We start from the raw sequence: 71,348 nt of genomic DNA, 5'->3' as shown, positions 1-71,348 counted from the left end.
TCGCGTTCGGAACGACATACAGCGGAGCACCACAATCGACGCATGCCAGTGCTCCCCGATATCGCTTCGGATCACAGGTGAGCCACAAATACAATAAAGGATAAAATAGGCAACTCCGGGGCGTCCGGGCGATATTTACAATTAGATAGAGCAGCGTAATAGTGTCGATATTTTCAGTTGGGCATAAATGGACTAGACAAAGGTGAAGAAGAGGGTGGAAAAATCATAGGGCACATGCCTAAGCAAAGCACAGCGAGGCGGCTTACTAGTGTTCGGGGCGCACGAGGCTAAGAGGAAACGATTACGATGGTGAGAGAGGAAGTCGAGAAAGAGAGAAAAGAGAGAAGAGGAAGAGGGATAGAGAGAGACAGCAGAGAGAAAGAGGAGTGATGAGAAACAGACAGACAGACATAAATCCAGACAGACGGACGGAGAATCTGGATAGCACACGGCTCACCCACCTTCCAGTCGCCGCAGAGCGCCCTCTCACGGTTGATGACGATGTCGATCTCGGCCGCTCCGTCCGCCACGGCCAGCCGGATCTCCTCCAGACGGGTCTTCAGGGAGTACTGACCCGACGGGAACCCGGTGGCCACTGCCAGTGAGGGTAGGGGTGTTAGGGTCACAGTGGGGGGGGGGGGGTGGGCGGTATGGGCACGGAGGAACTACCAACAGACGGCTCAGACGCCTGTCAGACGAAAATGCTCACAGACTGAGCTTGTCATAAGTCACCATGAATTTGAGATGAAACACACTAGTCACTACATAGGAGAATCAACAATCTCACCGACAAGCCTACTCAACTCAAATATATCGTACCCCACTCCTTCACCACGAGTGACTCACTCCCCCCAGCCTCCCCTCTCACCGGCGGCCACCGGGATGTGTGCGGCGCCGATCTTCTTCAGCGCGGCCACCGCGTCCGGCACGCGGCTCGGGTAGACACAGACGGCGCCGCACGTCACGCCCAGCTCCTGGACGCCCAGCGCCGAGACTATGTCGCCGCGCACCGGCCGCGCCGCCTTGTGGCACAGACGCATCACATTGGCCGCAGTGTCGTCACCTGAAGGAGGGGGGAGGGTGAAGGCACAGGTGAAGTGATAGTGCGAGGTGGAAGGTAGGAGGGATAAAATGAGGGCGTTGTGTAGTGTTTGCTATCGTTACGTACATTCAGTGGAGTGGGTTAGATTCTAGTAAAGGTACTCAGTTGGTTGGTTACCACGGAAACTGTCGATATCGTGCGATTTGCGCAACGTAATAGAAATAAAGGCATGTGACAGGGTAAGGAAAATTTTAACGGTTTACAGGATATACTTTATAGAAATCCGTCCCAGGAATGACCGAAAACATCCCAGATATTAAAATAACGCCAACAATGCAATTCAGCATTCAGGGAAATGTCAAATGGCATCGGTAGGCCTCACTAAACCACTTACTAGGAATCCCGGATATTGTTACAAACAGGTGCAGCGGGAAAGTTTTCGAAAAACGAACGTCTTATCGGTGTAGTTTCAAACACGACACCGACCAGGCAAATTGTCCCAGGCCGTTCCATTCACGTTCCGTTGAAATACCACCGCGAGGACTTTCACTGCACCTCACCGCACTTGGCACGTGAACGGTGGGTGCTCATGACGACGGGAAAGCTCACCGATCGGCGAGGACTTATCACAGTGCGCTCAACTGAGAGTACGTCCGAGGCCTAGATTCCGCAGTAACGCAAAATAACAGCTCAGCATAGCGACATCTATAACAACCTGAATGTTAAAGAGGACAGTCCAATCCTGATAATGGTCCGGGAGGAGCGGCATCCAATCCAGCTTGTTTTCGAATTCAAAATAAAAAATGCATTCATTTTATCACACTGTCCTATGTTAGTTGCCCATTGAGTGGGCATATCCTTAAGGGAACCACTTTCATGGCTCAACAAATAGCACAAATATCATATCGATTAAGTTTTCTGGACGACAGCCGGCCGAGTAACATAGTGCGACCAATATATGTACAACACTTCAGTTACGATCACAATGCGACATAACGGTGCACAAACAACACATTCGCCGATGATTTTTAGCGGGATCATACAATTCACCCGTCAGTCATTCGTCGCCAGAACTCGGATCGTAATCAAACCACCATATCGGCGATTCAAAGGCGATATTGCGCAATATCAGAAGACGTTACCCGTTCTTTTCCGCCAAAACGAGGTAAAGGCTAGCATAATAGAGACCGATTTTCGAGAAAGCAGCTTCAGCCTTTGAAAGACATGCAAGTCGAAACGGATTACGAACGATGTGGTTTCGGTACTGGGAACCTATTACCCAGGTCACTGAGGGGAACGGAGACAAAAATCAGCGACGATCTTTGATGGATTGACTGCACCGATTGTATTGTGCCACACCAGCTGTAACCTGTAGGTTATATTATAGGCATGCCTCAAGAAGTGGAATATGTGCAATGTGGATCACGCATGCGTCCTTCGAAGAGCTTGCGGACGACTGGACACGGTAACAGATTGATCGTTTTTCAATATAAAATGAAAAACTAATGCTTATCACAAACTTTACCACAATTTATGCTGGGAGGGACTGTTGAAGTGGATATTGCCAACATGTATTACTCTGCAATATGAATGAAGGTGAAAACTCTTCTTCTCGCCAGCAGCAAACATTTTTGGCTTCTATAAAACTAATGCACAGCTAACACTTAAATTTTCAACAACTTTAAGCTCGGTAGTTAATTATGCTCGATAAGTTCAACTTGGAATAACCTACCAGGCTATTGTCTTGCATCCAGTTCCATCAATCAGAAAGTAGCAATGTTCACAATACTCATCAGGATCTGTGGTGGGGAGAGAGCTGAAAGTTGAAACTTGGGAGGGCACTCACCTCACCTGCGAGAGCTGTGACCATACCGAGCGTTGTGAGGATACAGACCTTAGAGTTGCCAGGATACAGACCTGGGAGATTTGTAGCGAGGACACTAGCCTGCAAGAGCATAGAGCATTCGTGACACTGACACTGACCTGAGAGAGTTGTGAGGTCAATGCAGGAGATGGCTCTGAGCAGCCAGGCTGCCTGCCACTCCTTCTTGACAGTGCGCTTGGTGCCCATGGTGTCTGCTCGCCTTTTCACGGCCGGAAGGTCCACAATCACAGAGTTCACCCATGCCAGATCTGATTGGCACATAGAAAACATTATTACATGGAAAGAGGCTCATAATGATTCTAGCAAAGGTTGTCTGCACACCATTAAAACATTCTTTTGGCATGATAACATTTCTAGTCATCAAGCTTCAGCAAAATAATGAACTCATGATGAAATATACATTTATGATTCACAAGTAAAGGGAAAATTAAAAATAAGGAAATTGTGGAAGAATTGAATGAAATTTGAAAAGTCATCATTTTGAATTATAATTGCATTTAGGAAACAACCAGTGAGAAAAAACAGTTCAAGAGGCTGACATAACCTGATGCTTTCATTGCAATTGTCATTAGTTGGAGCAGACACACTATGAATTCTGAACCCATTAAAAGTATAATAGCAATGCATCATTTCTTAAGGAAGCTGAATGACAAGTACCATGCATTAAAATACAATTCCTTGCATTATAAGTACATTAACCACTACATTGAACTTATGCAAAGGCTAGGGCTGAGGCACTTCAACTTGAACACGTCGTATTTTGAGTTCCATTGAGAGCTTACTTTTTAGTTCTCACTTACCGAGCTCACATCCAGGATTCCTTTCCATTGTTGACGTTGAATTCGCTTATTTTGTTATCTGAAAAGGAAAATATAATTACTTTTAACACTCAGACTAAACTGAAACGGATGTCAACACATTGAGGGAGAAATTGAAATGCAACGCGAGAGAAAAAGGAAGGCACGCCCCCTTTGCGCCACTTCTGTAAAGCTTCCATATTCCTAAATGCTACCATATCTATCTATCTTTTCCTGCTTTTCCTCTAAATTTATTTCCGTAGTGTTTTCAGTAGACGGCTGGTGACCATGGGCTGGACGGGCAGGGCTGGACGAACGAACCCAGGGTATACGAACCAGCGAACTACTGAATCAGGCGCTTCAGCGTCACTGCTTTCTTCCGGTTTGAGGGCCACGGAGTGACTGTTGACAAGTGGTGTTGCCGACTAAAAGCCCCCATTTCGATGAAACCATTGTCTATTGACGAGGTACCTAAATAGCCCGTCGCAAACCAATATACCTACCTATCATAATACCAGAAAAACACCTTTGGTTTAAAAGATACAGTAGCTACCCGCGTTTTTTTCTATGAAGGATGGCACGGCTTTGGGGCCTCCTGTCAGAGGATACATTACGCACGACCGATACACCGGCGAGCTCGCATGACGTGGGCTAGGTCCGTCAGATGAGGTCACCGGTATGTGTGTCACTGTCAGGTGGACAGAGGGAAAACACCGCGCGTGAAATACGCCGCCTTCCCACCCGCAGGCGCCAGCTGCCAGTGTCGGGACTCGGGTGTCTCATCTGAACGGACCGCACAAGGCCGTCGGAACCGAGCACCAAGGACGTGCTGAGGGGGGGGGGGGGGGGGATGAATCACCTGGGAGTGATGAGGAAAGTCACATCAGATCAGCTCACACCGTTCAGACGACGCGAATGGTGCCACAGCTAGGACACAAGACTACCAGACCCGACCGGTACCCGACACCTAAGCAACTAGATGATAGATATATCTTTGCTCAATGTCGCTCGATATTATTTGACATTTCTATCGTACGATGATCAATCACGTTTAATAGCAGGTGTTTCCTCATGGCTGCCCAAATCTCAACGATCTATTTATCCGCACCACGCATAGGCTAAGTGAAAGAAAAAGGTGGGTACCTAAAAAGCAAAAAGGTAATCATTGTTATTTAATTGCAGTGCTTTCCGCGATAACTAATTTTCGTACCTGCAATAACGATAAAACGATAAGTAAGGTTTGCGATAACGATAGACGATAAACGATAATAATTTTCAAAAAATTAACAGCGATAGCGATAAAACGATAAAACGATAACGGTACCTAATTGTTTTTTAACAGCGATAACGAAACGATAAACGATAAAACGATAACGATAATTATTTCTAACAGCAATAACGAAACGATAATCGATACAACGATGACGATAATTGTTTTTTTTTTACAGCGATAGCAAAAGCGATAAGAAATACAGCTTAAGCGTACTCAAAGTTTATTTGCAGATCTATACCTACACTTAGAGGATGGCAACAGGTTGCGCACACATACTGTCGTGTGGCATACACTGTCGATCGTCTTCCATTTTTCCATCATCCCGTTTTACATTTTATCGTTTATCGTTCATAATTTTTGTAACTTGCGATAAGTGGATGAGCGATAATTTTGAAAATTTAGCGAAAAACGATAACGATAACCGATTTACTTAACAGCGATAATTATCGTTTATCGTTTATCGCTCACCTTATCGCATGCGGAAACCACTGTTTAATTGTTATAATTTTTCGACGACATATCAATATAGCGTGAGGTCAAGGTCGTGGATCAAAAACGCCTTTAAGCGCTTTAGTAGACATAATTAGACGGTTAAACTTTAACCAGGAGCCTGCCACTAATAAGGTTAAACGGTACGTTCACCTACTGCAGTTTGCATGGTCGAAGAAAGTTGGCATTTATTTACATTTCGCTCTACCAATTGCCTAAAAATAGCCATCCCTAGCATACCAATATCCTGTCACTTCCTGGTCACGGGTACCCGGCTACGCAGTACATACGTACCGGAAAGAGTTTTTAAAGACAACCGCGGCCTCTCGGCCACCTCGGCCCACGGCCCACCCGGTGGTGCCCTCTGCAACCTTAGCAGCCTTGTCAAGGTCTCACACCATCCAACTTTGCAGGGTGAAAGCTTCGCGGGCATTAGTCATATGAGGGCTACAGTAAATCGCAATCAATGGCGTAAACTTTATCTGAATGTTATGTCATTTACATCAAAATTCTGCTTCTTTGTTTTCCGGTCTAACATTTTTGGATGTCGCTAACAAAAGAACTTATTTAATCCCAAGCTTAGCTCATTGGTGTGCACGCTCGAAGCCACCTTACAGGGGCGCGATTTAATTGGGGGTCCTCGTGGGCGGCGGCGTGAACAGTCACCCCTTTTCGGTGCCTTTCTTCCGTCTGCATCATCGAGGTGTGGCTGCGTTGCTGTGCTCCAGCCTCCTCAGGATTCCAGCTCCTAGATAGACCCGCCGCCCGCCCGGCCGGCCGTCAGTCAGGTGAGTCGCGTGAGGCCCTTTGTGTGCGGCTCGGCGCCCGTGCTGTGACGTCAGCGCGCGGCCGGCGCCCCGGGCGGTATAACGGGTCGCCGTCCGTCGGCCGATGCCGGTGCCGGCGGCCGCTGCGGCCGGGTCACTGCGCCCGACGCGGCCATGGAGCGAGCACGGCCTGACAGACCGGCTGTCAGCGTGGTCCGTCTGTCACATATACCCACAGAGACATGTCAGAAACGGACCAAATTTACCCGCACAGCCTTCGACACGTCATCGGAGAGCCATCGTGACAACACGCTAAAAATGCCCTGCATACACGATGCACAACCTTCGCAAGGAAAGGTCATACGATGACTAATTCTGTTACATGCATGCCTCGCCGCTTTGTGCATAGAATAGACTGACAAAGCCAGGGTTTTCGTGTGTTGAGCATTGGCCCACTATAGACTCGGGCATGCCATTATAGTGTTTTTGGCTCTAAAACAATATATTTACTCCGAGGAAATTTAAAACGTTCGTGGGTGCGGCCGGCTGGGACTGCGCCTCATGCTACCTTACTGTTTTGCAGGTGTTTCGGATACACATCTCTTCTCGGTACAGTGACAACTGAAAACTAAAGGCTCAGCTTGAACACGTCATCGTGGCATGACGGTCAGGCGATGCAGATTTACACGCAATGCTTTCCTGGCCCTGCTTAGGAAAACTTTGTTGTTGGGGTCTCCTTTATTGACAATATTTCCCAAATCCTCTGTGAAAACATGTCTCTGGAGCCCTGGACGATACATACATGCTAGAATCCTAAAACAAAATTCATTTTCGCATCATAACAAAGCATGAGTGTGTGTACCTACTACTAACAGCGAAATTCCCGTTCGGGATTTCGGACTCCCCCTCACTTATTCCTCAGTAATCACCGTTGTTTGCCTCGAAATTCTGCCCGTTTGTGTGTTTTTGTGGGTCCCGTTTGCCTACTGACGCCACATTTCCACCTCCCTTCTTTGTGCTGGCACGTGTAATGAGCCGTAACGTTTTGATCGCCGTGACCGTTTCTCGGGAAGTCGGGATGGACCAAAATAGTCGTGTCTTTCCGCTAAAAGAAGGTATACTTTTACGGTTTTTATAGTCCGTCAAGCAACCGTCGAGAGGAGAATGCCGCACTGAAAATATTGCGCAGGTGTACCTAATTCATTATACGGTAAGATGTTCAGTGGGTAAAATAATATTGTTGCTAATGACCTGGCATTGCTGCTGCTCTGGCACCCAGTTTTATATGTTCCTGACGACTGAGCATAGACCAGCGGTCTCTGATCGTTGACGGACTGCAGCGCGGTCGGGTGTGACTGACGGTTGACAGGCCGTCGCGGCTGACAGCCTTTCGTCACGGTCACACGCCGCTGCACTGCGGGTAACCACCGACCCCACATCGTCACGTCACAGACAGACGGGCAGCGGGCTGGTGCCCGTAACGCTCGCCATGGTGATATATGGACACGGCGAGGAGTCGTCTCAGAGGAGAGGAAGGTCATGGGGCCGGTCCTTGAAATATCTCCGACTTAAGAGTGCTAACGTCATCTCCAAATGTTAATCTCGACCAAGAGTTTTATTGTAGAGACGTCAAGTCCATGGTTTCTGGTTTAGCTGCTTAGAGGGGCGTTAACGGCACTAGTTAGGTGACTCATCTTGTCTCGTGGAGAGCACATTAAGTATTTAACTGACTTTGGTCGGTGATTCACAAACGAACCTGCCGTCTGGGATGTCCTAAGACCTCTGTTACAAGTCGGATTTTTCTCTGTTGTCGCTTTTCTGGTGGCGTTCCTGCATATATTTTCCCGTGACCAAGATCGCCCCGCGACTTCCCACGGTAAACGGTGCAACTTACCCCCGTGTATGCGGTACCTGCACTGCAGTTGCTCTATATTTCGATAGTTATATATTTAATACATTATTGACATTCATTTTCAAGCGTTTTTGTTCGGTTTCACATAATATGTTACTTGTTAGCGATAAGAATTGTTAGATTGTATTCTGGTTCAGGTCCGACCTAGTTGCTTTGTGTTTGTTTTTGATTGTATGTATAGCACCATGGCCTGGGTCGATTGCGGTCTGTTGCATCGAACTCGAAGTTGCAAGTTGCGCCGATCTCTCATTTGTATCTTTCCCCCGCAAACCAGTCCGCAAGTAGCATCTTCACACTCCTCTTTTCCTAATTCCAATCGCACAACTCATTATAAACTCCCCAGCCCTTGGCAAAAATCTCCGATAGACAACTGTCGGACAAATAGTGCGGCTGCGGCTCGTTTTCAGAGGCGGAAAGTGGACGAGTAAAATGTCCCGTGAGTAAGAGGCCTGTCGCCGGGTTCTTTCTGCCCCGGCCGGCCGCCGTGCAGACGTTTTCCGCCTCTGTATAGGTGTACCAGGGGACCCGGAACATGACACCGAAACCGGCGCACACGGCGCGGCGCGCTGCGTAGTGCGCCGGTCCACACTGGCCTGCGGGCCGGGCTGGTCCCGGGACCAAAGGAGCCATCAGTAGATAGACATCTATCCTGCCACCTTTGTATTCTCGGCGACGGCAACGGTGGCAGCGTCGCTGCGGGCAGTGACAGTCGTGTCAACGGCTGCGGCGTGTGTGAATCTGTTGGCCTTCGTATGAAGACAGGCGCTCCTCTTTTGTTGATTCTTTAGTTGGGTTAGGTTCTTTCGTTCTAGGGCGCTGCTCTGTGTGGTGCTCAGGGTCTCCCAATATACCTACCCTGGCGTCCAGAAGCCTTCCGTCGACGCCGGTCCGGCCGTACCGCGTCACGTCGCTCCGACCGTACCGCGTCACGCCGGTCCGGCCGTACCGTCACGTCACGCCGCGTCCCCGTGACTGCCCCGGACAGTGGCGATACCATCAGCAGCGCCGGTGGCGTGGGCACGGGGCCGCGCGCCTGCATTGTTGTCCCGCATTGGCAGACCAGTGATGTCACCCGCGGGCCCCAGCGCTGCGAGAATTGGTCCGTCATGGAAGACTACATCATCGTGCGTGGCATGAGGAACTTGTTAAGTTGTCGGTATTATATAATACTGAACGAGGCCGGTGTAAATAAATTTTCAAGACCGAGGTCCTTACTGGATTTTTGAACGAGGCCGAAGGCCGAGTTCAAAAATCAGTAAGGACTGAGGTCTTGAAAATTTATCACCGGCCGAGTTTGGTATGTATTTTACTGTATGCCAACGATAAATTTATTTTCTGGACCGAAGCTCTTAGCCGACTTAGGAACGAGACCATCCCAAAATGTTGGCTGTAGTGTATTCTGGTAATGCATTTTTGACCGTGGTCAATTTGCTTACACCAGTTATTACCACACCCCTCTGGCTAATGTATTTGAATAGGCCAGGTATACAGTAAAAAACAAATCGTCAACAGCAAACACCGCAAAAAGTGTGCTACGCTTTGCTTGACAGGAGTGCTTAGCCTCGAAACCTATTGACAGTACAGTCCCACCAGATCCTGTGAGCTTAACCCTCGCCCGCACATGGGGGGGGGGGGTGGTTGCCACCCCCCCCCCCAGGTAGTCTTTCTGCTCTGCACTCAACATTTTTAGAGCTAGAAGGCTGATTTTTCGTATAGCTGCTCCTCTATCCTTTTTTGATGTCCACTGAAAATTTCAGGTTTCTGTGACTTTTGGTTTCGGAGATATGACCTTGTTTTTCAGGTCATGTCATGACCCAAATGGCCAATTCTCGACATCTTGCGTTGGCTATGGGCCTTGTGAGCTTTTGACACCTTGATTTCGGCCTTTTTTACCAGTCTTACCTCCCACCTATCATGGAACATGTTGTTCGACGATGTACAGATGTCAAGGTCAAGGTCAAGGTCAACCTAGGTCATCTAAGATAATTACGTTTTAGGCAAGCGGAATTTACTTTTTCTGAAGTTTTTTGACTGCATTTTTGGTAAAAGCTTCTCAGATCATGATTTCATGTAATATGGACACATAAACAATCGGTGCACACATCAGTATACACACAGACACACACAGACATACAAACACATATACCTAACTTGACCTAACTTGACCTAACTTGACCTGAAATGACCTCAGCAGCAAAAACCTGGTCGGGTAGTGTGAGAAAGAGGTTCTAGCTGGCTTGGCACCAGAAAACGGCATCGTCATCGGTATATGATAAGCAGCGCACTTTATATCAAACGGTGACCCAAAACAGCAACATTTTTTAGTTTGACCTGACCTGGAAGGTCAATGACTGACCTGAGAAGGTAAAACTGGGTATCATTGGATTCGTCTCTTCCCAAAGAATCTTTTTGGTCTTACCGCTAAGCTCTATCTCCAACAGAAACGAAATGGCGCGGGGGGGGTGGCAACCACCCCCCCCCCCCCATGTGCGTTCTAGGATGGGAAAATGGCATGTGCGGGCGAGGGTTAAAGGCATTGTAGGTATGTACATACATACTTTACTTGGACTTCAGTAACTTAAGTTGTGCTCGTAGTTCTATCTACACCTTTTTAGGCGCAATTTAAAAAATTTAAAGACCAAATTCAAAAAGTTTACATTCAAAATGCACGTGAACGTTTTGAATTTGGTCTTTAACTTTTTGAAATTGCGCCTAAAATGCTGTAGTTCTGCAGTCTCTAGTTTCCTGGTCTGTGCACAATTCACATGTGTGCTGCATAATGCATGCGCTTGTGCGTTCGTTAAACGCATATATCCTACATGGTCTGAATGGGTCTCTTATCTTGTCTACTATCCTGTAGCCCTGTGTCTGCATTTTGCCTTCCTCGAAAACCAGCCTTCATGCAGCTCTTCAGTTGTCGATCGGATGCCTGTATATCGTCCCATACCGATTCGAAGCTATTCTTATCGAAGAACACGGTGCCTGCGTCATGCGTGAGACGGATAGAAGCCGGGCCGAGGAAAGCGGTGCAGGGGCGGCGCGACCAAAACGAGCCCGGCACTCGGCTCCCGCTCCTCGAGGAAGCCATGACCGAGGTCCGGGACGAGACCGGGACACGGCAAAAAGAGGAGCCTCCGCGGCCATATCGGCTACCGTCTAATGTGTTTTTGAGGTGCGTCGGTCCGGCATTTGACATTTGACATTTTACCCGTTATAGGTACGCATAGCAGGACCTCGGTGATGCTAGATGAGGCATTTTTGCCTGTTGGTTCTGTTTCGGACACAAGCTTTTTTGGGCCTTTGGCCCAAGATCGACGACACTTTGCTTTGAAGACAAACTCGATTGTAGGGCACGGTATGCTGCGTGCCAGTCGTCAGCCTATAGTGGCAGCGGTAGTTGGCTGCGCACTGTCGCAATTTTCGGCAATATCCTCTCGTCCATTGCCCTCCATCTTGCATCACCTCCACGCCACACCCACACCCCCTCTCCACTCTAACATTCCGCCGCTCCCCGCGCGGTGACCGGTCACCTATTCCCTCCATCAGCCTCCGCCGCCCACCTATCCCCACCGTACTGGGTGCGGCCGGACCACATAGATCAGTGTGCCGCCGGGCACCGGCATAGTCTGCCCAGTCAGCCGCGGCCCGGCTAAAACACCGGCTCGCTACCTGTGATTGATGTGCTGTAATCGACTCGGCCCGCGGCCCGCAGCGCTGCGCCGATCGGCTGGTGTTCGTGCGTCGCAGTCTCCGCACCGCCGTGGTTCGGCGGGCCGGGGCTACGCTTACATGAGGCAGGGGCTGCATTGCCTGGTGCTACTGGTGAGGTGGTAAGGCGGTAGGTCGTGAAATAGTGGTATCAGAGACTAGAGAGTGGGAAGGTATCGGGTGCAGTGGACAGTAGGTGTACGGCGGACTGTAGGTATGACGGAAGGGCGAAGGCCGATTTGGCATGACTAGAGCCAGCCGATGGCGATCAGAAGGCGGTCGTCTGGGTGGCTGTCAGTCGGTCAGTCGGAGGTCGGTAAACCGCTGCCGGTGGTCACTGGTCACTGGGGCGGCGGCCCACGCAGCCCGTCCGCCCCCGTATCTCTCTCGTTAGCCCCGCCCTGTCGGTCTGATGGCAGGTTAGCCCGTCGGCCGCCACTCCTACCATCCATCTCTGTCTGCGCCGCCAGCTGACAGACCTCCAGAGCGCTATTACGGCCGATCCCGGCGCTAACTCATCCCACCTGATCAACATGCGTGATGGCCGTCCGCGCGGCCTGCAATTTGCAGCGCGGTGTACGCAGTGGGGCGATAACTCAGACGGTGCGCCTCTTCTGTCGTTAGCGCGAGCCCCCTAACTCACGCGGCGGTCCGAGCCGCCCGGCGGGAGGCCGGTCTATCGTGTCATCGGCACACGCACCCACCGTTACCCGGGGAGGGGTAACGGGTTACCCATGGAGGGGTAACGGTACCCCACCCTGTCATTGCATTGCAGGGGCTCGATTTTTACATGCCCCCATGAATGACTTGGAATGGCGCGTGGCGATTAATCGTTGTCGCTCCTTGTTTTTGTTTTCGCTAGTCTAAGCAATTTTTTGTTCGTAGGTTTTTTCTCACTTGCTTCCAAATATCAGAAAACATGGCGCTCGTGCAAACAATGGCCTCATTGTCGTAAGCTATTTGTCTTTAATGACTGTCGAATTACGACCTCTTTGTTGGATTCTGGCTTTTCCTCATTGCTTGCTTATCGATATTACATTTTGCAACCTCATTGTGGCTGCCCTAATACTTTGGCACCCTTTTTCGGGAATGATCAAATGTATACTGATCTGAAGAATCTATTCCGCTCACTCTTTGCTTTTGTTTACCGTCGTCGAATGTTGGAAACTGCACGGTTTTGGAAATGATTGCCGCGGAGACTTTCGTTTTGCGGTCGGCTTGTGTGATTGTCCACCTGGACACGGGGCTGCATTGCTGCCGTACAATAGTCGTCCCGTCACGAACTGCTGGCCGGAATAACGAGAGCGAACAACTCGCCAAGGGCACGCGGCAACCGCCCACGTCCCTTCCACTGGCTCCTGGAGGCTCGGCTGAACGTCTCCGACCACGGCTCCAGTTCTGGGACTGTGAGCAGAGCTCTGGTTCTGCACGGAGGTGTGTATTCATGACACCTTCAGCCGGTGTTAAATTGCCACTTGCAGTAACGGTTTGGAGTCGTGCGATGAGTTATGTTTCAAAAAGGTGTCACTGGGGGATAAGAGTGGCTTGGTCGCCCGCGGGGTGACGTGAAACCGCGCTATTGCCACACCGCCGGGGACATGTCTTGCCTCACCTTCTCGAAGGCTGCCGGGGTGCTCCACTCTGTCTGAATGTGTCGCCATACATCTGCACAGTGCACAGTCTGTGTCTCTCCTGTCTGTCTTTTCTTGGTTGGTATTTTCGCCTGTCTCGGTCTGCTTGCCGCTCATTTGTCGCGAAGGTCGCCGGGCCGCGCCGCCGCAGCTGCAGCGGCAGTCGCCGGTCCGGTCTAACCTCAGAGCTCAGAGCCGTCTGGTCCGATCTCAATGCCGACCTCAGAGTTCAGTACCGTCCGGTCTGATCTAGAACTCAGTGTCTACCGGACTGACCTCATTGCTGACCGGACTGACCTCAGAGCCGGACGGTCCGACCTCAGAACCGGACGGTCCGACCTCAGAGAGGTCAGTGCCGCCCGGTCTGACCTCTGAGTTCTGACCCCAGGGTTCAGTGCTGGCCCGACCTCAGGACTCGATACGACTTCCAACCTCAGAGCTCAGTGTCGACCTCAGTGCTCAGTGCCGTCCTGTTCTCTCCCACCTCCCGCGTCCCCGAGGACTGACAAGGCCGGCCCTCGGCCGCACTCCGTACGTCGACACCCGTTGCATACAGACGAGCCGTGTGCGTAGATGTAGCGGGCGCTGATGATTCACGAGGCTTTGTGCTGTCGACTCTCGGCCGTGGTGCTCCGACGTGAGCAGATGGATGGCGCTGTCTGCAGCGGCGCGGGGCCACGGCCCACCCCAGTGACCCCGCGGGAGGGCGGCTGTCCGCGGAGGCCGCGGGCGCGCCGCGTGCGGCCTCAGATGTCAGCTCCGCGACCCGGAGTGGCTGGGCTGGATGCCGAGATGTCAACATGTTGTCGAGCAGCGGGATGGGCCCGCTGGTCGGTGATGGATTGGATGTGTTATGTAACACTACTTATCAGACATGATACGCGTTTTAAAAGATTAGGAAGACATGTCTTTGTTACAGTACATTACGCAATTTTTCTCGAATATCTGCTGATTCTGGAATTGTTTGGCTCGACAGTCGAGGCCAGGCCTGTTGAAAGCTTATACATTATTGTATTTCGCAATATGAAATTTACACAAGAAATCTAACGGAGCCCTGTTGTCTGTTGCTCCGTTTGTCTTGTTGCAAGCTTGTAAATTGCTCCCATACAGGCGCGGATACAAGGGGGGGCCATGGGGGCCATGGCCCCCCCCCCTTGGCCGATTTTTTTCAAAAATAAAATAAAAAGTTAAAAAGTTAAAAAGCTGAAAAGGGGGCCTCCTGAAAATAAAGTGGCCGAAATCCGATGAGTTTTTTTTTTAACCTACCCACTTAGTTATTTCTTAGAAGACTAGCTGAGAAGACTTCTTTGTTAGAAGATTGGTAAAGCTTTTCATAACTTGGAGGTCTCTTATACTCACAGAGATAACCACTTTTACAGGGCCTCCTAACCTGCACAGAGGGCCTCCAAGCCTGCACAGATGTTGAGATGTTGCCTGAACAGCTAGATAAGCTCAATAGACGCAGTTTTTTTTGGGGGGGGGGGCCCCAACAAGTGGGAAGATGGGGCCTCCAACAGGTGGGATTATGGGGGGGGGGGGCCTCCTGGTTTCTAATGGCCCCTCCCTTGGAGATTTTCTGGATCCGCCCCTGACTCCGACCTTCATCGCTCCCTCTCTTATAATGCTGACCCGGCCTCCAGGTCAGGCCGCGGGGTCAGTGTAGTTCCGTGAGCTGGGTCTAATTCCCGGATCCCCTCCAACAGTGCAGCTCTTATGTGACGCTGCTCAGACCTCGGCGACTCGAGCCGACCCACCGCGAGGGTGAGATGTCGCCGGACGACCGCCGGGGAACCGTCCGTAGTTCCCCGGGAACTTCAGCCAGTCGGATTGAGACCGGGATTCCAGCGCCGGCCATGGGTCGGTCTCAGCGTTGGACAGACTCGTCACGGTGAGATTTCACGCTGGGTAGGGTCGGTGACGCGAGTTGAGACGGCTGGACGGCACGAGATGAGACGACTGACTGGCTCGACGCGGCGGCCGCTGGTCAGTCCGGCCGAGCGGGTTGTCGGGTCGGCTTGGCTCGCGACCTCGTAGGTCGGCGTGTCTTCGCGCTTTGGCTGGCTGGTTGTAGGTGCGGTGGAGGGTTTTTCCTTTCGATGGTTTGACATCAGCTGTCTGCATGCTGATATGCCGTCTTTTGTCTCTTGTTTATCGTCTCTCGTCGTAGTATTTTGTCTGATAGACTCTCATAGCGCATCGTCTCGTGTAATCTTTCATTACGGTTGTTTCTTCCATCTCGTTTCTTCCTTCGTTCCTCTGATCTATGAACCATTCCAGTTCTCCTTGCCCTGTCTCGCCTCCTCCCGTCTCTCAGCCGGGCCAAGAGAGGTCAGAGGTGCTCTGGTGTCCTAAGGCGGTGTACAGCGTGGGCGATACCTCGAACCTGTCACAGCCGAATCGATGGATTGCCGCTCTGAGGGTGCCGGCTGAGGTGACTGTGTTTACTAAAACATTTGACTGAGTTGACTGCTCACCAGTCCCGTCTCCATTTCGTCCTCACTGGCCTGCGGCCTTGTGAAGCGGGTCGGGCCCAGCCTCTGTTCGTCCTGAACTGTGTCAGCTAATCGGGCAGTCATGAAGGGTCGCCCGGTCGTGTCGGGACGGCACTGACGCAATGACCGGCGACCAGCCCGTTTGACCTGAAAAAAGGACGCTCCATGTCGGTGTATGTCGTGACACCCGCGTTATACGGTGGTTAGGTTCAGCTCAGCCCAGACTACAACGGTGTCATATTTTTACGACCGCGAGAAGAAAACCAGAACTCTTTGAGACGTTACTGTACCGGTCGTGGAAATACCTGTCTCCACTTAATTTACTTTCAAAGTCTTTTTTGACGTCTGATATTGCTAAATAATGGACGAGGTCTCGGTGCCGGGCAGTTGGCGACAGCGATGCCTCAAATCGTTCGACAATTGGTTGTAAAATTGTAATCATGAACTTGAGTTATACCTACCTGAATGCATGATCCAATGCAAATAAAGGAAGAACAGTTTCACTTATTTAACAGCCTTTGATATGCTATGGACGCCATTTAATTGCGTCCCAGAAAAGCTATTTCTGGCACCTAAAAGCTGACTCGCCCCAAAATTGGTCCTCAGCACCTATTTGGTGGATACCAGCACCAATCATGGAAAATGACCTTAATTAGCTGTTTCTGGCACCTATTCATCGGTACGCCTTACTCTTTTTTTCTGAATCTGGCACCTAAATGCTGAGCGTAGCACCAATCTAGTAGAAAAATGAACTACTGGCTGGTAGAATCATGTTGTTCTGGTATAATGACCCCTGGAGTCTAGCCTAAAGGTTGCCAGTGCAGCTACACTCTAAGACAGCCCCGTAGTGATCTCAGCATTGTATATGACGTTTTAAGTACCGTAAAATGGGGTGTTAAGGGACAGTGGGGTGTTAAGGGACAGTTGCATGGGAAAAACTTTGAGTCATATTAACTTTCTAATTTGAGAAGGTTCAATAAAAACTTCAGTGTGGTAGTTGACACTGTTTTGCTCTTGACCATAGGACAAAATGGTATGGTCTTTCATGCAAGTGATTTGGTTCAAAAATGGATTTGAAAATCATGCTACATTTTCACAAAATTGAAACATCTCCAAAACTCTGTGTGTACCACATAAACTAGTGGGTGTACAGGGAAAATGAATGCATAGGTGTATTGTCACATGAATTGCACATGTTTCCTGAAAAACTTGTGCAAATCCACCCATTCATTCATCATCCTCTTCCTCTTTTCCGGATACATGCATATTTTGAGGTGGATGTGGGGTGCTAAGGGACAGGGAAGAAAAAATAAAAAATAATATCTAAATATAATTTAATTAAGTGTTCTTTCAGTAGGCATGGAAAACACTAAATTCCACATAAAATGCTGGCAAGTTCATGCTTTTATCTCTAACACATCTTAAGTTATGTGACAAAACATCTCAACACACTCTTTTACAATGATGGATCAATGGAGACTGATGTAGGTAAATGTGATGTCATCATAAAAAGGCTAAAACAAAGAGGGCAACATAATGACAAGTGACTAGCCTCAACATGGGCTTTTATTGATGACAGAAGATTACTTTTTGGTTCTGTTTACCTTATAATTAGCACATTTTCCACAAGCGTAAACTGAATTACACGTAATTGGCTAAATAGGTCATTAGTGGTGAATGAACCTGACTTGTTTTGTGACAGAATATGCAAAACATTTCAATAAATAAATTGTGTGCCCTTCCACACCCCAATTGTGGGCATTTGATGACCATTTCTTGGAATAATATAGGTGTCCCTTAACACCCCACATGGGGGTGCTAAGGGACAGTGATGAAAAATAATGAAAAATAATATGCAGGTATAAATCTTAAAAACTTTAATGTGTCAGGCATGTAAAGCACCAAATTCCACATAAAATGCTGACAATTTGCTGCTTCTATCTCAAACCCTTCTTGAGTTATATAACAAAACACCTCAAAACTGTCCCTTAACACCCCGTTTTACGGTAAGCAAATAATATTGATTTGTTTGAAAAAACAATGTCATTTAAATATTTAAAAGTATTTATTTGTAATGCTTAAAGGGAAACATTTTTGTGAGTAATTGTCTCCATTTTGACCATTAAAACGGGTATTGTATTTTTTTGACGTCATCAAATAGCTCCAAAAAAGAAATGTAATGTTTTCATTCCGTTCAAGGCCGCTGAAGAAACGCGGGATCTTGCGTGGGACATTATCCGTTGTTTGCCGCGCAGAGTTGTGCCGTGGTTGTGCCTTTTTCATCCGTTTCTTACTTATGTCATATGTGTGCATGAAGCTTTGATTTTGTTTTTGGTTATTGTGTGGCCGGTCAGTCAAACGCCCCTGTAGAAACCGGATGCTGCGTTTGATCGAGATGGAGTCAGACGATGATTGCAGAAAGCTAATAATATTGAAAAGAGGGCCGGTTGCGTGGCATGTCTGTTCAGAGTTGAGATTTTGCTTTACTCCAGTTTATGACCTGAGAGCCTGGCTGGAAGAGACGGATCCAAACTTTTCACGTTAAAATGGCTGAGGGTGCAATAATCTCGAGTCTCTACATAGCGGGCTGGTATAGGCAAGATACCTATAAGAAACAGGTAGGTCCGATGTTTTGAGTAAAGCCCAGTAAAGCCCTGGTGACGTCACTGACATTTCTTATATGGAGAATTTCGCCCATAAGGAAAATATTTTACATACGGAAATTTGTATTTCATTAGGAAAAAATACATTCTTTCAATTTCATCATGAAACTTATATGATTTAATTAAAAAACTTGAAATCCTTTGAGTGCTTGTCCCAACCCCTGCTATACCTTTGGTCACGTGACTTCCATGATAAACTTTGCGTTTTGCAATGTTATGACTTAAACAGAAGCAATAAATGTTACAAGCGTATTATTTATGATGTTTTAGGCAGCAATCGTGTAATAACATCCTTGAATTATATACATTCTGCTTAAAAGAGGTCACGTGATGTTACCAGATTGTGCTCGGACAGCATCTTCTTGAACTTCGATTTTGAGTACTTTTTACCTTCATTGAGTCCTAATAACGGACGTTTTTAGTTATAAAATGAAGCAATGAATCTATTGAGGGCAAAATTTAATCATTTTTGCACTTTCAAGCCGGGCTATCCTGGCATGAACTTCGGCCGGTTTGTGTGTGAAGCCTATGGTGAAGGGAAAACTTCACGCCCGGCTGACGTCACAGAACTCGGCTACCAAATCGTGTCCGGTGGGGGTCGGGTATAGGAGCGTCTTGCTATGCTGCACCATAGCTGGCTAGTGATTCTCTTTTGGCTAGAAATGGCATTAACCATTATCTCCACTGGCGAAAATGTCACTTGACACCACCGAATGCAACGTTCATGTTGTTAGGATACATAAAATCAGGAAGATTACGCGAATTTGGTAGGCAAACGTGGAATAAAATAGGTGCTGGATGTTTTGGTTTTGGTGCTGAATCAGCAAACAGCAAATACGGAGTTCAACTAGACGATCTGGCAACTTTATGTAGGCTGTGTGGAAGCAATTAGGTGCCAGATTCAGATATTAGAGTCGAATAAGCATTTTGGGGCTGATCAGCAATTAGGTGCCAGAAACAGCTTTTTAGGGACCAGAAACAAATATTCCCCATATGCTATAAACTTACCCATATTATCTCATGATATCGGGGTAAATAGCGTTAGCTACTTAACATTGCTCAAATTTATAAGGTCATGGGCCATGGCAGCCAGGCATTCTCCATAAATTGGTCAATGCTGTTTCCAGTTTCCAATTACATTAAATGCTTTTAATTCCAGTACCTGTCCTTTGTTGCGATCGTCGGTGTCGAACCTAAACTCGGTCTGTTTCTTTACCTGCTATAAGTAATTTATCCGAGCCGCTACCTCGGACCACTCCTGCGACAAACAGGTTACAACAATCGAGCCCGTCATCTCGCGTGACCGGACAGTGATCTAACCGAGAGGCAAGCCTCGTGAGATTATAAACAGGCGCATTTATCTCCGTCCGGTCCTCTGTCCTGACATGAGTGTGGGCCCGGGCCAGTGACGTAGGAGAGCGGCCGGCGCGGACCCGTGGCCAGTGACGTATAGGGGTGACCAGGTGCGCTGGCTAGTTATCAAACGGGAGAGGAAGCTGAGCTCCTCTTAGACGGTGGATAGTATTAGTCACCCATGATTAGAAGGAATTCGACCAGAGGTGTACCGATAATAGTGGAAACTGTGTGCGTTGTGCGCTTCTCCACAAAATTTAGGTACCTGTAGTCGGTGGGCTGGTGATCGACTTCTTCTGAAATGTTTTCATGAAGTAGGGAAACACACTGTGGCAAGTTGAATGCATCCCAAATTTATAATATAATTATCCGCCATTGGAGTATGTAAAGTGATACTGGTTAGCTCAGGCACATGAACGGCTTCATTGGTTTTCGCTGGGAACTCCCCACAATAACCACCAACAGAGGTGAATGGGTACTAACAATTATATTTTATCTGACTTCCATCTGGTGCCATTCAGTGCCTGCCTCACATCTGATATTCGAACAATCGAGCACCAACCAAGCATTTTTGTTGGCTTTCAACTTTCCACAATAATTGCCTTCAATGATGTATAAGCGGGGACTATATGAAGTAAAACTGTCGTACTTGAGAGTGAAATGAAAGTGGATGCCCTTCCGCATCCTGGATGAAAATAAAACATTATTTCGACATGTTTTAATGTCTTGATTTATTTAAAAAGAAATGTTTTGGCTAAATCGCTTTTTGGTTTTCCCACGGAGAAACCAGTAGACCATTATAAGGTATGGCGTTAATGTGTGTGTGAGTACTGAGTGAGGGTGGCCTCTGTCCTTGATCGACTGCCCACCAAGAATTTGTTGATGCAAAATGTCTGGATTTGTTGATGCGAAAGTGCAGCTCTGCCGTCTGCGTCGCCGCTGGCTCCCGCTAGTCTGTCGATGAAACGTAGTGACACATACCTACCAGTCTGATATCTCAGAACATACGTAACTCAACACTGAGTGATCTCACGGCTCGGGTGCACGGTATTGAGTTATTGACACATGACAGGCGTGAAAAATCGGACGTCCAAATGTTTGTTTTAGACGTTCAAACTTACTTGAATGCTAGAAAAGTTGCACTGCGAAGTATGGGATGAGACAAGCCAGGCGACAGGCACAAGGAAAGCTGAAGTCATCCTCATTTTTATCATGGATGACTTCAGTCTGGAATGTTCAACACAACACCAACACGAGGGCGGCGAATTCCAACCAAAGATTCCAAACAAAGGAGGGCTGATGACGAGATATCCTCTAGCATTTTTCGGCCAGTGCTGGACGCTTCGGCAGTGCTCAAAGGACGTTGCCTCGGGTACCGTTAATTAATGGTCATGAGTTTATGGTTTTGGCATGGTTTCTTTGACGTAACAATGCGCTTACGGTTAAGGAAACGGTAGTTTTCTTATTGCAACAGTTGCAGTGTGGACGTTTAGGCATTTATGATGAAACATCCGAACTAGATTTTAACGATGGCACAACGAAATCGCTTGTGCTCCCCCATGACCTTTTGTCGTTTTGTAGCGACAGCATCATTGGTAGCCAATACATTGCTCTAATCTTCTCCCGCTTACGTTCCCTGTGCTTTCGTTAACGGATTATCGTTAGGTATAAATTTATTCTCAGCAATGATTCTGATTTCTAAACGTCACTCGTATGAATCATATTTTACATTCAACAGGTAACAGTAGTTGGATAATGTCCAACAAAGGTCCGATCAAAATTACATCACAATTTGCATATATTGTCTTCAAAATGTTTATTTTTGTTAAAAATTAATGTTTCACTTCGCCATTTCCCAACATTGCAAAAAGTGCACGTATATGTTCTTCACACATTCGGACAGCGCTGCTTTGACACGGTACAGTGAGTCGAGACAGAGTCTGTGTCAGTCTTCCGATTACCACAGCATTATCTGGGCGCGTTTTCCCATGTGTTCGGCCATCCGCGACCGTGTCTATATGGTCTGTGAGTTCGACAGCCGCAGGGGGAGGGGGAGGAGCAGCCACTGGAAGGGGGAGGAGCTTTGATCAGGGGTGTGACAGCTGGAGGCTAGCCCTCACAGCTGACCACGCCTGTGACGGAGCTGATGAGGAACTCAGGCAGATTGATGGGAGTGGTAGTGACGATCTCACGTTGTTAGAGGAGGAAGGCTAAAGGCTTATTCGGTTAGTGAGAAAGTAGGAACTAGGTAGAGCTAGTGGAACGTCGGACCGACGTCAGCATGCATTGATACCCATTACCCACACGTATATATGTGAATACAGAAGAGATAGATTTTCGAATGGTCAGAAAGCATTGTCAAATGGTCGCTGTGTCTGCATACCCACTGGATTGGCCGGCTGCTAAGAATAAATGAGAGCCTATTGATATTGAAAAGACTACATAGATGCGTCTTGTGGAGGCTGAGACGCTTGTAGGCATGCTGGTTGCATGCGGCCTCAGACACGCTACTTATCCCTGCATGCCTTAGCCGTGGGTATAAAATCTACGTGCATGGCTCAGCGGCGCTACAGGCGAATTACAAACCATGCAGACTCGGCCTGAGCGCTCATGAACCTGAAAAAGAGAACCTCTGTCTCCAGTCCGCCCTAGAAACAGCGCTGGACGTTTCTGGGCGGCCGCGGTGACCCGATCTGTGGGTTTCCGCCGCCCGCGCCCGGCCTCAGACGGCCCCGTGGGCCCCGTCGGGCCGCCCGCCGCCCGCCGCGGCGGCCCCGGCGGCCCCTCAAACTGGTCGTGGCCGCCGCGCCGCCGCCGCCGATGGAATGCTGCATGGAAGCGGCCGGCGGCCGTCCGACCGGCCCAGTCGACCGCTGAGCGTCCGCCGAGCCGCCGCGCCGCCCGAGCCGCGAGCCGCCGACCGGCCCGTGACCGCCGCCGCCGCCGCCGCCCCCGCCCAAAGCCGAGGATACGGCAGGACCGATCACGGCGCAGTGGACATAGAGAGAGGAGAGGAGAGGAGGATTTGGTGGTGTCGTGTTCCAGCCTCCGTCCGGATTGGATCGTCGACTCAGGTGGGTTTTCGCTGCGGATAGTGGCATGTCCGGCCGCTGGCGACGAGCGGAGCTCCTCCTCGGTCGCTCGGGTCTGGTCTCGGCACCTGCCTAAAAACCTGTCCAGTGTCCACTCAGAACGATAAGCAGTGGGAGCCCATGGCACCTGGCCCTGCCTACCTGTGCTGCCGGCGCGCGGGTCCTGGCGCTACTGCCCTCCCCTCCACTCGGGTCCGGCGCTAGACGGTTTGTCGGCTGACCGCTATCCGTCCGATACCCTCACCTCCCCCTTTGACCGGTATCCCCTTCTGTCTGACCGATCCCCTCTGACCGCCCTGACCGGGCTGGGAAGGTCGCCACTGCGCGGCCCGGTCGGTCTGCCATGGCCGGTCGGTCGGTCGGCCGCAGGGAGGGCAGCCGGCCGGCCGGGCGCCGACTCTGACTCACCGGCGCGGCGCCGGCCAGGTAATGGGCCGACCGGCCGGCCGACGGTGGCGTGCCGGCCGCCCTGCATGCCAAACATCACGATTTCTGTCGATTGTGGGACGCGCGCGGCCGCGGAGCTCGGAGGGCGAACCGGGGCGCCGCGGGGTGAGCCGGAGTGCCGCGGGTGAGGTGTCTTCCCATCCTGGTTCTCATGTCGAGCGAACGCCGGGGACGGCGCTCGGCGACCTCGGTAGCTGGGTTTTCCTCGGCTGGGTATTGGCGAGAAGGCCGCGCTCGCCGATGTCCTTCAGACAGTGAGGGAAATTGCACAGTTAAATAGGTTCATTTGTCATGTGTGTGGGAGATGTTTTTGTTTTTTGTCTGGGGTTTAAAATTCCTTGTGAAATTTAAAGCTCCGTTTTGATGAGCAGCACCGGTGGCGTCCATAGTTTAGCCGTGCTGACTAAAGTTTGACGGTGTGTTCATACCCCGGTGACAGGCTGACACGTTTAGTAGGGCTGCTGCTCGGTTCATCATCCCAGCCAGCTGTGGTCGCCGTTCATCTGTCAGCCTCCTTTACCACCCTGAGCCCCGCCATCCGGGTCCGTCCCTTCCACCCAGGTCCGCTTTGGTGATAAATGGGCCCCAGTTCAGGCAAACAAACCTTTTTCCAACTTTTTTTCTAGATGCAGCATCAAACTAACTGGTTAAATTTTCTTGCCCCGACCAACAAACCTTCGCCTGTTCCGATAGCCATCAGCTCCGCTCGCCCCGTCTTTACCTGTTCCTTTCCGACGAGCGGTGTGGTTCAGTTCCCTTCACCCGTTCGCCGGCTGCCCTCGCGGGGCGCCTCCACCATCGATCATCAGTGGCTGATTGTGTTCTGTCACCGGCGGCGGCGAAACACCGACCGGCGGCGCGTCACATCCTGATCCAGACCCGATCCTCGGCCAGCTCCGGTAACGAAGAATTTCCTCGAACGTGACGTAAAACTAAGCACACCTCCCTCCGCTCACACTCTCCCCAAGACTGGTCGATGAGATTTTTACGCATATGCGTGAGATGACGTATGAGGCTGGTTCTGCGTGTCAATGAATTGCGCCGCGATTCCCTTATGTGAAGTCGTCGAAAGTGGTCATGTGCTGACGTCACGGCTCTAGGGTGGCGTGACGTCACGTATTGGGTTACGTTTGACGTCACGGTCGTTCGAGGCGGACGTGACGTGGCTGCCGCTGTGATGTACAGCCCTCTGCAAACTGCGTGGTAGGTATTCTTTCCTCGACAAAACCGAGAATAACGCGGATACTATGCTATCGGTCGCTCGGAAATCATAACAGCAAGATGCGCGAGACTCCGCACCTTAGCTTGGCATTACCATCGCATTCATTTTCCATCCAGTTTGGCAACAAAACCCAAAAGTTTATATTTGCCCCCAAAACAAACTTGTGCATTTTGTTGCCACACAACGCATATACCTTGTTTAGTGATATACCCAATCGAAGGAGAAGAGCATGGCGCCTATATTTTCCGTGAGTTCCGACCGACTGACAACATAGTCTTTGAGTTATTACTGGTTTTGTCGAAAAAAGAATACCTACCACGCAGTCTGCTGAGGACTGTACACGTGACCGGCCCGTGACGCTCCGTGGTGGTCCTTGGTGTTCCGTGGTGGTCCGATGTCCTTGGTGGTCCGTTTGGTCCGTGCTTTACCAGTGATTCGGTTGGTCGGTGATTCCTTGACGCTCCGAGCAGACCGCTGGTCCGTGTTGGTCCGTTTGATTGGTCTCTGTCCGCAAAGGTTCGTAACGCTCCGCTGGGTCCGTTTGGTCTATCTGGTCCATTTGGTCTGTTCGGTCTGTCTTGGTCCGTTTGGTCCGCGGTCTGGGACCGTCGGCTGGGAGTGGTCACTGTTGGCCGACCGCTGTGGCCGGCCAGCGGTCACCGCGACCTCGCTGCGAACAGAGTGGCCGCCGAAGGCCGCCCCCGCCCCCGCCCCCGCCGCCCCCGCCGCCGCCCAGGTCCACACGCCGTCACAATCTCTCGGCGGGCTCCCAGTCGGTGTCAGACAGCGTTTGAAGCAGCAGCGACCCGAGCAGACAGTGTTCTATGTGTTGTGTGTTAGCTGCTGAAGGAGCTATACTGCGTGATAGCTGCTATCGGAGTTCGTGCGATTTCGAACGGATCGATCGATTCGAGACAAAGACTCGACCATTGGCGAGTGTTGTGCAGGCTCTGGAGAAAGGACTCCCGGTAGTGGTGTAATAAAGAGGAACCAACCCGTGTCGCGAGGACGATATACAGCGGGTGGACCTTATAAGGCGGTAACGTGCCTCCTTGGACGTCTAGTTAGTGTTTGTGTAGTGTTTTAGACCGTCGTAGTTCTTCCTTCCGGTGTTCCGAGTTTTTTTTTATATTCAAGGAAGAGAAGAGGACAGAGGACCAGTACCTATCGGTATGGAGTGTATATTGTTGATTGAAAGATGCAGCATTCTCGTTCCTCGCTGCCTTATCCATAATTAAAAAAGTTTTATTTTGATTTCTTTAGTGATCTCGGGACATCTTTAACTGTTTCTTTCAAAAACTTCAACAGTTCACCAGCATGTTAAATATTCAGTCCTGTAGGTATTTTTGTTCTGCATCATTTGTACCTACCTAATGAGGCTCACGTTATTGTGTAGCCCTTTACAAGAAACGCATACCTATTATTTCTAACAGCTGTCGCTGTGTATGCATGCATGCCTATTTCTCCTCACCTAGTCCATTTATTCAATTGATTGTGTCATGTGTGCTGTTGTTGGCTGTGTTTTCCTCCATGCAACGCTTCTGGCGGATATGGGATTTCCCATGATGCCTTTTCAGGTCAGCGTTACGGATTTACCAGGCGGCAACTGCCATTGGTCCACGATAGTTACTTACCGGATTGGAGCCGGCCTACAAGACAAATGCACATTCTGACCACTGAGTGGCCAGTCCATCAATCACAAAACCGAATCGTCTCATCACACCACGACCGAGGCTCCTTTCTTGCCATCCTTATCTCCGAAAAGTGGCGAAGAAATGAACGTTGTGACGTTATTCGGCATTCCCACCTGGCTCTGGTGTTAAGAAGTTTTTGTTTTGAGATGAAAGACCAAAACTTGAAGAGAATAGAGATTGGGAGATTTCCGTGCATTGTCAGCTGTCAATGATCTCGCCTTCTTGATATATTTCGATCTGTTGATTATTGGACATAGCATGTTCATTATTTACACGTGTCTTTGTACGAGCTGCAGTCAAGCGCTTTTGCTTAATTACATAACCGTTAGGCCTTGAGCCACATATGACATGAGCACAGGTCTGCACTTTGACGCGTCCGCGACCTTTGTGAGCCGTCATTTTACGAATCCAACACGCAGTTCCTGAAGTTATTTTCCACGGCTTTGGGATGTTTCATGGAGGCTTCTGTTGCATCAGCCGGTGCCCTGAATGGCCTCCCTGTTCGGGCTGTGATCATAAACCGTGTCGGGTGCTGTTTGAGGCGGTGAGACGCACCACCACCGGATCTGGCCGTGGGACGAGGTAGGGTCGGGCAGGAGAGATCGATGGTGGTCGACGTTAGCCGTGAGTCAGTCGGCCGGCGACCGACGGCCCTCCGGCGCCACTGACTCACCGCCCCCGCCCCCGCCCCCGCCGCCCCCGCCGCCGCCCGGGAGCTCGCGGACCCCTTGCCGGTCGATCCCCTTCTCTACCACCCCTCCCCGCCCCTCCCCAACCCTCCCTGACCTGCAACACGGCTGGTCGGTGCCCGAGGCTCCCCGCACCCGCCCCCGCCCCCGTCGGCGGTAGCTGCCGCTCACTTGTTGATCGTCGCTAACGTCGGCCGGTCCGTCGGGCGGCCCCGTCGGTTAGGAAGGTTGGTTAGTTTAACACGGGGCTAAACGGCATGGGGGCCGGACCGGGTGAAATTGATCACTGTGTTGGTATTTGGTCACCGGTCCGACAGAAGTTGTTGGTTAGCTGCCCAGCTGAGATGACCGTGGTCGGTTGGCAGTGTTTGGGTAGATGGTCGTTTTGTTTGTGATTGTTCGATGGTTCAGGGTTGGTCGACTTGCTTGCTCTGAAGGTTGTCCACCTTCTGCGTCGATTGCCACGTTGACCGTTTCGCTGCACGGTCGGCGGCTGGAAAGTTGGCCATTGCGCACCACGCGGCTGCCTGCGAAGCCTCGGGAGTCGGGCTGACCTCGCTTGTGTCGATGGGGTGCGCAGCCCGCTCAGTGAAAACGGGGTTATACTGCGCCGGACTGACGGCGGCGGCCAGAGGCGAATTCGTGAGAACAAGAGCTGAATAATAGGGGCGGAATAAAGGAAGGGAAGGGAGGCTGAGCAGCGAGTCGAAAATTTAAGACCTGCACCTGACAGATGTTGATTAATATAAATACCTAATCTCGGAATAGAAGCAGAGGGTATAACGTGTACCTATTTAATCGCATTTTTCAGAGAACTTATTATCTAGCCATGCGTCATTAAACGTCTGGGAATGTGCATTCTGCAATGGAATGTAGCAAAATCAATTATTCCGGGAACAAGTCAGCGCTACCGTCTCGTCCAACAAAGAGGCTGTTCCTTCGACACAGTCACCGAACGTTCACGTATATACTGACCGCCCCCGGCGGGTGAATCGGCTTATCCGCCCGGCGGGGCCCCATCCGCGGTCCCACGGCCCTGAGTTGGGGTATACGGAGGGAGCGGCCGCCAGATAAGGAGGGTCAACGGCGGATGAGTCGCCACATGAGTCGCTGCCTGAGTCGCCGAGTCGTGTGAGTCGTGGCAGTGGTTACGGCAGGATGACGTGTGACCGAGCCCTGTCACTTCAATCGGCAGGATGGAGCACTGTTATATTTGACAGTCAATGAGGTTAACCCTCGCCCCGTTGGGGGGCCATTTTGGCCCCCCCTGTGGTTTTTCCTGAATAGAAAGAAAACGTACCTTCAGTATTTTCCTTCAGTATTACCTTCAGTATTTTCAGTACCTTCCCGGGCATCAATTTGACACCTTCACACCAAATTTCAAGTCTTAGGTCACCCTAGGTCAGGAGTTATTGAGGTCAAACTGAGGTCATGTTCGAGCAAAAATGAGCAAAAAACATGCAATCTTGAAACGCTCACCAAATCTACAGTTATCAAGCAATTTCAAAGTTCTTTATATGGTCTAGTAGACAAAAAGCGGCGCTACAAAACTGCTATCTCGGATTTTCAAAATTTTTGGTTTTTGACCAAAAAAAAATTCAAAAATGGATTTTTTTAGAAAAACTTTGAAAAAAAATCCAAAAATTTTCCGAATTTCGAAAAAACCGGAATATATGTGATAGTCCCAGCGCTCTTCTATATACATACCAAATTTCAGATCGATATCTCGTTTTTTGGCCAAGTTATAGCGAAAAAACTGTTCAAAAATGATGACGTCAAATTTTTTAACTAAATTTTTAGCAATTCTAGACCACGTACGGCAAAATAAAGACCACCATTGAACTCCCCGTGACGAGCTGCATCGATTCGATACCCATTTTATGCAAAAATATTAACTTTGAAATTTGACCTAATTTGACCTGACCTTGACCTGACCTTGACCAAAACGTGATCTAAGCTGGCCCCAAAGGCTGCCTGACCCATATAATCGCATTTGTCATGTAAAATGGACCATAAAACATGTATCACACGACACTTTCATATTGTGACCCCCCGTGACCTGACCTCTGTGACCTGACCTGGTATCAGTGACCTCAAATAGCAAAATATGTGTTTGAAGAACATTTCCCCATCGATGATTTTCAATGAAATGCATTTTACTCGATTTTACAACGCATTTCTTGAAGTGCCTGTAAACGGTGAAAATTGGACCTTTGACCTGACCTGTGACGTCATCGGTTTGACCTAGGTCAATAAAATTGGGTCACAAGGTAGTTCCCCGTTGGGGCTATCCAACGCCGTTTACCGCTTGTCGCTATGTTGCGTGGTTCTCGAGATCTTGGGGGGGGGGGGCAAAATGGCCCCCCCCCCCCCAACCGGGCGCGTTGCTCGGCAGAGCCCAACGGGGCGCGGGTTAAGTCGTCGGGGGAGCGGTTCTCTTCGTGAATCTCTGTATGTGGTAATAGCTTATGTGACTGTCTCCTCATGTGAATTTTCTGATTGATTTTACCAGCCTCAAGAGAGCGAGAGAACGAGATGATATCAGTTCCCAGCAAACATGCCCACATGGGTCCCATATGGGGTGAACATGGGCCAGATGGGCCCACGTGGGACATGGGCTACAGATGGGCTACCCATATGGGCCCCATATGGGATAAAAATGGGCCAGATGGGCCAAAACGCATGTGGGCTGGAGATGGGCATCCCATGTGGGTCCCATATGGGGTGAACATGGGCCAGATGGGCCCACGTGGGACATGGGCTACAGATGGGCTACCCATATGGGTCCCATGTGGGCGCCGCGTGGGTCCCATATGGGGCCTACGTGGGCTGGCCCATATGGGTCCCACGTGTCACCCACTGCCATTCCCATGTGGGACCCATATGGAAGAGGTGGGGGGCCCATGTGGGCCCCATATGGGAACCATGTGGGCATGTTTGCTGGGAGCGAGTCGTTTGCTAGAAAAGGTATGTATTCTTCAGTTGGATGTTGTTTGCGACATGAACCTTCACCAGTGAAGGGTGGGTTTGTCTCATGAATAATGTTGACTCTGGACAATGTATTCGACCACACTGGATGTTTGCGGTCTGTTTGTACGCCGCACCTTTGTGGGCGGACGGCAAGCAGTGCCTGGCCACGGCACTTGAGAGCTGTCTGCCATATGTTTAATTTCATTCATTTACCCTCATCTCCATTCATTGCGTTTTCCATTTGCCGTTTAGGTCACTTCCGTGCTAAATGTTAGGGCTGCAAATGAGATGCATTTTGCAAGTACGCTACCTGCATTCGTAATAAGATGTGATTAGACAAAGTCCTGCATACTGAGAGGCTACCTCTGTTGAATACAGCCGACAGCATACACAGTACACAGTACCTACCTGCCTATCTGCGCGTTTTGAAAATAAGGTTCCTCCATAAGCGCTGGTGTAATTTTCTATAGGATTTTATTTGGGATGGGTATTAGAATTAAGGAATCAGCAAAAGGCCATTTCCCTTAATTTAATTTCAGCAGGCTTTTGGATCGTTTCGTCTCATCTTAGGGACCCAGTATGGGAATGGTTAAAATAATGATAGGACATATTTTATAGCGGTTTTTGTTGATATTGGTTACGTGCTCCTGCCTTTGAGACTGGTTGGCATCGCTCCAGCTGAAATCGTCTCGCGTCGTCGTATATTTCGCCGCAGATTCATGGACTGTTTGGGGAAGTCACGAGGACCACTTTATCGGTGTTACAGCGCGCTGTCACAGCTGGTGCCCATGAATCGAACAAACACAAATAGGCGGGGCGACGCTATCGGGTGGACTTTCACGAGAAATCGGAGAATTGAATTCATGCTGCATTGGTAAAGTAAGCTCCAGTTAACAAGCTGACTTGTTGCCGAACGAAGCTTTTTGCTCGGCGTACTCCATCATCGCATGGGCCTTTTCATGTCACAGTTTTATAAAAGGAACGGTGACGTCTTCGATCGGTCTATGATATTTTAAATTAGTCGACTCTACTAATGGTGCCTGTTGGCTATGAGTATCACTGATTCTTTGCCTAAAATAGAAAATAAAACTGTTAGCGCGGGGTTTCCCACACGAACAGTTGAAGCCTCATATTAAGAAAAAATGTAATCGAGCATACCCCATGGCCGCATGATCTGGTGTGGATTATCTCACCATTTCGGCCAATTCGAGCCGTCGTTTTGGCATTCGGCGTTACCTGAACGGCGAACCGTGTGAGCGACTGCCTTATAACGAGCAGCATTAGAGCCAATCGGTTTCCAGTCGCCTGCTGGGAACAGCGGCCGATTGACCTTGTCCGCGCCCGGCCGACACCACAGGTTTCCCTACAGCACTGCCACCCTGATCATCGTCACAGGCGACGGTGACGGCATCGACGACTTCGACGCCGCAGCGATCGGAGTGTGTCCTTCCCGTCGTATGTGTTGCTATTAGCGCCGGATTGGCTGGCGGCCGCCGTGAAGTGCCGTTTCGACAGGCCGGTTCCCACATAGACACGTCCGCTCCTGAGCTACACCATACCACAGTGACTCACCGCAGCCGACCTCTTATTTAGGCATGCGAGTCCTATCTCCCCCATAGCTGATGCGCTGTTCGCGGGAACGTTGCGCCAGCGGTGCCTGGCCCCGTATGGCCGGTGCCAGCGGCGGTAGCACCTGTTGTGGCGCTGGTCCGACGGGCCGGCCACCAATCAATGCTCAACACACAGTCACACAGGCACTTCCGGGAAAACGGGCGCTGGCATTCCACGGCGCCGAGCTTGTGATTGAGACGGTCATCCTCAGTGAGCCGCTCCCACTCCTTTTCCGCTCTCGGGCGCCCGCTCCCATCTGAGGGCGCCGGCGGCGGCGGCGGCGGCGGCGGCGTCAGGTGCGCGCGGACCGCCGCCGGCCACCGGCGAGCGACCGCGCCCGCCGCCGCCGCCGCCGCCGCCGCCGGCCCGCTCGGCCGTGCACGCCCGGGCAGAGCGCGGAGCGGGCAGAGCGCCGGAGCGGCCGGCTCCCAGCGCCTGACCTTGGGCGGCGATGCTGTTCCGCCGACCGGCCGGCCGCGGCACCGGACCGGCCCGGACCGGCCCGGCCGCCCGGCCGGCCTCCCATGCACCGCCGCCGCCGCCGCCGCCGAGCGGCCGCCAGTGTCGGGCCCGACCGGCTTCTGTGAGCATCGTCCGCGCGCGCTGCGAACTCGGAGCCGCTCGGCCACGTCCCTCACCCGACACGGCGAGATCGGAGCCGCGCCGCCGCCTCGGACCTCGTGCACTGTCGGCCAGGTATGCGGCGCGGATTATGCACGAATGTGTACCCGGAGGCCTAGCTGGAATGTGGAGTTCCGCGAACCCCATCGTCAGGGGCTCTTCAGCTCGTCCGCGCGGCTGTCATTCCCAGTCACTAACCGGCGCTTCTGTTGACAGGTTCCCAGCACCAATGGCAGGCGCCGCTCGGTAGCCACGACTGCAGCGCCGCCTACCGGTGACCTTCCGAGGATGGGCCTGCCGGGCCGACCGCTCCGTGCCTTCGCCGCCGCCGCCGCCGGCCGCGCTGCCGCCCCGACCGTACCGCCTCCGCTGGAGCCTCGGACTGCGCCTGAGCCCGTGAGCCGAGCAGTGCTGCGGCCCTCCGCCGCCCAGTGACGTCCAGTGACGCCCAGTGACGTGTGTGACGTGACGCGCGTGACGCGCCCCGAGGTGACGCGAGGTGACGAGTGCGAGGTGATAACGATGAGCGCGATGGATGTGAACGATTCGTCGTCGGCGATGGAGACGGAGTCGCCGGCCGACAGCCGGCCCACCGGCGAGACCGCCTTCCGACCCATGAACCCAGGTCAGTCGGCGGCGACACGGGGTCGATACGGGGTCAGAGGGGCGTGCCTCGGCGGGTGGCGGCGGGGCGGGAGGGGTTGTGTGCAGGAGGGGTTAAAAGGTATTTACTCTTAGGGGAGTTGTATCATCCTACGTTGGAGTCGTTGGTTGGTGAGCGGTTAGCGTGAAGGGACTGTTTTTGGGATGAATATGATGCGTAAGCAATTACCATTTGTCACGTTTTTCTGTTTGTGAACTTAAATATTTAGCGTGGAACCTCCCACCTCACCAGTGGGCTTATCCTCTCTAATTGCTGATAGTCAGCTACCACGAAAGCCGTGTCTCGCGTTCAGTAGTTGTTGCCGAGCTGCGGTGACCGATCACGCTTCTGGTCCATGGCAGTTAGCTCGTTACATCACACCGAAAAAGGTGTCCAGTCACTCCAGCCGCCTCCTGCCGTCCCTCCGAGCTCTATCACCTGTGGATCGCAGGTGTCCAGTGTCCGCTCCAGCCGCACTAATTCTCGGTCCATCCAGGCGAGACACCGGAGCCTTGTGCAGCTGACTCCTGTCTGGCTGTGCATGTCGGTCCACAGGCCGAACCTCCTTCTTTGTATCGCGTGGAAGGGCTGAAAGTGAAGAGTGGACGTCACACGCCGGTCGCGTGATCGCCAGTGACGGCTTTTGGTGGTCACTGGGACGAACCGGGCGTTCCGGCGCTGACGCAGTCGCCACAGTCGACACAGTCACAGTCGCCACAGCCACGATAGTCACAGCCGTCAGAGCGAACAGTCACCACATCCGTAACGGAGGCCACAGAGGCCGCAGTTACAACGGGCACAGTTCCACCGACCGTTGCAGTCACTAACAGCTGCAGCAGCCCCCGTCACAGCCGTTACAGACAAATGGCAGTCACTTGAACGGTCACACGTAGCTAGCTGTCACCACCACCGCCTCCGTCACCAGTCACTGTCACAGACCCCACTGTCAGAACAGCCGTCATCACCACAACCATCACAACTAGTGATGTCAATTACGGAAAATCGGAATACCGATACCAAACCAAATACCAACCAAAACTATGGGGAAATACCGAAACCAAACCAAGTTGGGAAAATGAGGGAAATACCAACTTTTTACCGACTTCTTAGCCTCTTATACATTAGTGAGGGTTCATCATACCAACAAAATACCAAACACATTACGATTGAAATACCAAATACCAAGTTGGTATCGGTTTGGTATCGGTATACCAAAGAGTTGGCATACGATTGACATCTCTAATCACAACCTCAACCGACACCATAGCCTCGCCCCGACCCCACACCAGGCTCACCACCCTCCCTCCCTGCCGCCGCCGTCGCTCGCGCCAAGGCTGGTCATGCCTCCCGTTGCATGATCGTGCCGGTATGTCGCAATCGACAGGAATGCGCCGCCGGCGGTGGCGGCGGCGGCGGCGGCGGTCTAAGGCTCACGTCAGCCCGTGCTGACATACAGCAGCCGCTCGCATGTCTGGTGACGACGACCTTCCTCGGTCGAGCGGTCCCCGGAGGTCGGGCCGCCCGTCACTCGCCCCAGAGGGCTGCACAAAGGTGCTGAAGGATACGAGGGTTGGATGGGATGAAGTGATCCCCAACGAGACGGGATAATGCGAGACACGAGACGGGTGGAACAACCCCACCGCGGTCACGTCTGGTCGGCAAGATCGCGGCCGAGCCTCGGCAATCGTTTCTGGGAACCCGCTTAGGCAACGACCCGCTCTGCGGCCGCCGCGCCGCGCTGGTATCGGTCGCCCCCGGCTGGCCGGCCACATTCCACGGGTCATGGGATATGGCCCAACCTGGCGAGCGGACGCGCCGGCGGCTCAGACCCGCTGGTCGAGACCTCGACCGGTTGTTGGACCGTTCGCTCGACAGTTGAGAGTTTGTCCGAATGTTTGCTGGACCGTTTTCTGGTTTGCTCGACAGCCTGCTCATTCACTCTTTCGCTCAATTGTTCGCTCGATCGGGTTTTTCGATTTTCCGCTTTGAAGGAAGGTCGACTGCTCGCTCTTTGCCTTTCGCTCGGTGGCTAGACAATTCGCTTAAAGGTAGTGTGCCAGCTTTCTTGGACCGTATGGAGTTAATGGCCCAGATAAGGAGAACCGGATTTTTAGAACTTATCCATACCTTCAAAACTCATGGAAACGTCTTAAATTCTTCAAATTTTGAGTACCCCAGTGCGAAATTCGCCCCGACGGGTTGTCGGTCGTACCCCAACCACATTTCACACCACTATGAACAATAAATGCACACACTGAAATCGCTATTACCGATATGCTCATCCAATCAAGTTTCGATAAACCCGTTCATCATCATCTCCTGCGGTTTCGAACACGCCTGTTAGGTGGCTTCTGATGCTCGTCGAGGTCGGAATTTCCAAATACGCGTGGTGCGTCGGGCCGCGCGCTCTGACTTCGGCCAAGAAAAATGCGTCAGCTGATCATTGTCATTTCTGCCACTTGCGTGTGGTGAAATGGGGTCATAACTTATAAGACGGCTTTTTCATATCAATTATTTTACATAAAATCATATTTCAAACCATAAATAATGTTCGACAGCCAAATAAAAGAAACAATACCAATACGGGCTTACAGTTTAAGGCTCGACATTGTGTTGTCTACGATTAGACAGCTGATAACTCATTCCCGTACGTCGTATGGTCGTAACACTATAATGACCTTTGCTTATTGTCACAAGTGCGCCGCATTCGCGATTGTTGCCCGACGCCTGTTTGCAGGTGAGCCCACTACAGTTGTTATACATATCTAAAAACCGAAAAACTTTTAGGCGAAAAAGGCACTATTCCAGGCCCATTTTTGATTTTTTTTTTGCGATATTAGGTAAAAACAGAAGCTTCTTATCCTAGGAAAAATAAAATGGGAAATCTTTCAAAGGTGGCACACTACCTTTAACCCCCCATTCGACTGTTTCTCCTCTTCGCTGGACTTCTACTGTTCGGATAGCCCCGCACATCTACCAGTACTCGCGAACGTTCGCCTTCTCGCTCAAATGTTCACCCTTCCGTTTGACCTTTCTGTGACGACTGACCGGTCGTCGGGTCACTCGGACAGGGGTTGGCCCGACCTTGACTCGGTTACACCGGCGCTGCGGTCGGGTCACACCCGCTGGAGAGGCATGTCGCCCGCGGCGGTGCGGCTGACACACCCCGCTGGAACCCAGAGAGCTTCCCAGAGCGGGCCGGCCCGGAAATGCCGCGACCCTCGACTCGTTCGTGACCAGCTCGTCTTCTCGCTCCGTTTGGTCGGTCTGGGAGGGTGGTGGGGTGAGCGAGGACGGAACAGTCGAGCGAAAAGGGTCGAGAGTTTGGGCGAGGTGAGGAGAGCTTGGAAACACCTGAAGTAGGCATGTTTGTTATTTTGTCTCAATAAATGTAACATTCAACGCAGCTTTTGAGAGGTGGCGGTGCTGCCCTTGCCTTGGCTCCAAAAGGTTTCCATCCATGGTAGGTCAAAGTCGCGGACAGCCTTGACGCAGTTCTCAGTTCGCTGGAACCGGACGGGGTCGCCCACGCTCGCAGTTCTGACACCGCCGTGGCAGCGCCCTTCGAGCCGCCGCGGATGAATTTCGACAGCGTGCTGCACTTGGGGCGATTTATGGTCCCCGGTGGCGTCCTGCCTGCGTCATATGGAGCGCCGCACCTGCACATACCTGGCCGATATCGCGTGAGGGGCGGGATCGGCCATCTCTGCCGGACTGCCGACCGGTCGGCGGCGCGGCGCCGGCCGAAAAATCGGCCACCAACAGCTGCAAATGCTATAAATTTCAGTTGCTGATGTGTGGTATTAATTGCTGGGTTTGTTAAAAGTCGCTTATCAAAAGGAAAAGTTCTTTCAGAACAGGGTTGATGTGCAAAAGTGTGTCAACGTTTATGAAGCTGTGTTCGTTTTTGTGGATTGTTTGCTAACGAAACAATGGACTGCTGGGTTGAGGCTGACCGGAATTCCAAAAACGGTTTTATTCACACACTTTTCTGAAATCGTGATGTCCTTCACCGGTTACCAGCCGCTGCTGTGAATATGCACCTGGATAGACCGTTTTACCACGAAAAACTGAGAACACCGGAGCGTTCGTTCCCATGTGAAGCGCCATGTCATCGCGACCTGACGAACAAGAGCTCCACAGCGGTATCCCGCCTACCCGGTACTCTGACCTCTGACCCTGCGTCTGACCTGACACGACCCCGGAAATCGGCCGATCGGCGGGCGGGCGGTCACGTGGCGTGTCACGCTCCTCCCCCCCCCCGACTCCACCCCTGGCGACTCGACGACAACGCCCCTGGGATGAGCTGCAGCTCGCCCACGCGGCAGGCTCGGAGCTCAGCAGTCCGTGAGTCATCCAATGTGTACCAAAGGCCGAAGCCACAGCGCCGAAAGGTCACGTGCCGGGAACCGTTTGTTTGTTTTCGACTGCTGAAATATTCACGAGCCCTACTTTGTCTGCGGCGCCGGCCCTCACGGGCTATCAGATGTGTGCGATGCGTTTTGGAGGCGTGGGCTGTAATCGTGTATGAAGCGGTTGGTGACACGTTAATTACACGCCGCACGCACAGGACGGGACGCAGACGGAGTGACTTTCATTTTGAACACTGGCGAGTAACGAGTGACAATTTGCGGTAAGCCGCAACAAGCACATTTAATTTGCTGGTTGCTAATAGGTTCAATATGTTTTCCGGTCCCTCAAAACACACGAAATGACAGAAAAGGCATGCAGTTGCCTTTCTGTTACGGTTGCGGAAAGGCTCTCCAAATACCAAATGTGGTCAATGCAAACATAAGCAATTGACAGGGGAGCTTGCATTGATATCTCGAGATGAAATGCATCTAAAAGTACGCAAAAACAGTGAAGATCTATACGTACCAAACATTTTCTCTTACATCATTTTAGAAATTAGACGTCTTCCTGCTGCTTCTTGCTCCTTGTAACCAAGGTTCTGAATCTGGACAACTTTTGTTCTGTTAAAAATGTGTCAATGTATTATCTATCGTGTGCTGCGGATAGTTTATTCACATAGTCTGCCCCTGGCGTGGCTTTTCGTCTGTGTATGTTTGCTGTGGAAGCGGGGAACCGTTACGAAGATGACCCAGAGCCGCATAGCGAATTCCAGACGTGCCTGCTTCGTTGAAGGTAAACACCGAAGGAATCCATCCTTTCTGTGTTTACCGTTCCGGTCGAGACTCTAAGCTCGATGTGGAGGCGAAAGAACGAAGCTGAACGCCTACAGCGGTATCGGTCACCTGCGAATAAAATAGGGATAGCTTGGCTTGCTAGCTTTTTTCAGGTTGTTCGAATTACCATTGGCTGCTTAAGTTTCAATTATCAATCATTCAACTGGGTATTGTGACGGATGATCCGTTTTATAGGAAGGTAGCAATGTGGGCAAGATCGGTTCCGCCAACACGTGACAGCTCACTAATGTCGGACGTTTTGTGCGTTGCGTATTGCGTAAACACTTGACGATAACCTTGGTCATTTCGCTATCACAAAGAGTCCATTGAGCATTGTTTTAACAGCCCCATTTCACATTGGCGCTATCTTTGCTTGCTGAGAGGCATTCGGTCGACCTGAAGACGCCGTGAGCCGTCTTCCTCCGACCGGCTGAGCGTGATTCAGCCGTTCCTGGGACCAGGCCGGCCGACCGGGCTCGCCCGCATTCTAGACCGATGTAGAGCGGCACTCCCTTTACCCAAGTGTGGGAGGGGGGAGGGGAGTGGAATCATTTTTCGGTGCGTGCTGTTGACTTGTGTCAAGGTGGTTCCCAGAAGTAGAAAAACAAAGTGCCGTTTAAGTCGGGGACAATGACGTGTCTTAAAGTGGACCGGCGCTTGTCATGATGAGGCAGCCTTTTCGTAATCGCTCTAGTCTGCTGCTTGTAGTCGCTGAAATAAATGTAGATGTCTTTTGGTCATTAACTTTTTAAGACGTTTATAAACGGGTTTATCCTCACGGTGTAAAGTGGCTTCTCTGACTGAACGTGACAGTTTCTATATGAATATTTGTGAGTCAATACCACCATTAGGTATTTACCATCGCCTGAGTAAATATTTATCTTCTTTCCTCTTTTTTTTTTCTCATGCACATACATGTACAGGTCTCGCGGGTTTTAGCGGTAGGTTTTGCACCTAGAAAATTTAGTGTACTTCAGGCTATATCTTCGTCGTCTTAAGCTTTTAAGTGTCGTCGTCTTAAGCTTTTAAGTGTTGAAGATGCGATCGACTTGTTGGGTAACAAGCCGGCCATGATCGTGTAAAATGGCTTCATCGTAGATCGATTAGTTTCTGAGATATAACCGGAAATGTAAAAGTGCAAAACCTACCGCTTAATCTCGCGAGACCTGTACTTGACAACATACCCACACAGGACAATCCATCAGTCGCCGCTCACTTCTGTCCTAAAACCGAGTCCACTCTCCACTATACCCACCGCATGGCGGCTGTCTCGGTGTCTCTGCGGCGGCGGCGACTGGCGGCGCTTCGACTAACACCTGGCCCTATTATTAGTGGCCAGCGAACAGTGAACTCTGCCGCAAATTATCCCAGGCGGATGCGCTAATGGCCAAACTGACCTTGTCGATGTTCATGTAATACCTACCCATCGCCCGTGTGTTCTCTAGCTGACCGAATCAATTTTGTTAGTTTGTTCTTCAAATAGCCTTGGTTTGTTCTGAGTGATTGGAATAGTAGATTTGCGTCGCTTGACCATTGCAAAGCAGAAGTTATTGCTCTGGTGCAATGTCGGTGAATTTCATATGATTATGACAAGAAGGAAATATTTTGCTTCTGCTTATTCCATCTGGACGACTGGTCCAACCCAGGGCACTAAAGAGTTCTAAAGAGCCTGGGTCCAACCCAGGCATGCTAGCTTGTCATCAAGCGCGGCTCTTTAGGACCTCCGTGCAGGCCTCTGTCCACATGTATTGCCCGCATAGAGGGCCATGGAGGGCCTCTATAGACCGATAGAGTCGAGCCAATGCCCTCCGTACCTGTACGGCTGTGCGGCCCCGCGGCCCGCACTGTACATATATTGTTTAAACTCGGAATACCTACTGAGTGGTCTGCTGTGCTCTGCTGAATGAAGTCATGTCCATTTGGGGTCGCAGTACATGAGGAGCCTGCTCAGTTATTCACAGACACGAATGAGATGACAGGGTGCTGAACCCAGTTGAGACGGTAGCACCGGAGCTGGGTTACGTCATTTTATGCATCTATGCAGTGGCTTTCATGATGAAGGGTTGGCGAGGCTGAGACAGCCAGAACTGACATGGGAATTGGGTCGCGTAGGGAAGGCTCCCTGCACCCATTTCTCGCCAGCCCGGACGTGGCGCTTTAATTTGCCATTCGGCCTTGTGAATATCGTGAAAACATCGGTCAGCCAAGGACGCTGCAAGAGTAATCATGGCTTAAAACAGATATATGGAAAACCGAGTACCGTAATGTCTCGACCGCGGACAGCAGCTCAGGGTTGGTGGTGCTGCTTTTCTCACCGGTCTGCAACATGGTGACATAGTTAGTGTTCAGATCTTCTTATGCTTACATTTTTGTTTCTTCGTAAGCGCTGTGATGTTGCTAAATTGCTTGTTTCGCGTCACACTTAGCACCTCGCTATTCTCGTCTGTTCGTTTTTAGACGGGCTGAATCCGGCTCGTAGGTTGTCACGAACTTAACCGTTTTAAGTGTCTGTTGAGATCACGTCCGCTGAAGCTGTTTCCCTTGGACTTGTGTTTCACGTGTCTGCGGGCTTACCAAAATTATCTTAAGTCGTAGCGACAGAACTAGTGCATTAGTCTACTCAAAAGAAGCTTCCCATGCCGTCGCCTCACGACGCGAGATACAAATGATATAATCTAGCCACACTTAATTAGAGCGTGCAGTGTTCATTTTATAACTAGGAAGCTTCTAAGGATCACGCCATCCTTTTCCATTCTCTATAACCCGAGCAGTTTCTGTGAAAAGGGATTGGGTTTGGTCACGAATTTTACGAACATATCTACCTACTGATAATTAGCCAGTGATTGCATGAAACAAATGTTGCTCTCAGGATTGTCATGTACTATTTCACGAGCTAAGTGAAAGTTTCAGTAGCTGCGGCTGTATCTCGGCTCACACTTTATCTGTATTTCGCTCTAACTGCTGTCTAACGTGGTGGTGTGTTTCGTTTCAGCCATGGGCTGGCCCCTGGGAGCTGCTGTGTTGAACCGGCCCATGTGGCAGCCGGACTTGGCGAACGCCCAGCTGGAGGCTGCCATCAACCAGACCCACAGACTGGTGAGTAGACTGGGTCCTCAGACTGACTCACAGACTGCTGAGGAGACTGACTCGTCAGACTGACTTACAGGCTGGTGAAAGGACGGAGTCAGCGCCGTCCAGAGACCGATCGAAATCGGAACTCGTCCTGTTTCGCATAACGCTTTTCACTCTGATCTAAAGACTGCTCCATAATATTGGAGCCTGTTGCGCCTTGTGCCTGCGCTCAGGGAACGTCACGGATGTCTCGAGGTGGCTGTGAAGGAGCTGTCGATGAGTCAGTCGATCTCACAATCACAAGGCCCTGTCAGTCACTGTGCTACCAGTGCCGGCTGCTCCCGCGACCGGTCCTCCACAAAAATGCCTCGTGGCTTGCAGCATTGCTTCCAAACCAGCTTCGGCGCTGCTGGAACGCCATTGGACGGCACATTTTTGGTAATAGACACCCCATATTCGGCCTTGGCCGGTGACCATATTTGTTGGGCGCGCAGGCGTCTGCAGCACGTGGTGGCACACTCCTCTTTTGGCGAGAACCATAGTAGTTGTTTGTAATCTGGGGAGGCGTTACCGCACGCTATTAATATTTCTCGATAGACCCAGCGCTTTCTTCCATCGACACTACTGAGTTTCGGTTTTAGTGATGTTTTAACCACTAAGCGCATTAGGATCGGTAAAACGCCTCCGCTCGTCTTTTTTATTTCATTTGCACTGGTGTGGATTCTGAAGCCGCAAAGTGAGCTGACTCGGAACGTTGGCCTTATATGATAGCTGGCTTTACCGGGTGCGGTTCGGTGCGTTGGCCTTATATGATAGCTCACTCTGGCGGGTATGGCTCGCTTGGCTGGCCGGGGCACAGCCGTGAACGGTTCGGGGTCTGCCTCCGTGACTGGTGGCCGGGCCGTGACGAACGGTGGAACGGGCGCCACACGAGGCCTCACCGCCACCGCCCACCGTCCACCGCCCTTCGACCACCGCCCATCGTCCACCGTCCAGTGTCCACCGTCCACCGTCCACCGTCCACCGTCCACCGACCACCGCCCACCGACCACCGACCACCGCCCACCGACCACCGACCACCGCCCACCGACCACCGACCACCGCCCACCGACCACCGACCACCGTCCACCGACCACCGACCACCGCCCACCGACCACCGACCACCGTCCACCGACCACCGACCACCGTGACCGCCAACGTCAAAATCGCCGTCATTATTATTGCCAACAACATAAGCAGTGTTGTGTTTTGAGCATTATTTCAACGCTGCAGTTTAGAACTTGCGAGCTCTGTGGGTCTATAGCGCGATGGTAGGCTGTCAGTATTGCGGCTGGTGCTGTCCAAACGCGCACCGCCTCTTTCAGCCATATTGCGTGCTGTTGCACTGCACCGAGCCGCAGCCGCTGCGCCGGGCGGCCGGGCGGCTCCACGCCGAGCCGGCCGCCGCGCTGGACGGCCCAGCGCGCCCGGTCACGTGACTGACCTTGGCGGGCGTGTGTCTGACCTTGCCGGTGTCCCCGCCCCGCCCCTCCCCCGCCCCCGTCGGAGAGCGGTCGCTGGGTTGCGCAAGCCCGCAGGAACCCGGGTGAACAATCGAACAGCCGCCGACGAGGCAGCGTCGGTGGCGGCGACCACGTGGTCGACGGGTCGACGATCCCGGCGCGCGCGCTGCTCCTCTGACTCCGCCCGCTCTCCCGGCGCAACTCTCTGTATCCCTCTGCCATTCGTTGGTTCGGTCGGTCCCCGGCTGGATTGTGTTCTGGATTGTCAAAACGCTCGGCATGGTGAGTCGCTATTTCGTGCATCCATCTATTGATGCGTTATTTTGGTTGTTTTCTCCTTGGTTTTCTCTGCTCTATCAGTGTCTCTTGGCTGATTGCTCCTCTCTTCATCTCTCTCTCTCTCTCTATCTCTCTCTCTCTCTCTCTCTCTCTCTCTCTCTCTCTCTCTCTCTCTCTCTCTCTCTCTCTCTCCCTCTCTCTCTCTCTCTCTCTCTCTCTCTCTCTCTCTCTCTCTCTCTCTCTCTCTCTCTCTCTCTCTCTCTCTCTCTCTCTCTCTCTCTCAAATTCCCGTTCTGCTTCGTGGGCCAGCCTGCGGGTCGTGCTTTTCATGCACAGGGGACAGAGGTCGCGGCAGGTCATTTATCAGCCGTGGTTGGTGACACCTCTGGTGACTGGGAGTGGTGACTGGTGACGGAGCGGTGGTGACTGGTGACAGCGCTGGTGTGGCGGTGGTGACGGTGTAGCGGGTGCAACAGCGCTCCGTTGCTAGCGACGGCGCCGTAGCGTGTGCAACCCAGCGGCGGCGTCGTAAACTAGTAAATCCTTTTGATGCACGCAGATGTCAGTGATTGATTGACACATATGTCTTGTGATTGTTTTCTGCCTTATATGTTATCTCTTGTAACCGTAGCTGTTGTATTGTCACGCCTTAAGAGGGTAATCTAGGAGCGCAGGTGTGGAGTAATTTTTCTTTGTCCAACTGTCACTGTAATTTGTAATATTACCATTTAGACGCTGAAACTACCTATGCAAGGTAGCCTTGCTAGAAATATAGTGTGCCAATTTTTGTTCAATAAATCAGTACGATCCACGATCGGTAACTCGTTCATCCTAGTCAAGCTCAGAGCTACCGACACGGGCCCACATCGGGAGTCTCCTCCTCCCTTGGAGTTGTGTGGTGCCGACGGTGGCGGATGGTAGTCTCTGCCTTGACAATCCTTTCATTCCCTCTCACAACGAGAGGTGAACTACTAGCGGTATACACTGCTAGCGGTTCAAGTGGCGACCGGCTACTTTCAGCCGTGCCACATTGGTGACACCCGACTCTGGACTCACCTGCCAGACACTTACTCCTGGCCGTCTCACTGGCCCCGCTGTGGTACGGACCACTACTGGCCTTCTCACCTGCCAGACGGCCACTTCCGGACTTCCACCTTCTTTCGCCGCGGTGCGGACCCCCAAGGCACGCAGGATCCGCCGCGGCACGCAGGATTCGCCGCTGAATGGGGGTACGCCATCAACACGCCAGCGGATTGTGATGCCTTCCCGGACCTCTGTAACGCAGCGAGCGTAGTGGGCAGCGGCCAGGTCCGGGATGAGCAGTGCGTCGTCTCGGGCTCTCAGTGTACAGTGTTAACCCCCGGACCACGGTAGCGCAGCGAGCGCAGTGGGCAGACGAGTTGCCGGTCTGGGGACGCGGCGCGGTACGGTGACGTGTACACCATGCCCGTGATGGAGGGCGACACCTCGCAGGAGGCTGCGTCGGCCGACACTCCTGCCACCACGGCTGCATCGGACGAGCGGGCGCGACCGCTTGCTTCATTCAGACTGCCGGCGTTTGCCCCGGACGAGGCGGACCTCTGGCTGCTCCAAGTTGAATGTGCGTTCGACGTGGCTGGCATTGCCGATCCCGTCACAAAGTTCAAGCTGCTGGTGGCAAATCTGCCTACCAACGTGGCGGCCCAAGTACGGGACGTTATCGTCAGTGCACCAGGAGACTTCGACGGGCTGTGCACTGCCCTCCGCCAGCGCCTCGCCCAGTCCCGTGCCAGCCGCCTCGAGGCCCTGCTCCGGCATCAACAGCTCGGCGACAGGTCGCCTTCCCAGCTTCTTCGCGATATGAGAGGACAACTTTCAACGGCTGGCGACTCGTCGGTGGACAGTGGCCTACTGAGGACCCTGTTCCTCCAGCGGCTGCCGCAGTCCGCCCGCGCCGCTCTCTCGCTCCTGCCGGAGGCCACTCCGCTGGCAGAGCTCGCAGAGGCGGCTGACCGCTTCCTGGAGGCGTCTCGGCCCACTGGCGCCGTCTCCGCCGTCGGTGCGAACTCCAGCCCGGCTCCTGCGGCCACGACTGGGGACGGAGATCTAGCTGCCGCCATCGCTTCCCTGTCCGCCGTCATCAGCCGGCTGGACACCTCCCATCGGCGGTTGGAGGGGGCAGTTGCTGGTCGCCGCTCGCGGCCAGGAACGCCTAGGCGTGGCTCCCGGTCGTCCTCGCCCTCCCGCGACGAGCGGGAGGATTACTGCTGGTACCACCGCACCTACGGAGCGCGGGCCCGAAAGTGCACTGGGCCGTGTGCGTGGACGCCGGCGGGAAACTCGGAGGCCTGAGCCGGCCTGCGCCTCCCGCATCAGGCCCGACACCGGACTTGGCGCCGCTCTTTTATGTGCACGATACTAAATTGAACTGCCGATTCTTGATAGACACTGGGGCCCAAGTGAGTGCCCTGCCTCCTCACGCGCTCCCGCGAGGCGCAGTGCTAGCCGCCGGACAGGCTCCCCGACTGACCGCGGCCAATGGCTCCAGCGTGCCGGTCATCGGTCTGTTTGACCACTGTGTGACTTTGGATGGTGGCTCGCCTCTGCCGTGGCGTTTTGTGGTGGCCAAAGTCGGCGTGCCCATCCTCGGCGCCGACTTTCTGGCCCATCACCACCTCTCGGTGGATGTGAGGAGGTGCACGCTGTGTGAGGACAATGGAACTGTCAGAGCGAGGGGCACCACTGCAGTAGTGTCCTCTTTGGGTCTCCGACCCACTGCCTCGCCCTACCAGTCGATGCTGGCGGAGTTCCCGGGCGTCACGGCCGACACCTCCCGTCCGCTTCCGGTACGCCATTCGGTGACGCATCATATCGTCACCACGGGCCCGCCCCGGAAGTCACGCCCTCGCCGTCTCGCTCCTGACCGGCTTGCTGTCGCTCGCCGAGAGTTCGACAAGCTCTACCGGCTCGGCGTCATCCGCCCGTCACAGAGCAGTTGGGCTGCGCCGCTCCACCTGGAACCGAAGGCCACTCCTGGCGAGTGGCGCCCGTGCGGGGATTACCGGGCTCTCAACGCTGCCACCGTCCCCGACCGGTACCCTCTCCCGTACCTCCAGGACTTCGCCTCTCAGCTGCACGGCTGCTCCATCTTCACCAAACTCGACCTCCACCGGGCCTACAACCAGATACCCGTGGAGCCGTCCGACGTGCCGAAGACCGCTATCACCACACCCTTCGGCCTGTGGGAAATGGTCCGCATGCCCTTCGGCCTGCGTAATGCCGGCCAGACCTTCCAACGCTTTATTGACGAGGTCTTGCGCGACTGCACCCACTGTTTCGCATATGTCGATGACATACTGATCGCGAGCTCGTCGGAGACGGAGCACATCGGACACGTGCGAAAAGTGATCCAACAGCTGGACGCGTACGGCGTGGTACTGAACGTCCACAAATGCGTCTTCGGCGTTCCGCGGCTGAACTTTCTGGGACACGACGTCAACTGTGACGGCATCGCCCCACTGCCGGACCGGGTAGCAGCCGTCCGGGACTTCCCGCTGCCTCGCACCGAGCGCGACCTTAGGCGTTTCATCGGAATGGTAACTTTTTACCACCGATTCATGCCCGACGCCGCCGCCCTGCTTCGCCCTCTGCACCGGCTGATCACACAACGCAACGCCAAGAGCGCTCGGCCCGTCCGTTGGACTGACGAGGCCCAGTCGACCTTCACCGCCGTCAAGGCGCGCCTGGCGGACACCACCCGACTGGCACACCCTCTGCCAGGTGCACCACTCAGCATCCAAGTGGATGCCTCGGATGTCGGCGTCGGCGCGGTCCTACAACAGTTCGTGGACGGCTGCTGGACACCGCTGTCCTACTTCTCCAAGACGCTCAAGCCTGCCGAAACGCGCTACAGCACTTTCGGGCGCGAGCTGCTGGCCTGCTACCTCGCCATCCGGCACTTCCGCCACAGTGTCGAGGGCCGGGAGTTCATCCTGTTCACAGACCATCGACCCCTGGTGTCGGCTGTGGGGTGCAGCTCCGATCGTCACGCTCCTCGCGAAACTCGTCACCTGGACTTCGTCAGCCAGTTTACTACTGATGTCCGTCACGTTCCCGGACGGAACAACGTAGTGGCGGACGCGCTCTCTCGGATCACGACCGTGCTCTCCGAACCTCGACCACCCCTGGACGACTTCGAGACTCTGGCGACGGCCCAGCAGACCGATCGGGAGCTCCAGGCGTTCGTCGCCACTCGTCACTCCCTCCGCCTGCGCTCCGTCGAGCTGCCCAGTGGTTCAACGCTGCTGGTGGACGAATCTACAGGTCGCCCTCGGCCACTGCTGCCAGAGGACCTCCGGCGACCCTACTTCCGCCTTCTGCACAGCCTGTCACACCCGGGCGTCCGTGGCACCCAGCATCTCGTCGCCCAGCGATTTGTGTGGCCCGGTATGAACCGTGACGTCGCGACGTGGACGCGTGCGTGTCTCCAGTGTCAGCGGGCTAAAGTGCAGCGTCACACGCGTACCCCAGTGCAACCGTTTCCGCTGCCGGCGGCACGGTTTGACCACGTGCACATCGACCTCGTGGGTCCGTTGCCCCCGTCGGACGGTAACCAGTACCTGCTCACCTGTGTGGATCGGTTCACGCGCTGGGCAGAGGCGCTGCCCTTGCCGGACATTCGTGCAGTGACAGTCGCCCGCGCGTTCGTCTCCGGATGGGTGGCCCGTTACGGCGTGCCGTCCTGCGTCACTACTGACCGAGGTGCACAGTTTGAGTCCAACCTGTGGGACCACCTGTCGCAGATCCTCGGCTGCCACCGCATTCGCACCACCAGTTACCATCCGCAGAGCAACGGTCTGGTGGAACGTTTCCACCGTCAGCTGGAGACTGCACTGCGTGCGGCTGATCCGCCGGTCCGCTGGACCGACCTCCTGCCCATGGCTCTTCTCGGCATCCGGTCGGCGCTGAAGGAAGACCTGGGCTGCACGCCGGCGGAGCTCGTCTACGGACAGCCTCTGCGCCTTCCGGGCGAACTCGTCTCTGCTGCGTCAGGTCCGACGCACCTGGATCCGGCGTCCTACGTGGACGAGCTGCGCCGGGCCATGCGCCGGGTTCGACCGGCGGCCCCTCGATCTCCGTCCTCCGTGCCTGTGTTTGTGCCGAGTGAGCTGCTGGACTGTCAGCATGTTTTCATTCGGCGAGACTCCTCTCGCCCACCGCTGACGCCGCCGTATGACGGTCCCTTTCGCGTGGTGCGCCGTTCAACCAAGACTGTCACCGTGTTCCGTAACGGTCGTAATGATACTGTCTCGCTGGACCGTGTCAAACCCGCCTTTCTTGATGCGCCGACTGCTACTCCGAATCATTGCGACCCGCCCCGTGACGCGCCGGGCCCCAACACTGCGGTGCCAGGTTCGGGACCTAAGCTCCTACTCCCATCCAAGACTCCACGCCGACCCATCGAGTCCGTTCCGTCCACTGCGGTCCCTGTACCTCCTGCGCCCTCCCCTGCCGACGGTCCTCCTGCGCTCTCCCCTGCCGACTGTCAGTCAGCGGCGGCGGCCGGCTCGTCGTGCCCGCCTGGTGCCATGCCGGCGGCGCCTCCGCTCCGCCCTGCCCTCCGTACCCGCTCCGGTAGAGAAGTCCGCCCGCCTCTCCGGTTCCGACACGTCACGTTCCTCTCCGTTCCCCAGTGACGTGTCTAGGGAGGGGGTATACTGTAGCGGGTGCAACAGCGCTCCGTTGCTAGCGACGGCGCCGTAGCGTGTGCAACCCAGCGGCGGCGTCGTAAACTAGTAAATCCTTTTGATGCACGCAGATGTCAGTGATTGATTGACACATATGTCTTGTGATTGTTTTCTGCCTTATATGTTATCTCTTGTAACCGTAGCTGTTGTATTGTCACGCCTTAAGAGGGTAATCTAGGAGCGCAGGTGTGGAGTAATTTTTCTTTGTCCAACTGTCACTGTAATTTGTAATATTACCATTTAGACGCTGAAACTACCTATGCAAGGTAGCCTTGCTAGAAATATAGTGTGCCAATTTTTGTTCAATAAATCAGTACGATCCACGATCGGTAACTCGTTCATCCTAGTCAAGCTCAGAGCTACCGACACGGGCCCACATCGGGAGTCTCCTCCTCCCTTGGAGTTGTGTGGTGCCGACGGTGGCGGATGGTAGTCTCTGCCTTGACAATCCTTTCACTCCCTCTCACAACGAGAGGTGAACTACTAGCGGTATACACTGCTAGCGGTTCAAGTGGCGACCGGCTACTTTCAGCCGTGCCACAACGGGGCGCTGGAGCGGGACGTGTTGTGACCGCTCGCCGCCCGACCATTAGTCAGAGGCCATGAGGAAACACCGCCCGCCGCCCGGCTGGGGTGGGGTGGGAACACTGCACACGGGGATGAGCTGGTAGCTGACTGGCGGAACGAACCGTGAAGTATAAACCCGTAAAACGGTGAACTGGAAACGACAGGAACATCGGACTTGTCCGCACTCTAATTAGCATTTATTCCAACTTTTATAGAATGCTTTTGGGCGAATGCGGAATGTTTACTGGGTTCGCTACTGTTGAGCGTGAATTAAATGACATACCTACTTTTACAGACAAAGCATTTGTAAGTACGGCGCGTGAGTACTTAGGACGCTGGGTGGCGTGAACCGGTGGCTGGAGTAAAGTACGAGCGTACCCTCCCTTGTGCGCGGACAATGGTCACGATAGCGGTAGCACTGAGTGATCGAGGGAGCCGACAGAGGAGGTCCACTGAAGTACTTTGTCGCTCGGTGCATGTGACCGTAAGTGTCGTTACGCTCGTGCGTTTTTCGCTCTGTGGGAGGTATGGATTTGGAGCATCTGCGTATTTTTCTGTATTGTATTTCGCAGTCCTATGGGAAATCTTGTATGCTGGATAGTACCGTAGCCACCATCGTACTGCTCCTCCAGTCTGGAAATGCGTCTGAAAGCACGTCTTGCTGCTACATGTCACCAAGCGCCCATTGCTGCCCGGCATTTCTTGTCGCTACCACCCACTCGTCATCCGGAAACTCGGAATATCATGACTACAAAGAACAACCCCGTATTACACGCCGAAACAATTTTGATTGAGCTAACGCATGGTCTTTCTGCAACCAACCGTCCTACATCCGTCGCCATTGATAATTATCGGAGTCCCTGTATCACGTCGCATTCGCTCCCGTACTCCTCAGTTGAAGTCCAGTGTTCGGCGGTACAGTATAACTTCAGGCGTTCGACACTAGTGCCATCTATGGACGAAAACTGTGTTTCGCGGCGTCCGACTGGTAGATAGAGGGACGATTCTGGATCGATTTGTTTTGGGCGAAATTGACAATTGTTATGCATTGACATTATAATCAGCAGAATAAAAGACACTCGAAGTAAACTGAATGTCACTATCGTCTTCAAAGCTTTTATTTTGAATGTTTGTTTCGGGAGTGCCAATGCGTGATGACTCGTGAATTGAGCGCAGTCTGTCATGGACCGCAAGGCTCTGCGCCGATCTGTACAATGAGCACGCCTTCATTACTCATCATAGCGACACGTGGCTGCCCCTGAGCTTGTTTGTTGCAACGACACAAAGTGTCACCTTCGCCGTCTGTACGTCATATTTATCGCAGCTGTGACGTCAGGCGCGTCCGCCACTCGTGGCTACTTTGTTTGATTAACTGATGGCTGCTTCTCAGCCAAAGGAGCCGTGAAATCGGCCCATGTATCTTTTTCTTTCCGCTTAATGCATTTCACTCGCTTCGTCGTGTCTTGGGTGTCCTCATTGAGGTTTTTGGACGATTATTGGTGGTCTGTTTTGTTTATTACGCCATTAATGGTGTGTTTTAAATCGTTTATGTATGATTACCGGGCGTTTCGGGTGGATTTTCCGTGGTGGCGTCCGCCGCTGGCCGCGCGGCTGCCGCCGGCCGCACACCAGGATCTATACTGCTGCCGTCACCGGGTTTCGCCAGTGCTCCGCTGCAGGAATTGTCCCGTTTCCTACACCGGGAAGCATGACTCAAATACTAACGTTCCCAATATTGACATCGATGTTGTCAAGATATGATTACATTTACCGGATATGTGACTTAATTTGTGACCGTTACATTGTGTACAAATTACCGGTGTGACGTTGACGCTAAATCTATCGAACGCACATCATGCGTTTTTGTCTCGCTGCTGCAGGATAGTGTTGATGGCATTGTATCCATTCGCCGTGCAGTTTTATAAGATCCATAGATAAATAAAACGCATTTTTAGCTTTTCGCCTTTCATAATGTTTTGCTGAGTTTCAGAACGGAGTCGGAATGTATAGGTTATAATGACCGTAAAATCTACCTTTACAGAAGTAGGTATATCGGTACCTACTCGGCTGCGACACAGTCTGAGCAAGTACTCACTGAGGCGAGCACGGTGAAAATACAACGACATGTCCGTCAGCATATTTGGACAAAACACTGCGGCGACATTCCGAGGCGATTATTATCGCGTAGATAAACTTTAAAACCATATTTGGCCAACTGTGACGCTCACGGAAAAATTGCGATGTACAGAATGGACAGGCCTGCTAAGTTTCCACAGTTGCGCACAGTTTACATAGTTTCTTTTTGGGATTGCCATTTACCCTGACGGACTGGTTTCCTGTCTCGCCTCAGTCGCCTCGCTTAGAAAATATGGGCATTAGTGAGTGGCCAATCAATACTTTTGACACGACTTTCAGTCCTTCTTTGAAGCATTCTTGTTTTTCGAACTGACTGTGTCCTATTCTGGTACTTGGTAGGATTCCTCGACATTCCAATGTGAACGATATGAGATCTTATTTACATCCCCGACAACAATTCAACTCACTAAACCAAACCGCTCAATCTCCGGGTGTCCAGCGCGCCTTAGAATGTGAAGAATCTCAGCTGCCGACCGTCTCACTGCACCGATCCTGGATTTTCTGACGTCATTTTCTGAAAATAAACTGGCGTGCCGGCCGGCGGCGTTCACATCATCCGGGTCCGTTACAAATCGGGAATGTGGCCATCGATCTGCTTAGACACGGCGCTTGCTGGAAACTGATAAGCGCATCTGTTTACGGTTTGGTATTTTAACTAAACCCGTGCGCTCACAATGTTTCTGATAAAGTCGTAAATGATCGGGTTATTTGTCAGTGTTTGGATTGTTGAGCCGACGTTTGTGTTTGCTGCGTTTTCTGAATTTAAAATAATATTTTAAAAACAGCCAACGTTTGGCTCCAGCAACTGAATGCTCGATGGATCCGAAATATGTTCCAACAAATCTTTGTCAGCCGAACGGTTGATGCCTCATTACCGATGGCCTAGCTCATCACCTGACACCTCGCCAGCTCAGCAGGCGCGGGCTAACATCACCCTCAGCTCCCGGACCCCACAATCATCCCAGCTGCTGACACGTACCGGGAACTACCCCCTCTCTACCCCTCCCCCTCCCCCGGGGACCGTCACCGGACGCGCCAGCACAGACGGCAGCCTTGGGCGACCTTCGACCCGACCTCCACCCCGGGAGGGAACCGGGGGGGGGGGGCTGACGTCTGACCGGATCCTCCGCCCACACCCGGGGTAATTGTGGAGGACGAGCTACATCCCGGACAGATGAATGTGTGGGTCGTAATTTGAATGGCCTACCTGGCCATACATTTCCGCTGAATTCAGCTTGATTCCAATAAAGTCCTCATTCACTCTTCCATGTCGAGCCCAACCTTGACTCTACCTATGATAAACCACCAATCCCGGTTCAGCCTGCAGTCAGCTCTCCGCTCTCCCCTGACTCGTCCCGAGTCTGTACCGCGGCGCACCCCAGCTCGGTGTGACCGACCCTGTTCTGTCGTCACCGCCTGTGGCGAGCCGGCGCGGCGGTGTCCATGCGGCGGTTTTTTCCGCTGAGGTCGGCCCGGGGCCGGCTCGGCCGGTCGGTCAGCCTCAATGGCATCCGGTCAGTCGCCGCGCGGCCGGCCCCGTCGGGACGGGTTCACTGCGGCCTACTTAGCGGACGGGGCCGTCACCGGCGGCCTGTGGGCTCCGAAAGGTCACTGTCGAGTCGGTCTCAGGTGGGAGGCGTCGTGTGACTCGTCAGCTGAGACCCGTTAATGACTAAAGGTGTGTCAGGTGAAGAAAATATGAGAGCTCTGGAAGGATTGTTATCCGGTGAACAGAGAAAGGTCATGGAGGGTCACGGGAAAAGGAATGATCGTGGCTATATGGTTCATTGGTGAACAAGGCTAAGGCATGCATGCGTCATATGCCAACCCTTATCATAGCTGGCAGCTCTCTGAATTCCATTTAGCAGCGACCGTTCAGCATTTAGAGCCTTTATAGATGACTGACGCGTGGGATCGAACACCTGACACATCCGTTGTCAGGTGATCCGAGCCGCATCATAAATTAACTCCTCCTGATCATGGAAAACTCGGTCGTCTTGAGAGGAGATACGGTGTAAGCCGCCCGCACCCCCGACGTACCCAAGCATGCCGAGGTGACCCCGCTCAGCCTTTGACAATGCAATCGGCGGCCGACCGATGTCTGTGTTTCCTGCTGGCCCTGTCGGCGCAAAGCCGAAGCCTTGTGCAAGGCTGCGCGGCCTCCGGGGCCGTGTCCAAAGTCACAGCCGGCCGGCGGGCCGCTGAGCCGAGCTCTGGCCGCCGCGCGGCGGTACCTGGCCGGCCGGATAGCGTGCACCGTGCACCGTGCACCGTCGACAGCTCCATTCAAGGCCCCGGCGGTAGGCGCTGGGGCCGCCGAGCGCCCGCCGTCGGCCGGCCGGTCACCGTCACTGCAGACGGCCGCGGCTGGTGAAGCCCCGTGCCCGGTCCCAGCGGTGACACGATGGCGACGGCGGCGGCGGCATCCAGAGCCGTCTTTTTGCGACACCCGACGGTCATGACCGGGCCGGTGTAAGCGGCGCGCTGCACGAGGTCGGCACGAGCGCTGCGGATCGCGGCATTCCTGGCTTAGCCGATACCGGCTCCGCGCCGCCGCGCCGCTCCGCCGCCGCCGCCGCCGCAACCAAGGCGATTGTTTGCGCGGCGAGCTGGTTGCAGCGCGTTGCAAAACTGCGACGGCGTTTGTTGCGGTGGTTCGTTGTTGGCTATGCATGTCATGTCCGTCTGCCCAGCGGTCCGCTGTGGTCATGTCGCCATGTTTTCAGCCGCGCTCCGTCGCCGAGTCCGTTTAGCTACCTGACACTCTGTGGGACATACGAAACACGACTCGTGATCTATGAGTCATGATCCGTGATTCATGACTCCTGACTCGTGACTCGTGAGTCGTGATTTCCTGCGTCCTTACAAGGCTCGTGATCGGCCATGAGTGCCTGATTGCCGTTATTTGGTCGAGTTAGGCCCGACGAGCGCGACTGGCACGAGTCCTGCGGTATTTTAAATGCAGATGCGCTGTTCGGGGGCCGCCGGCCGTGTTCGGTACCTTATACAAGACGATAGATACGGGGAAGGAGCGTCCACGGGCCAACATCGGTCGTTGGTCTTATTTGGAGTGTACGACTGCGTCAGGAGTCGCTCGGTGCCGTGTTGGCCGGGCGGTCTGACGCAGGTTCGCAGGCGCGCCTTCCGGTGAAGGGTGGGTAGCGGGAGGGACAGGGTGGGTGGTGGATACTTTAGAAGGACGCCCTGTTAAATACAGCTAAGTGCTGTCGGTGCAATATGACGAATACAAATTGCACACATCTGTGCCACATCAATGCTGCGGAAGGGGTGTGGTTCCTGTGTGCCGACCATCGGTGAAAATGAAGGGTGAGGCATGTAAATTGTAAATATGCGACGAGCAACATTCCCAATCAGTGTTGCAAGTCGGCAAATAAAGGGAAGTGCATAGGACAAGCATGATGTCAGCTCATTTGCTTATTTCCTCTGGCAGAATTTGAATTCACCGTTCGCGTAAGCCTCTTAGGTCCATCGATTAGAGTTTGTCAAGCGTCATCACTTACATTAGATCATCATTCGGCTCGAAATGCCGTCTCGAAGCCTACCGCCCCTGAGGATGTCCGTAACTGTTGCCGGTCGGTTGTCCGATAGGTCAGAACGACCCGCGGCGGCGCTCCTCAGTCTATGTCAGACGTCGGCTGACGTCTCTAACGTCGTTTTAATGAGACCGGAATGGCCATGACACTATGTATGAAACCGGTTCCCGCTCGAGGCAGCCACGGGAGCACCGTAAGAGCACGGCAGATGTCCTCTCTGAGACGAGCCAGCCTCACCGGCCGGGGATCGGCTCCGGCGTGCCTGGGAGTCGGCGGTGCCTCCCGACTGGACGTCCCAGTGCACGCAGAGGGGCTAATCCTCCACAGGCATTGTATCCGTGTATAAGAGGTGCGCTATAGCCGTCAAAATAAATTTCCGGTACGGCGAAAAAGTGATCATACTGGGGTGAATTCCACATATATCTCGGGATTGGTGTTTTCACAGATCACTGCGCAGGGCTGACACTCCTGAGTGCGTGGGAGTGACTGATGTTGACACTCCGGCACTCTGTCTTCGGAGAGTGACGTGCTGAATGTCACCAAACGGTTTCTTGGCCATAAACGTGCGCTTAACCGACTGTGAGCGGCGAGAGCACATTCTGCGGTCGGTAAAGCGGTCTGCTTTTTTGTTTTCCGTGTGTTAAAAATCGGCTCGACTCGTTGCCCAGCAGTGTCTAGATGAGGGATTTATCTCAAGACGTGAGCAGCTGTCTGGCCAACACCTTTCTCTGAGAGCGGGATGGTACCACTCACAGGCTGAAAGAGTTCGATTTAACTGACTCGGTGCACCGAATGCCATTGTACGAGTGGCCGGTCGGCAGTTTTATGGACCTGCTGCTGACGGGTGACAGTCTGTGCTGCCTGCCGTGTGCACTGTGCGCTGAATGTGCCTTGTCGCCAAGGAGGCTCAGTGACAGCTGACTGACTTTTCTACACTCAGCAGATATATGGTATAGTGCTCTGATTCGGTTGCCATGAGGAATGCCGACGTCACTTTGCCGTGAGAGAAGTGACGTTTGAGCGATGGTCTATGAGAAAAAATAATCCAGTTTTGCTCTTTACCGTTGAAACCTTTCTTTGAAGCTGTGCCTTGTCTTCTTAGACGCGAAACATACCTATATTCCCTTATATATGAACATTAGACAGTCTGTGCTGCAGCAGGCATGGCATGCCTGCCGTGTGCACTTATCTAATGTTCATATATAGCCCACTGTTTCGTAAATGACTACGTTGCGTCTGTGCCGAGTGTTCCCAGTGGAGCTGACAGCGGTCTCCTCTCTGTTTTTGCAGGCCATCAAACAGGAGTACGACGACATGGTGACCAGTACGGGGTCGAGGGAACATCAACTCTTCACCGACACGGACCTAGCTAATTCAAAGGTACGGCAACAGGTTACAATCGCTGAGTACTTCATTACCACTTGCCTAGCCCTCAGTCTTATTTATCAACCTTCTGATGATATACCCATAAAACATATTGCGTGATGCCTGAGGCAGATATTTGTATTTGTGTAGAAATGGAACAGACCTGTCCTTCAATACGAAGCCGCCCTATCGGCTATCACACACTGTCAACTGAGCGTTACTGCAAGACCGAATACTGTCTGGATATTGCGCATAAGGAACCCCCGCAACCACCGCTTTCCTTCGAGAACTGATTGTCAAAAAAGCAGCGAAACGTGCAAAAGCAGTCTGGTGTAGACTTTGAGTGTTCGGTGGCTAATCTTAATTTGCGGTCTGCCTTTTTGGGTTAGGAAGGTGTCATTATCAGGCATGGCATCTGCAAACTTTGGCAATGATAAATGCTCATCGTGGGTGCTGTCCATTTGCTATCACACCGAATCAATCTTTCGTTCGTTTTCATTTGAAGGTTACAGCCTTCATACTTCAACACTGATGTCATTTTGACGTGAGACTGTTTCCTCGTATCTATGTGTAAAATGCTCGTTACTCAGTTTGCGACCTTGAAATGGCTGTCAGCCATACTCTGTGTGACCTCTGATAGGTGACTATGACCTCCGATGTCATACGATCCAAGACCGGCACCGCATGACCCAAACCGTTGACCCCTGAGTGTCATTATTTGAATTCAATCTGCCATCCCATACACTCTTGTTTGACCCCTAAGAATAATCATGAGACCTCAGTCTGACATTTCATGACCTCTGATGACTGGTGACCTCTGACCTCTGCTAGATGACCTCTGACCTCTGACCCCGTCTCTCCCGGCAGACGGACAGTGACCGGCCGAGCAGTCCGGGGCCGACGCGCAGTGACTCGGGCTGTGAGGTGAACCACTCTGGCCCGTTCACCCCCAGCGCGTCCCCGCCGCTGTCGCGTGCCAGCCACGGCTACCACAACTCCCCGGACCTGTCTCGGGCGGGCCGCATGTACTCCCCCACCGCCTCGCCGCTGCAGGCGCGACACTTCTCCGGCTACTCGTCGCCCTACTCGCACACGCCCAGCACGGGCCTGTCGCGCAACAACTCGGACGCGTCGCAGTACGGCGGCTCCCAGTACTCGTGCTCGTCTGTGTCCTCCCCGGGCGGCCAGTACTCGCCGGCGGCCTCTCCGGGCCAGAGCCGCCACCTGTACCGGCAGAGCCCCATGCTGGGCAGGCACATGGAGCACCTGCTGGGCCAGCACCCGCTCAACCTGACCCAGTCCGACTCGGAGAGCTGCGACGACAAGTCCCAGCTGGCCGCCGAGCTGGCCGCTCACTCGGCGCTCTCTGGCCAGTCGGGCATCAGCCGACAGCAGCTCATCAACAGCCCTTGCCCCGTCTGCGGCGACAAAATCTCCGGCTTCCACTACGGCATCTTCAGCTGCGAGAGCTGCAAGGGATTCTTCAAGCGCACCGTGCAGAACAAAAAGAACTACGTGTGTCTGCGCGGAGCGGGCTGCCTGGTGACCATCGCCACGAGAAAAAAGTGTCCCGCCTGTCGCTTCGAGAAGTGCCTCAACATGGGCATGAAGCTAGAAGGTGAGAAAGTGAGCTAAATTGTAAAAGAAGCGAAAGGATGAAAGTCCAGTTTCGATGGGTTATGGGACTGCAAAACACCAAACACAAAATAGGTAACCAAAGCACACCAGAAAGCCAGAGATAAAACTACCTACAACTAAAAAAAAAAACGTTTTTCTGTACTCGAAAGCTATGAAACTGAAAACTCCTAACCCAGCTACTGTATCGCGGGCGAGACAGCTCCGAGAGCGAGACAGGGCCTCGGTGGCCGAGCGGGCGAGGGGAGCGAGACAGGGCCTCGACCGCGACGAGCGGGCAGGCGAGGGGAGCGCGAGCCGACTCGATAAAGGTCAAGGCGCATGAAAGGCGGCCGGTGTGAGTCAGCGGCCTGCGCGCGTGCGCCGCTGAGCGCAGAAGGTCGCTGCGCGCCGGGCCGCCAGCCGCCGCGCCGTCCAGCGGTGTCCACCGGTGTCCCGGCGGCTGCCGAACGGGCTCCGTTCCCACGCACCGTCAGTGGCCGCGCCGGCAGCCTTGGCAGCGGCCGGACACGCGGCCATCCCGTAAATACATTGTTTGTGATTTACGGTAATCCGGCGCGAGGCCTGTGGCCGCGCACCCGTGCCTGAGGCGCCGTCGGCTCTCAAAGCTGCACAGTCAGGGCTGGTGGGACGGGAAGGGGGGAGCTGGGTGTGCCGGGGGGGGGGGGGGCGGTGGGGGGGGGGGGGGCCGAAGGGGAGTGGCAGAGGGGGTCCGATCGCTGGAACAGGGAGGGGCCGCTGGAGTTCTACCTGCCGGAGCGGTAGAAGTGGTAGGTCGCGCGGCGCTCCTGATGGCCACGACGCAGAGCGCCACGGACAGCTGTACATACATGCCCTTCGCTGGGTGACATTGGTGACATTGGGCGAGCATACTGGCGCCCGCGTGGCAGCGATCCGCATACAACGCCACGGCCTACTGGGCTGGCGAGCGGCCGGCGCGGGCGTTTTCCTCAACAGCGGCCATTATCATTGTTCTGTCGGCGAGTAGTGCTGCAGGTGGAGGGAAACCTTTACATGGAAATCGCCCACAATGGATCGATGGGGCCTGTTCAACGAACCCGGCGCAGCAGACACATGCGTAGTCACACTACTCGCTGTCACTCAGCAGAAGGAAAATTCTTCGGTTGCAACTAATTCGCGAATTTTTCACTATCTATGTCTACATCGCTTTATTGCATGCCAGATCTCAATCGCATGCACCCCGGCCGATGGCGTGATCTAACCGGCCGGGGGCATCTGGAAAGCTCAGGAGCGTGCCCAGATCCATTGAGGAATTCAGGTTAAAGGGAAACGGAAATGCTTCTTCAAACGATGACATGGGAGATAGGCAGCGGCGATTCGCGTAGTTCAGCCGTAACCTCAATAAAAGGGAATTAGTTGTACGTGAGCCGCGAGCGAGGAGATGACGTCAAAACGGGGACGGGTCGCGACTAGATGGGGTAACCACATGATCAGCGCATGTGAACACATCATGGCCATTTGTGTTGCGTTGTGTCTACGGTCTTTTTTCCTTTCATGAGTTCGTTGAAGTACGGTAATGCTGCGATTTGGATCAGTTGTACCGATTTTATCGAATCTAATTCACGGTAGCTTGGTCAATCGTATAATTGGTGTGGTAAATAAACTTGCTGAATTATTTAAGTATTGTCTTGTAATTAGATATAATGTGGTGATATATGACATGCCGAGTGATATATACCTAATGAGTGACATACCGACCTACCTCGACCTTGACTATCCTATTTTTGTGCTTGGCTCGAGTCGTTCCTTATTACTCATCGTCAGGTTCATGTACGGGCAAATTCTTCTGGCTATCAGGGTGATGCTGCTGACCTTTGCAGTGACCCCCCCCCCCCCCCGAATCACCATTGACCTTACATGACCCTAATTGATCTACCTTGACTTCTGCCGACCCCACTGATCCCTACTGACCTCTACTGGTCTGTACTGGTCTGTACTGACCTCCACTGACCTCCATTGACCTCCACTGACCTCTGCCTCCCATTCTCAGCGATTCGCGAGGACCGGACGCGCGGCGGCCGGTCGACCTACCAGTGCACGTACACGGTACCGCAGTCGTTGACCGGCGGCGCGCCCGGCTCCGAACTGCTCCATCAGCCGCACGTGAAGATGGAGCCCTCGGAGGGCGGCTCGCCCGACGACCGGCCCGCCACGCCGCCGCTGCTCAAGGTAGAGAGCGCTCCGGTGGCTGGAAAACGGTGCAGAAGGAATGAGTGTTTGAAAGCGAGGAGGATAGGTAGATGATTTGAATTAAGCAGTATCTTTTACAGGAAATCGGACTCAGCTGCAAATGCCTAATATAATGCGTACATTAGATAAAATTATGTGATGTGATGCAACCGCCGTTTAATCCTAGGAATAATTAATACATCCGCCCAAGTGCAGGTAAGAGTCCGTTTCATTGATAAACGGAAACATAATTCGCTCATTCGCGGATACACATGTGCTCATTAACAATGAATTAAACCCGGCTATATTCGGTTTCCGGGCTATCCTCGTGTTACGGGGAATATTCCTCCGGTTTTAGTGTGATGTCACTTTCAGTTCCTGCACGTGACGCCAAACGGATACGGGCCGAATTGGGGTTAGCGGTGGGCCCAGCGCTCGTGCAGTTCCGCCTTGGGAACTGGAAGGTCAGAGAGCTACCCTGAGAAGGTGCTGCGTGCCGCTGTCCCGGATCTCAGCGATTGTTCGCTCTATATCGACGTTATTAAGCTTAAGGATGTCCATTACAGAGTTATGAACGTCGTTAAGCAGAACTTGGCGTTTGCATAATTGATCGGGTTCTGAGAAATTTCGCATATTGTTGCATTGAAATGGTACACAGTAGGTGTAACTGTGTATTCGTGTCGGCATCTCTGCTAGTTATAGTTGTTGTGAATACCTCTGGTCACGAGACTAAGGTAACTTCGTCTAGCGTACACAGAACGGGCCGTACCTAGTTATTTACGAAATACATCATTCAGTGACAGGAGCTTATACCTAACCACTGCCTGGAGGGGGGGATCGGATTCCAAAATTTGGCCATCATTCCCTCCCCTGCTACCGCCTCGCCGCCACGGCCACCGCCACGGCTTCCACTGCCGCGGCGCTGAGCCGCTCGCCCAAGGTGATACAAGGACGGCGGCGGGCAGCGCAACGTCTGGGCGCCGACAAAGATTCGCGGCGATAGGAGACCCGTGTGCCCCCCCCCCCTCCCGCCCTCCCCCGCGCCCAAGGTCAGGCGCCGGCACACAAGGACACGTCCTCTATACGTGGGCCCGGCGACCGGACCGACTGCGCTCCGCATAACGGGCTGCTGTCACAGCCGGCAGTGGTGTCTGTGGGCAGCCGGTATGGGCATTGAATTGGAGACGGAGAGCGGCCATCTGCCGTGAGCCGTCCCGTGGTGAACGTTTGGGAGGTCCGATGGGCAGCCGCGGGTGGCGTCCGCCGGAAGCCGGAAAAAGACCAGAGCCCCTCACGAGACACTCCAGTCACCTGGGTGGTATTGAGGAGACACCCGGCGGTCACCCGACACCCAGCGGGCACCCGGGCGCCACCCGCGCGGTAATTATCCCTCCGGTCGGGGAAATTCCATCGGCTCGGGGGAGCGCCCGTCTTGCGTCATGGTCGGCCGGGAGGCGCTTTATTGCAGCACGTGCGGCCGCTCGCCGAGACGCTAATTGGGCGCGATGGCTCGGTCGCCGCCGGCGGGCGCAATCAGTTTCCGGTTGACGATCCGGGTACCCCCCCCCCCCCTCCCCCCCAGTGGTGTGACGAGCGGTCGTGCCGTCCGCCCGCCCGGCGGCGTGCACTTTGATAGTCTTGATGTCCCGATATGGCCGGCGGACTGTTGACTTTCCGTCGTGACCCCCTGACCCGAGCCGGACAAGGACGGCAAGAAGGTCGCCCCGGGTGAGATCACAAGCACCGCCGGCGGAAAATGTCCCTCCTCCTTTCCGTCAGATGACGAGGGAAGACGTTTGTGACGGAATTTCCGAAAGTGTTTCACGGAATGACTGCGTTACCTGCTCACTAAGCTACAACATAATTTGCCTTTATTATTTCGTCCCTGAGTGACGGATTACAGATCAAACAAAGGAGACCTTCGGCGACTTCAAGGCATTCCGAAAAAGGACATTGCGCTCACTTGTTTGCAAAACTGGAAAGCATGAATTTGGAACCTTGGACTAAGGCATTCTTCTGTATGCGTCATGCAAGGCCGGTTCCTCGTAATCTTTAAACTCGACTCCGCCTAACTTCGCATCGCCAGCACCAAGCCAGCACCCCTCCCTTCCCTTTCTTTGGCGAGTACTGATGCGCTCCACTACCTTCCCAGCCAGCCCACCCTAACTCACATCTTTTTCTGTCTTTCCGCAGCAAATGATGGAGGTGGAGCACTTGTGGCACCCCTCGCCGGCGGACAGTGTGCCCTCACCGGCGTCAGCGCAGCCGTCGGGGATCGCCGCGGCCGCGGCGGCCGCCGGCGCCGCATCCGGCGACTACAGCAACCTCTGTAACGTGGCCGACCACCGGCTCTACCGCATCGTCAAGTGGTGCAAGAGTCTGCCGCTCTTCAAAAACATCCACGTGAGTGGGGCCGAGTGCGGGGTAGAGGAAGAGCTCGAGTTGGGGTAGTGAGGGGAGGGGCAGTCACCTTCTTCAGACATTGCGATTTGGGGACCAATAATAGAAAACGGGAAACGGATGTTAGATAGTGACGGCAGTGACATATTAGGTACCGAGAAGACGACGCCGTAAGGACGGTGAATAATAATGTAATTTACATATTAGAGGCGCACAAGACAAGTGGAGAGTCGGATCTAAGGAGGAAAACTGACCAGTCGCTGATATGCACATGATACCTGCTCATGCGAGGTTCCGCCAGAGTGGAAAACAATGAGCCCACGGACCCGAGAGGCCCCTCGGGGTCAGTGGCGGCGGAATAGGGGGTGCAGGGGGTGCAGCTGCACCCCCATCGAAAAACATGGAGGTGCAAACATATCTTTTTGCACCCCCAAAATCCGTTCAAGGGGCCCGTCGCACCATCCAATACATTTCTCCTGAAAACCAGTGATCGGGAAACGAACACTGATGTGGAATCATCCGGGATGTCCAATTATGGTCAGGAACGCCCCATGCTAGTCTTTGGGGCCCCCACACCGGCTAGAAGTGTCCCGAGCCGCGTTTGGTGCTCCACGCGGTATCTGAGGGCCCCACGATGGCCTCAGAGGGCCCTTTTATGACGATCTCTGAGGGCTCCCACTTGAGGGCTTTGTCCCCTGGGGCCCTATAACGGTCACTAAGGGCCCTCATGACGACCGCTGAGGGTCCCACAGAGACTCCAGGGCCCCAAGGAGACTCCAGCGGCCACGCTGGCCTCTGAGGGCCCCTATGACGGCCTCTGAGGGCCCTTACGATGATCTCTGAGGGCTCTCACGACGAACTCTGTCCCCTGGGGCCCTATAACGACCACTAAGGGCCCTCAGGACGACCGCTGAGGGTCCTACAGGACTCCAGGGGCCCCACTGGCCTCTGAGGGCCTCTACGACGGTCTCTGAGGGCCCTTGTGACGGCCCTAGACCCAAATCAAGTCTGATGGTCCATTTGGCTTCAGACGACCCATAAAGACCCTCAATATGGCCAAAGACCCTCATGACGACCTCTGGTGATCCTCTCGAAGGCATCTAAAGGCCCTCACAACAACTTCTGAGAACCCCAGGACGGTCCCTGAGGGGCTGAGGGCTCTGACGACGACCTCTCTGGGCCCTCACGATGGTCTCTAAGACCCAGCGCAAGCTCCAAAGGCCCACACTGCCTGGCGTCTGAGGGTCCCACGACGGCCTCTGAGGGCCTCGACGGAGGCAGGCTCCAGGGGCCATGCTGACCTCTGAGGGCCCTCTTGACGGCTTCTAGGGCCTAACGAAGGTTTCAAGGGCAAACGCTGGCCTCTGAAGAACCCTACGAGGACCTCGGAGGGTCTCAACTCAACGCAGGCAGGTGCCAGGAGACATGCTGGCTTCTGAGGGCCCCGCAGAGTTCAGATTCAGATGATCCATCGACCTTTGTGGACCTTACGAAATACGAAGGTTTCCGAGAGCTCACGCAGGCTCCTGGAATTCCACACTGATTCTCAGGCCCCATGTCGGCTTGTTGAGGCACTTTATCTGCTCTTGGTGCCCCGTCGCCGACCTCTGAGAGTCTCAATGTCAGAACTTATGGGGCCATGGGCCCTACACCGGCTTTTATGGCCCCTACATCGACTCTTGGGACTCATGACCCATGAAATGTGGGTCTAAGCGGCTTCTAAGAATCCCCATGCTGGTTCTAGTAGCTGCCAGCCGAATATTAGGTTAGGGCTCACACGCGAGCTACTGGGACCCCGTGCATACCCCAGGGGTCTACCTGCCTCTAAGACCCCACACATACTTTTGGGGCTCAAACGTTTGCCCCTGAAGGCCCCACTGAGACCCCTTTCCTCTATTCAGTCCTCCATACCAGCTCTTTAGGCTAAACATCGGCTCCTGTGGCCTCCATCCCGGCTTTGGAGGGCCTCCATATACAGGCTTTTTTGGGGTCCGATGCCGGTTTCTGAGAGCCCTCAAAAGACTTTCGAGCCTATACTGCCTTCTGAAACCTTTCAGCAACTTTCAAGGGACTGACCCTGATCGGAGGGCTCATTCAGTCTGGGGAGTCATGTAGTTTTCTGGAGGAGTCTCTATGTGGTCGGTTTCCAAGGGGCTTCTAAACACGGTCTTCTTGGAACGGTCTCGTAGGGCCCTCAATGGTCCACTGCGGATCCAGAAAAAGTGGTTTGAGACGCTGTGGGTGGTGGCTAGACTAAAAGATTAGCCGATAAAAACTAGCTGCATTTGCTTCTTTTTGCTTTCATTATTTGAGACAGGTAGGTAGGTACACTGCAATTTCAAACCTTTTACAGAACTTGTGTGTATGGGGAGAGTTTTCCAAACTCTTCGTTTTTCATAAATAGTCAATAAAAATCACTAAAAAAAACTGAAGGGGGCCCAAAACTTCCAGAGGGGCCCCTTGAGAAAACTTTGCACCCCCATCCAAAATTACCTTCCGCCGCCACTGCTCGGGGTGACTCCGCAGCCTTGCGTGCTCTCTTGCCGGTGCCTGACGGCGCTATAAGTGGCTCCGGTGGCACGATCACTGACGCCTTGTGCACGTGCACTGGTCACAGGACCTTAGGATGCATGACGGGAGCTGGGGAGCGCTGCGCCGCCCATTCGGCCATCTTGGCATCGCCATGGAGAGCGCGTTTACCGACTGATGCGGCAGTGACCTTGGGCGTTTTCCGTTTGCTGGCCGGCTGTGATTGCCGTAAACGGACTGGTGATGTTCAAAGAACATGTCCTTGGTTGCGTCACTTAAGTGCGGTGTAACTGTACCTATTACAATATATGTAAGTTTGGCTCACGCTATGTGCCCTTTATTGGCATTGCGGATTTAGTTTATTTAAATTGCTTCATTTTTCGTGCTGTTCTTTGGACTTGCTTTATTTTGAGCTGTTCAAGGATAACAAGCCAGCATTTACCAACCACTTCCTCATCAGTATCAGGGTTGTTTACACGTTTTGCTAATTTGTAGGCCTGTGAAATCAGAAATGTGCGTCATGCATATATGCATTATATCGTTGTCTAACTACTTTGCGTGTTGAAACCTCGTCACTTTTTTGTTTGCCTTCCAGGAACATGCCGAATATTTGATCAAAAACGAGTGTTTGTAAAATATGTGCCGTGTTCTCCTACCCCACGTTCTGCAGTTGCCCGACTGACGCTCTACCCCCTGTTTGTGTTGCCAGATTGACGACCAGACGGCGCTGCTCATCAACACGTGGTGTCAGCTGCTGCTGCTCACGTGCTGTTTCCGATCGCTAGAGACGCCCGGGCACATCCGGATAGCCAACGGACGCTCACTCAGCATGCAGGAGGCCAACGCCATCGGTACGCACCCGCCCGGGTCCCGGATACCGGGATACGGAACTGGATCACTGGCATACAGATGTGAAGCTAGCTGGAAAACATGCAGTGCCTTAGATGTCTTATGTTTGATTTACTAGCCCGGTTACAAAAGCCGAGCAGTTGCTACGTGGCCGGTCTCATTTCAACGAATGCCGTTTCGTAGAATGGTTTCGACCTCTGACGTCAAGCCGTCGTGCGAGCGAGCCTGACGAGCGGCCGGGTATTTCTGTCCCATGACGGTCGGTTGCCATGCAGCTGGGCAGCGCCGGCGGGCGGAGACCCGTCCCCATTGTGGCACGTGCCGCCGGGCCCCGGCGAGCTCTCCTGAACGCCACCTCTGACCTTTCCGTCCCGCCGTCACCCGGCCGCTCGGTCGCTATTCTGACCCATATCTCGGAGCCTTTTTCTGTGTGTGTGCTGAACTTTCCGTGCTCACAGCTCGTGACATTTGACTGCTGTCGTCGCGGCCGGTCCGAACCCGAGCTGACCTTTGACTTCTGCGCCCACAGGCGTCGGCCGCTGCGTGGAGCGTATGATTGCGCTCACCGATCAACTGCGCCGGCTCAAGGTCGACTATTACGAGTATATCGCGCTCAAGGTCATCATTCTTCTGTCGTCGAGTGGCGGTGAGTGCCGGAGGGGGTCAGGGGGGAGGGGTCAGCCGTCAGTCCCGGCTCCGCCATTCCCGTCTGTTGCCGGGGGCGGTCTAAAGCCGGGTACGTGGGCTGAGCCCGGGAACACGGCTGCCGCTGGAGCTCTTTGAACCGGCCGATAATAGAGTGCGGCTTGTGGAGAGTCCGTCCGGAGGTCGATGACCGCTGTCAGAGACAACTGCTGACTCTGCTGACATGCCTGTTTGGAGATGGGGTATTGACCGATGACCGTTTCTTGTTATTTCATTCAGTCTTGTCGGCTCGATGGAACCGTTCAAACACAATGCAATGCAATTAAAGCGAGAGAATGAAGGAAATTTGATCCTGACTTATAAAATGTGCATTTCTTGAGCGATTATAGCCGTACCCCGTAACGAAATCATGTATATTCTGCTGAGCACCGTGGCCGAATACACGCCATTCGGAGGTTACACGTGTATGTTTGTTCTCTGTTCACTGTCTGTTACTTCCCTCCACCAACCCCTTGCGCCCCCGCTCCGAGTCTCTCTCCACCACCTGACACCGCCCTCCGCTCTCCCTGGCAGACTCGTCGTCGCTGAAGGAGCCGCAGAAGGTGTCCACCACGCGGGAGCAGGTGCTGCACGCGCTGCAGCAGTACACCATGTCCCACTCGGCCGACATGCCCAGCAAGTTCGGCGAGCTGCTGCTACGCATCCCGGATGTGGAGCGCGCCTGCCAGCTGGGCAAGGAGCTGATCGCGGCGCGGGCCAGCACAGACGGCGGCCCCACCTTCGATATCCTGTTTGAGTTGCTCAGGGGCGACTGAACGACCGCAGAGGTGAGCGCCAGGTGGGGCGTGGTGGGGTCAGAAGGGATGGGGGGGGGGGGGCGAGGGAATAGAGATGGTTTAGGTAAAATTAGCAGTGTCAAAATGTGATGCCACCCAATACCCATAATGATCGTGTGTGCTGCGTTGTGTTGTGAGCGTTGTAATGAAAGATTCTGTATTGAATTATCTTAGGTGTTGTGACTGGTGACTTGTTTTACCTGAGAACCCCGTCGTGTTCAAAATCGTGCACATAATGCAACACTCGGTTGCGCTTCATAAACTTTGCACGGCTTGTAGATCGACAATGACATCCACTATTGGGCACTCCACACTTACACATTCCGGCCATGTTCCATTCTCCATAACCCCTCAACTCTGCTGACAGATGTTATGGCGAACCCACAGCCTTTCCCAAACTTCACACCCGAGCGGTCCCTTCGACCGGTCTCGTGCCACGACAGGCATATGTCGCACACTGGAATCCTTCTCTCACCCTCTCTCTCTCTCTCTCTCTCTCTCTCTCTCTCTCTCTCTCTCTCTCTCTCTCTCTCTCTCTCTCTCTCTCTCTCGCTCTCTCTCGCTCACCCCTCTCTCTAACTGCCTCCGGGAGGACTCTGACCGTGCCATATGGTCCATGGAGGTCCGCTCCAACCTGTCCCGACCAGGCACACCTGGCAGTGTGTCGTCACTCTGTGTCGTCATACGGTATCAGCCCGAGTGTCAGACAAGTGTCAGATGGACTCGAGGAGGGTTTGGAGTGATGACATATGTCGTGACTGGTGTGAGATGCTGGTAAACGGTTGTCAGAATGTGTTCTATTGGCATGTGTGATTGGGGTAGATGGGTAGAAATGAATTTGCTGAAGTGAAATCGATGCATATTGTAATGTCATGGACTCATAGGCCAACCCTAGGCATGCATGACAAGTCGGCCAGTTATTAACTGAGTAAAGTGGAGGCATTTGCGCTCATGTTTAAGTCCGTCACCCTTGCTAGATGCCACCATCAGGTCTAGGTTGGCTCATCCGTCCATCGGTATGTTTCCCTGTCCGTCGTCTGACCTGTGGCCCGTGTCTGTGCCGGCAGGCGGTCGTCTGAGCGCGTCATGTGCCGATGCCGTCCGTGAGTCGCGGTCGCTGGCGACCCGCCGCTCGCCGCTCCACACACATTCCAGCCGCGTCGTCCGCCGCCGGCGCGGCGCCAGTGCCAAACGCAGCCCGAGCCGCGCCACACGCCTCACTTGGCGCCGGCGCGCGCACGAGCCGCCGCCGCCCGGCGCCGGCGCCCTGTGCCGGGCGGCCCCCGTCCCGCCGCCGAGAGCTAGTCGCCAAGTGAAGTCGTGTGGGCTGTGTTTCTGGCGGCCGGTCCTGCCGCGCCTCGGCAGGCTCCGAGGCGGCGGAGAGGGCCGGCCGCCGCCTCCCGGGCGGCCGCGACGCCGGCCAGCCGACCCGACCTGCCCAGTGCCAGCTCGGCTTACCGGCGCCGGCCGCCCGTCCCGCGCCCGAGAGCGGCGCCCCGCGCTCCGACACGGCGCCCCCACAGCGGGCCAGCCGGCCGGCCGAACGGAGCGAGTCGCGGAGCCAGCGCCGCGGTCCGAAGCACCACCACTCACCACAGCACGCGCGAGTTGAGACAACTCTGCGTCCTTTGCAGAAAGTGACGCAGACGTTGGTGCCGCGCGCGGGTGAGACCGGGCGCTGCCCCGCTCGCGCCGACCGGCCGCCGGCGGCGCCCCTGGTCCCGGGGCGCCCGCGGAGCCGGGAGCGTCGCCGTCTCGGTGTGATCAGTGACCGGTGCAGCTATGTGTCCAATGGTGAGCCTTACTCAGCGTGCCCGTGCGCTCGTACCTCTGACGAGGCTAAACATACTGTATTGTTCACTATTTTGTTGTACAAACTGGTGCTGTTTTGTGAGAGAACGAGAGAGACGGAATGAGAGTATATGGAAAATGCAATGCCAAAAGCGATTTTATTAATACATTTGTACATTGTATCGCCTTGTTTGAGTTAGCGTGCGCTCAATGGAGTGGCATGACGCATTGGGCTATGGATGTAAGCGTATCTCCCGCATGAGAGCTTGCATTCGGCAAAAAACGAGATAGGAATTCAGGAAAATTGCTCGTCAACAGACAACTTTCATTTTCCCACCGCCCGGTTTGATTCAACATCCAATTCACATGCATAATTACTCCGATACTGAGATGATAAAGTGGGCGCCTCCTTGGAAAAAACAAAGGCATCCTTCGAAGCCTCTCCGGCACGCTAAGATGCTAGTGATCCGGGGTATGCCGACACGGAGCTGTGCCGATAGGAGGGGCGGGCGCCCGGTAAAAACCGCCCCGACGCCGGGTGATGGAAGACACGCGAACTGCAGGGCGGATGGAGACCCGGGGACCCGGGCCTGGCCCCACAGACAGGCACCTGGAGATAGCACACAGTGCATATGGTACGAACCACATGGATTGGAGTGTGTTAGCTATTTACCTGCATTGACTGCAAGTGCACAGGGACTTCCTAGCTGGTGCGCCGCTGTGGCTGAGCCGAGCCGTTACAGTTGGACGGTGGTATCCCGGTGGGACAGGCTAACCGGACACTGTCACCCCTGAGTGAGCTCCTTTCTGGTGTCTCCTAGTGGCTGCCTGGTAGGGTCACCGGATGGGTTAAGGCTTAAAAGGACAGGTGGCAGGTATGCGAGAGCTTTAAAGGATGTTCTCACTTGCAAAGCGGCAAGCTATTCCATGCAATGCAAAATCAAAACCTTTTTCAAACGTATGATAGCAGAGAAACAAAAGCGCAATAGTAGATGACCTTGTCTACGTAAACCGTAATGCTTTTTATGGAACCGGGCCAAAAAGCTGATACCGTCGACGGCAGGCCTCGCTGGGCTGATAAAACCAGTTTTGCCGGCTGGAGCGGTCCAGGAACTGGTCTCGCTCTGACAGGGTACCTGTGCTGCCACCTACGGAGGGCTGGCAGGTGCTGAGTTGAGCATACCTGAACGCCATCTATCGGTGCTGGCCAGGAATCATCCTGTCAGCATCTAGTCTTCAGTCTACGAGAGGTCTGCATTAAGTACTGCCAATTTCAAACACTTGCTATTCTTACGAATCCAGCCTATGACTAGCTACTGTTTTCTGGCATGCATCCCATCCCCACCTCTTTTACTGACCGCCAGGGGGCGCGGCCCAACAGCCGTTTGGTCGATACCCACGCCGTTTGTTCCACTCACTCAGTGTGGCGCTGGACGTTTGTTCCACTCACTCTCTGTGGCGCTGGAAGGGAGGACGACTGGTGAACGACGGTAGACAGCTCTGAGTACCGGAGGCTTGTCCTCTCCCGTAACACTGTCGTCTCAGCACCACCTCGGCTGGGTGTCCGGATGGGGCGCGATCCTCCGTCCGGCGACAGCAGCGCCGTCAGGTGAGCGAATTGCGAAGCTCATCACCGAGTGATTGAACATAGGGAGACGAGAACTAGCATGTTAGATAACTGATTGATTGACAGAACAGACTGCAAGAAAGCTGACAACAAATACAAAACGCCTTTCCACGCTAACATTGAGCAGCCGACAGCTTTCATAGTGCTAGAGCTCAAGCCACCCAAGAACAGCTGCTCCATCCGCCACTCGCACTACCAATGCGTTCCATTTATAACTAGCTCGCGTCACTCTTCCGTACCTGCCTCCCGCTGCCCCCAGGCGCCTGCGGCAGTCCCGGCGGCGCTGGCAGGCGGCCTGGGACCGGCAGGCGGCGCGCCTGGAGGCCGGTCAGCCGTCGGCTCTGGAGGCCACTCGGTGCCGGCTGTTCGTGCTGGATCTGCCCCTGGTCGGTCCGCCGCCGCCGGACCCGCTCACCCGCAGACAGAGGGACAGGGTGGAGGCGCTGCTGGCCGGCAGG

At 53.5% G+C, this 71,348-nt stretch overlaps 2 protein-coding genes across 3 annotated transcripts in view; one reads left to right on the top strand and one right to left on the bottom strand.

Moving 5' to 3' along the window:
• LOC122367205 (deoxyribose-phosphate aldolase-like) overlaps positions 1–3,877 on the bottom strand; it is an 8,330-nt gene extending 4,453 nt beyond the window's left edge. The window contains exons 1-4 of the mRNA XM_043340106.1: positions 3,728–3,877; positions 3,026–3,175; positions 869–1,063; positions 462–595 (exon numbers count right to left, since the gene is read on the bottom strand). Of these exons, the coding sequence (XP_043196041.1) occupies positions 462–595; positions 869–1,063; positions 3,026–3,175; positions 3,728–3,755 (507 nt within the window). The 5' untranslated portion in view covers positions 3,756–3,877. The remainder of the gene's footprint in view (positions 1–461; positions 596–868; positions 1,064–3,025; positions 3,176–3,727) is intronic.
• A 19,078-nt stretch (positions 3,878–22,955) lies between these two features.
• Positions 22,956–69,445, top strand: LOC122367199 (nuclear hormone receptor FTZ-F1 beta-like). Of its 2 annotated transcripts, none has more exons than XM_043340092.1 (11): positions 22,956–23,086; positions 32,575–32,983; positions 41,180–41,283; positions 56,314–56,403; positions 57,256–58,006; positions 60,035–60,213; positions 62,407–62,616; positions 65,852–65,993; positions 66,521–66,637; positions 67,210–67,463; positions 68,540–69,445. In XM_043340092.1, exons 2-10 carry the CDS (start codon positions 32,881–32,883, stop codon positions 67,449–67,451), a joined length of 1,938 nt encoding a protein of 645 aa, XP_043196027.1. In that variant the 5' UTR covers positions 22,956–23,086; positions 32,575–32,880; the 3' UTR covers positions 67,452–67,463; positions 68,540–69,445. The 2 variants fall into 2 exon arrangements, with proteins under 2 accessions (XP_043196027.1, XP_043196028.1); XM_043340093.1 differs by lacking the exon at positions 22,956–23,086 and adding an exon at positions 32,295–32,433.
• Positions 69,446–71,348: the final 1,903 nt, after the last annotated feature.

This window comes from Amphibalanus amphitrite, unplaced genomic scaffold (assembly GCF_019059575.1).
Source record: "Amphibalanus amphitrite isolate SeventyFive unplaced genomic scaffold, NRLGWU_Aamphi_draft 000857F_arrow, whole genome shotgun sequence".
Taxonomy (NCBI): Eukaryota; Metazoa; Arthropoda; class Thecostraca; order Balanomorpha; family Balanidae; genus Amphibalanus; species Amphibalanus amphitrite.
This window is presented reverse-complemented; position numbering and strand designations above follow the sequence as displayed.

Coding starts and splice junctions, on each gene's coding strand:
- LOC122367199 (XM_043340092.1), top strand. CDS start 32,881: ATGAGCGCGATGGATGTGAACGATTCGTCGTCGGCGATGGAGACGGAG. Junction 65,994..66,520: donor GCAGGAGGCCAACGCCATCG/GTACGCACCCGC, acceptor CTGCGCCCACAG/GCGTCGGCCGCTGCGTGGAG. Junction 66,638..67,209: donor TCTTCTGTCGTCGAGTGGCG/GTGAGTGCCGGA, acceptor TCTCCCTGGCAG/ACTCGTCGTCGCTGAAGGAG.